This window comes from Cibotium barometz, chromosome 61 (assembly GCF_041138505.1).
Source record: "Cibotium barometz isolate CiBa-2024 chromosome 61, ASM4113850v1, whole genome shotgun sequence".
NCBI lineage: Eukaryota > Viridiplantae > Streptophyta > Polypodiopsida > Cyatheales > Cibotiaceae > Cibotium > Cibotium barometz.
The window spans coordinates 37677837-37749925 of NC_141106.1; the positions used below are offsets into that span (position 1 = coordinate 37677837).

Sequence of the window (72089 nt, forward strand, 5' to 3'; positions counted from 1 at the left end):
ATTATCAACAATTTTGATTGCAAGACAATGTACATCATTTTTATATTATCAATACTTCTTTTTTATATTAGCAATGAAAGAAAGCTTGCAATGTATACGAGTCATCACTTTGATTTATAGGAAATTACTTCAATTAAATGGATTGTTTTTTACATATTCTGGAACTGTGCCAGAAAAATTGTACAAGCCTTTTAAATAAGGAATTAGTGTCTGTTCCAAAAAGCTATCATCTATATCTCCCTCAAAAGGTAGGGGTGATATACAAGTGTGCTCTGGATTAAATATCCCCTTCTCATCAAGGGTATCATCTATCAACAAAGTATTATGTATGTCAATAGGTAGATGGATAATGGCAAAGGGCTTCGTGTACATCGGCACTCCCTCTTTGCTTGTTGGATGAAACATACTGGGATGCACTTCACAAGCCCTTTGATCGTAGATAAAATAAAAGTCACTTGGCTCAAAACCTATTTCTATGCAAAGCACTCTGATCATAGGGTATCATCTATCAACAAAGTATTATGTATGTCAATAGGTAGATGGATAATGGCAAAGGGCTTCGTGTACATCGGCACTCCCTCTTTGCTTGTTGGATGAAACATACTGGGATGCACTTCACAAGCCCTTTGATCGTAGATAAAATAAAAGTCACTTGGCTCAAAACCTATTTCTATGCAAAGCACTCTGATCATAGGTTCCAAGTTCTGCGAAGCCATTGAGGACCAAATGGCAGCCCGAAAAAAATAGAGCACAAACTTGACAAAATCTGCCACTCCTGGCCTCAGCATCATGTGCATATACCCTACACAAAATGTTCTCGCCCCACTAATATTGAAAGGAACAGATTTCCTTTTGAGAAGCAGACCATTTACGTCTAGAATTATCAATCTCTGAATTTAGAAAACATTTCAATTAGTTTAATAAGAAATGTTACAAACCTTCACTACTTAAAAATAAACATACAAAATAGAGTCAGATATCTGATCCCTCTCTTGCTTCAGGTCCACCAAGTCGAGACTAAGTTGTCTCTCCCCATCGTCCAGGGCTACGAAGACATATATATCATTCTGAAATTTTAACAATTCATGTAAATTAATAGCATCTAATTCTGTAGTTTCCTCCTGGTACAACTTGTCCCTTGCAAGCTCAACCTCTGTAGGCTTCTCCATGGCCTTTGCATTCTTCTGCTTCAGTTCTTCCTGCTGTAACCTAGCCTCATGTTCAGCCCTGGCTCTTGTATCTTCTCCATGGCCTTTGCATTCTTCTGCTTCAGTTCTTCCTGCTGTAACCTAGCCTCATGTTCAGCCCTGGCTCTTGTATTAACTTCATGTGTAACCTTTGTGATCTTTATGTCATCGTTTTGCTTAACAGGGGGTATCATAAGAATATCTCTCATTTTACGATCAATTATTTTGGCAGGAAACAGAAGCTTCTCGAATCTCCATCTAACTCTCTTTAGAGTCTCCAAATCTTTAACCATGATGGTGATTCTGTGTGCGTGTGCAGCAACTATATACAATATGTACAAGGACGACTGTATTGTCAAATTTTTAAAGAAACAAGCATAAATAATGACTTCTTCACTCGACAGGTATTACCCTTAAGAAATAAGAAAACAAATGCGCTTCATGCATTCTGGTTTTTAAAAGGCAATTTTAATGTTGTTTTTGTGATGGTAATGTGATCTGGAATAGATACTTGGTAAGAGATTTCGTTGAGCTGAAGCATTGGTTGTGAGAGGCAGATGGAGCATTGTCGTGAGGCAGCTGGAGCGGGGCTCGTGAGCTAGAGCATTGGAGGCTAAGTTGGAGCGTTGGTCATGAGGCATGTTGAGTACACAAAATCAGCTTAAGTCAGCTTTTGAGACAAAAAACCAAACAGGCGTTCACGGATTGCAAGAAATAAAATGACATTAAATAATGGGAAAGTGCGCTTTAAATGCGACACGTGTAGAAAGTACTTTTTGCCACGTGTCATTGTTTTATTTGTTGCATGCAAATTGACCGTTTGACACAAATATCGAAGCACTCCACGTGTCATGCTGCGATTGAATATCATACGATCACGTTTAAATATCATGTTCGGACTTAAATAGCACGGCCCAATAAACTATTCTCACACAAACTCACAAAACTGGAGAGTTTTTTGTCCCAAATTTCTCTAAGGTTTCTCGAAAAGTCTAGATTTTGACATAGTTAGAGTTTCTACACCCCAGTTTGCGAGAATCTAGTTGTCAATTGCTTCCGAGAGAAACAACGACTTAAACTGCGCTTTGAGTACAGTTATTTCAGCTGTTAGAATGGAGGAAAAGCGCGACAAAATGGAAACGGACATCAATCAAAATATATATTCCAGAGCAGGTAGGTGTATTACGCTTTTTCACGTACCTTCTTTAAAGAAATTATTTTAGAATCTTTAGATGCTTTTAGATCTCAAGGAATCCCTGCATGCAGCATATGACGCGAATAGGCTAATCCTGGATATTTCAAGACGGAATACCTCGTCATTTTGCTTCCCAAAACAAATTTGGTTTCGATAGCCAAAAGATGCGATATTCTGTTTTGAAATCCCTTACTTTTTCGTTTTCGCGTCAAATGGTTGTATACACAAATACAACAACACAAACACACACACACACACACACACATATACATATATAGATATCCTTCAGTATATACTGTAAACATATATATATATATATATATATATATATATATATATATACACACACACACACACACACACACACATATATATATATATATATATACACACACAGATATATACATATATATACATACATATATATACATACATACATATATACATACATATATATATACATACATATATATATATATATATACATACATGTATATATATATATATACATATATATATATATATATATACATATATGTATATATATATATATATATATACATACATGTATATATATATATATACATGTATGTATATATATATATATATATATGTATGTATATATATATATATATAAAAGTGTGTGTGTGTGTGTGCATGTCTATATGTTTTTATATATGTATATATATTTTTCTGTGTGTGTGTCTGTATATTGGTATATCTATGTAGTTGTAAATTTGTATATATGCATAGATACGCCTCTATGAGATTTTTCATGTGCACGTAAACTATATTCAAGTTTGCTTTTGATAGTCAAAAGACGTGATATTCTGATTTCAAAGCTCTTATTTTTATATCTTCGCGTCAAATGGCTACTTGTGTTTTCTCTCTCTCTCTCTCTCTCTCTCTCTCTCTCTCTCTCTCTCTCTCTCTCTCTCTCTCTCTCTCTCTCTCACACACACACACACACACACACAGATCGATGCATAGCTATTTTGTAATTGTTTTTATAAATTAATCATATATCTGTTTCTTATAATGCAAGGTCGAGGGGATTTAAAAGAAAGTCTTCTGAAATGGATGCAGAGTATAGCTTTAGAGGACGGAAAGATGTACTGGATAAGCAGACAGGGAATCAAAGATTTCGAAGAAGAGGTTGATCAATTTTTCATCAAGTTCAATTGTTTCTTCAAGCGACGCTCCTCTTATAGTGCAGAGTGAAGTACCTGAATCTGCTCAACCAATTGCAGCAATGTCTTCCGTATTTGATTACGGGCATGTCAAGAGTTCTGCAGGTCGTACTTTATAGCGAGTCTGCAGAATTAAGTAGGTCTTCCAATGCTGTTCCAAAGTTTTGTGCCTTTAAAGTAGAGGATTCCGATTCCAAGGAACAAATTAAGGCTAGCAGGGATTATGATAGTAGTGTCGATAGCTTAGATTCTGTGGTAGAAGCTAATAAGGATATGCCAAACTTGTCCTTGATTCCTGTCTCGTGGCAAGGAAGTCAATAAAAAGGGATGTTGATTTCTCTATAGGAACTCGTAAAAGGAACAGGAGGTTGTAACAGGGATTTTGAAAGATCAATCTCACTATCATTTGATGAAAAATTGTTTGATTTCGTCTACGCTTCTGGGGCTAGTGAGCAATATCATATATTGGCTGATATTTTCAATAGGCCACTTGGCATTTTGTTAATTTTGGAGCAGCATGCAGATTTTCTATCAAAGGAGAGGTCTGATTTTGAAGCTTCTCTCAAGAATGGGAGAGTCCCTATTTGTGGGAGAGCTTATGTACATTTAATGGATTGCTCTCCAAGTTCCAAGTACCTGAATCTTCTCCCAAAAAGGTATCTGCAATTTCCTTCTGACCGCAAAGCGACATGCTCCATACACCCCAGGCACTGTAGGAGGCTGCTGGAGGAAACAATAGGATTCCTATGCTTCCTTCACTATCTATACACTATTCTCCCTTCATTAGGGGAAGAGGTGTTCTATGAGAAGACTGTTGATGAGGATGTGCTTGTAGATGAGACCAGCCAGCCTAATGATGATGAAGACATAGAAGTTAATGAGGTCCAACTTGAATGGGAGGCAAAGAAACGAAGACCCTAGACCTGGTTCTTCTCTCAGGAGTCAAGGTTTGAAGATGCCAGATGATCTACAGGAGTTCAATGTTGAAGACAGCCAGCTAATCCTGCCTGTACTCCCGGAGTTTGAAATTGGTGTGGGAAGGTGTATCTCCTTTTGAGTGACATATAGAATATATTTAGGATACGTGAAGACTACGCTCTATGTGCCATAGCCAGTTTTTATGATGGAGATGAGGGATTTGTTTCAGAGGACTAGTGACGAAGAGGCCCTCGAGTTAAATTTTGATGGCAAAGACTATCTAAGGAAGTGTTTCAATAAGGCAAGGCAGTATAGGGATGATGGATTAGTCCTGGACGATCAGTCTTTCAAAAAGTTTCAGGAGGATCACGGTTTTGATAAGCTGGAGGACTCTACATGAGGCTGGGTGGACAAGAAGATGCCGGCAAAAGAGAGCTCAATAGATCTCTGGATCAACAACGCGCTTGTAGCAGATGAAAGCACTCAGGTACTGGAATCTCTCTCTCTCTCTCTCTCTCTCTCTCTCTCTCTCTCTCTCTCTCTCTCTCTCTCTCTCTCTCTCTCTCTCTCTCTCTCTCTCTCTCTCTCTCTCATATTTCTGTGTGGTATTCAAATTTCTTGCAGACCTTTATGGAGGAGCCAGATCAATTTTTACAGAGACACAATCGGAGCTACCATGGTAGAGATGCTGCATTATCTTACTATCTGAAGAGATTATCAACTGCAAAGATTTTGATCCACCATAATTCTATGAGAGCCAACAGGGTGTCTTAGCAAATTTCTTGTTCAAGACACTCTCTCACTTTCTTGGCGGTACAATAATATCCAAAACAGAGCTTACTTTCTTACATACACTGCTAATGCTTTATCCTTAGGTATAGAGAATCCTGAGGAGTTAGATGAGTATGGAAAACATTTTCTACTTAGATTCAAGCAACCAGCACACCGTGTTAGTAATAAATTACTCAGGGATAGAGAATCCTGAGATTGTATTCAAACATTTCTTGTATCATTACATTCTATTAATTTACATAAATCTTTTTTTCTCTCCCATTTATTTTGTGCTTGGATAGCACTTGAGTTTTTAAAAGCTTCAGATCTTTTCTGTTTTCTCTTTTCTATATCTCTAAGTGTCTGAAGCATCTCAGACGACTTTAAGGTTTCTTTCCTGTGTAGTTGTTGGAGTATTCTGTGGTAGAACCATTGGAATACTTCATGCATGCTGTTTGCTTTTCTCCTTCCTCCACCATGTTGTGATTTCGTGCCATAGTGTGACTTTTCCATCCCTTGAGTGTTCCAAGTACTAGGGTTTCCATATTTTGGATAAAAAATGGCATATGGTTGTAGAGAATATGCTACATATCAACAAAGAGAGAATCAGATGTGCATGTCAACTAAAAGAACATAATCATACCATGTAGTGTGTTATGTTGGAATCTGTCCAAGCTATCTTCATGACTCTTTTGAAAGTTTGCAGGTTGTCTTTTGAAAGCTCCTTTTATCTTGTTGTGTCTAGTTAACTTTGTCACACATTCTAAAAAGAATATCAATTGATCTGGCAAACCTCTACCTTTGCATGCTTTGATTCACTCTCTTGATCTTTCATTGCATTATGGAGATTTTTCCATTGTTCGTACTTGATTCTTCTAATGTTGTTTGATTTATATACTTTTCCTGTCTTGGTGCTTTTGTGTTTCTGGCTGTGAAAGGGTTCTGATAGAAATCTTCTTGCTTTAACACCTCCAATTGATGGTTTCATTGGTACATCCTTCTCATTGGTTGACTTCTTAGTGTCTTTCAGAATAAGAACGTTCCCTCCATGTAGTCTAATCTCAAACAACACCTTTCCAATGAGCAAAGGGCTTCTTTTCTCTCTGGCACCTTCTTTATCTTCCAAGCAAATCCAATGTAGAGAAACACCAATTTCTCAATGATACGGCACAACACATGAAGGGTACAAATATGTACATTGATGAGAGGAATCTCAAATACAGGGTGAAAGTTCTCATCAATCAAATTTTGGTTTGGTGGACTTCTCCACCACTTAGAGTCTAGCTCTTTTATGGAATCCATGCAATAAAGATAGGGTGACCTTGCGTTAGCTCCCTTGCTGTAATTGAATAAGCACCTGAGTGTCTTGAGGTCACCTGCAAGATGCCACTGAACTTGGAAGTCTCCCTTGTTGTCGATGCTAATGATTCTGTTTCCCTTCATCTGTTCGCTAATCAATTTAGGAATGGGTGTATGATGAAACACCCAAAACAATGTTTCATGATCTTCTTTCTTGACCTATACAGATAAATAGATAATGTCAACTTTCTTCCTGAACAAGAGAAAAACAAGTCTGCAGATAAATGCAATATGATTTACCTCAAATGATCCTAGCCACCATATATTTGTTTCAAATTACACGCTAAAATATTGCGGATTATCATCCTTCATGCATTTATTGAGTGCTCTATTCATTAGTGTTATTTCATTTTGATAATCTCACATTCATCAAGCTTGATGACAAATTAAAGCGCACCCCCTGTCTCCTCTCATAAGTGATGTCATAGAACTCTACCATTCTCTTTTGTAAAAGCTCCATATCTAGGAATATATTGTTGAATTGATTATATTGAATGCTACCACTTTCTCCATTGAACTCCTCTTCAATGTAATAGGGTTTACCGATGTATTGCAATACCTCTGCATTCAGCTTGTCCTCCCGAAATCTCCAGACATCTATAGGAGTTGGAAGTAGTTTCCCTTTTATTCCCTTGGCATCAAGAACGGAAGATAGTGACTTTTGAATAGCATTGTAACCTCTTCGACTGACTCCATTATTACTGTCCATAGCATCCTGTATTTCTGTTGTGGAGACTGCATTACTATTGACAAATTGTTTTTTTATCTCTTTTAACCACCTTGAACTTCTTTTCCTGCAACATTTCCTTTTCCATTCTTGATGTAAGCAGAGGTTTTAATTGCTTTGCTGGATGGATATTCGGATTAATATTTTCCTTGTCAGGATGCAGTACAACCCTATAGTTACAACATAGATAATATCTGACATTAAGATCACAGTCAATGATAATTTCTAACACAGTCATACATTATTGCTTGGATTCTTTTCTTTAAGCCACCTAATGATAAGTTCTAACATCAAGAACATAAAATAAACAGAGCTTTAAATACATCTCTTACCTTTATTACTTGGGTTCTTTTCTTTAAGCCCACTCGATCCAGGCTTCAGGTTCTCAAAGTTCTTGAGCTTTCTCTTCCTTTGTCGTAGTCCAACGCTTGTTTCCTTTTGCCTCAACTATTTCCGTAGTCTAGCAAGTTCAATATCAATTTTCTCCATTCTCAATTTTAGTGCCTTGCATTCTTCTGTTGAACGAAGAAGTTGAGCTTGAGAGTATTGCCTTTCACTATTTACATAGGCAGCAATGGGAAGCGGTTGTAGGGTTGATAGGATAGATTGATCCATCACACCAAAGATCTATGTGCTGCAAACTAGACCCTCTCATGTTTGCCTTATCATTTGATGAGAGCGTTGCAGATTGTTTTCTGCGCTTTTAAATGGGCTCATACTCACTATCAAGATCAATGTGGAGATGATATTTTCCATTATTATCTACTTCGTTAAGCACGTTAGTAGAATGGTTGCTTACACTGTTTCTCTCCATGGACTACGTGTAAGGGTGATAATATCTTGCTTATACTATCAAGGGGTTTATTAGAATTTCAATTTTCTAAGTGCGAAATGCTTCATTAAAGAGCCCTATCTTGGTGTATAAGATACGAAAATAACTACTTTATGACAAGCTGACAAGAATTATATTAGGATTCGAATTTATGAAAAGCTTGTAACTGTTCATAAATGCAAGAGTAGAATAATCACATCTTAAAATTCAGTTGTTTAATATTTATACATTTTTTCTAGAGAGAGAAAATAGGAATTCGTGAATTTCTTAGAAGGCCCTACAAATGATTTCCAAAATGTCCTAATGTCTCCTGCAATTACATGTAGAGGGGCTTGTACGGTTCCTCACTGCTTTGGGATGCTTTGGTCTTCTGCCTTTTTAGTGTAGTGTTTGAGCTCACTTGTATGGGTTCTTTTGAGTACTTTTCCAAGGAGGAAGGCTGGATGGAGGTGTGGGTTTGGACTCAGGCACAATGAGTTCTTCTAACTCAAATGGGTAAGTTGACTCCCTTGGGAACACAAAAGGTATTTGGTGGTGAGGCAAAGAAAGGCTTGGTGGTTGGATTTGGGCCTCATCGGCTACTACGGGCTCCTAGGGAGGCATGCTTGGCCCTGAAAGCTCATGAACTTTGAGGATGGTGGGCTCTTGTGGGGAGTTGGATAAGATGGAGGTGGTAGGCTTGAGGCTTCTATGGCCAATTTTCTTTTTCTTGGTCCTCTACATGAGCTGATGATGTCGTCGAGAGAAAGAGTGGTCGTCGAGGTGTGCTCTTTACTCGTTTCTTGGGGGGTTACTTGGGAGAGCTAACACCTATCTGCACCACCAGATGCCTTGTGTCTGCCAGGAGTGCTAATTCTTGTTTTATAATACTTCTGGTGCCATGGATGCCAAATATGGTTCTTCTCGGGTAGGTAATCAGGTAGTGGAACTCCCACAGCGTGGCTCAATATTTGGGTAAGGAGATAGGGGTTTGATATGTGCATATACTAGGAGGCTAATCCACCCTAGGCATGTGAGCATGGGACCATGGGAACATGCTCTAGTGGGACAGGGGTTAGACCTAACCTTGGGTTGGGTTAGGGTCAGGAAACCAAGGATCACACATGGAAATGGTGAATCAAGAGTCACTTGAGAGCTCTCCTATATATAATAGAGGCATGGGGGGGCACTCTCTCAAGGGATGTTCTCTTGTGTAGAGCACAGTATCTACTCTCTTGCCATTTCATGCTAGAGCTATGTGCTGTTGGATTGAAGACATACCTTTTGGTGGTATGGGACACCAAGGTTAGGTATGTGGTTCTTCATTACTTTGATGTGTGCACCCTTGGGCTTGGGGGTGGTCGGGTGGATGAGTATATGCCTAGATTATGTGTGTTTATACATAGTGATTAGCTAGAGAGATCTATGGGATTTTAACAGTGGTATCAAAGTGGTCTCTAGTTAAATTTTGTGTTTTTTCTCCTCTTAATTCTCTCATTACACCAAATTTTTAGTATTTTTAAAGTAAATTTTAACATTTACTAAGCAAAAATTATTATTATTTGGTTTGTTTTAGTGCCTTATGCGTTGGGAGAACGTCAATATGGTGGTTGGAACGTGATGCTTCTCAACTTGGATGGAAGTATTGACGTGGGAAAATTCCGTGAGTGAAAATGTTTTTTTCTCTATTTTTATGTTAAAATAAGCATTTTACAAAAAAAATTACCAAAATATCACATATGCTATTGTGGGTATTTTTTGGTAGAAAGGATTCCCTACATCTCTACAAGTTTTAGGAAAATTTTCTAATTATTTAAGACTTTTTTAGAGCATTTTTATGGTAAAATAGGCATTTTAATGCATTTTTGCGAGTTTCCCGCAGGTATGTTAGCAAATTTATGTCGATTTTTTGCTAAATATCAATGGGGACAGCATGTTATTGCATTAGGTTCTCTCCCGTGTGCGCGGCATATTTTCTCTCCATCGCAGTTTTCCTTTCAAAATATCTCTTCTGCGTGAGAACACCCCTTATGTGGGTAGAATCGATTAGTGAATATACATGATTGGTGGTTAATAACCATGATTAATAGAGGAAGAGATGAGAGAAGTGGTGAAGGAGAGGTTGATGAGGTGAAGGGGAAGAGAAAGAGAAGCTTTGCTTCTCCCCCTCTCCCTCATGCGTTCATGTGTTTGCGCACAGCCAAGGGGGGGGGGGGGGGGGGATCCCACGGCCGGCAGCCTGCGCACCCCCACGATGAATCAAAGTTTTTTTTAAAGATTTACAAAAGCTTAAAATTAAAGGAAAATCATCATTTTCAAGTTTTTTTTTAAATTCATCTTAAATGTTTTGGCCTTTCGGGTCCAGAATTTTTTGACCATTCAAATTCCGAGAGTTACATGTCTTTTCATTTACCACGGCCCTTGGCTGTCCGCATTCCGGGGGTGACTGTTCGGGTTCTGAATTTTTTATCCCTTCATATTCTCGTGTGTTCGAGGTACAATTAAATTTTTGAAAATTTCTCAAAAATTCATGGAAAATTAGACAAATGTTTTCTCCAATTTTTGGAATATCTGAGTTTGTCATCCGGCATGTGGCGTGTCCGTTTGAGCGCCTGTGACCATTCGATTTCTGTAAAAATCTAATTTTTAACCAAAAAATTAGAGATTTTAATTTTATTTGAGGATTGTCAAGAGGAATTAAAAAATTTCGTGATTGATGGGATTCTCGAGGTAAATTTTTTTCATAATTACAAGACTTAGGAGAATTTCTAAAAATTATTTTAGAAATCCTAGAAATTGATATTTTTGTATACCAATTGTATTTTGGCTAATTTTATCGTTAAATTTTAAAAAAAATAGATTTGGAGTGCCATAAGATAAGGATTTGGTAGAGTTCAAAATTAGTAAATTTTGAGGCCCTAGGAAAATAGAAACAATTAGGAAAAAATCATGATAATTCTTTTTTTCTTGAGAATTTAATATTTTGGGAGTTATTTAGTGTTGAAGTACGTTTTCACGTGCTGACATTAGATAGATACAGGTTATTCACATATAATTAATGTGAGTATACCTCATATTAGTAGTTATTTCTATTTGGATAAATTCTAGACGGTGTTTTCATGATTGTTTACCGTTGTTGTTTAGCCATCAAATGCTAATTAAAGCATTTTTTCTTATGTGCAATAATTAATTCTGGTGAATTAATTTGCTAGATCATTTTGGTCAAGGGTGGTCAAGTGAAGTTGGTTTGAGTGAATCATGATTCTCGAAGAACCTTATTACCATGGCTCACATTGATTTCTCAATCAATGATAATGTCAACGAGATGTGTGATCATCCTAACTAAGGAAGGGAAGATCTTAAATTTTAAGTTGTTGAAGAAGAGGAGGCTATTGAAAAGAGTGAATTTATGGAAGTGACAGAGCTTCTGGAAGCAACTATTGCCAAATGCTATGACAAAATGGAGTCATTGAAGGTACAAATCTTGACTCTACAAAAGGCTCTTTTGGCAGCACCTCCTTCTCCTACCAAAGCAGTTGCTCCGTCGTTTGCACCAAAGGTGTAGGGTGGTGATGAAAAGGAGAAAACTCAAGAATTTGTACATGCTTGGCTCAACAGGTGGACTACACACTTTGCCTTTCATTTATTTACCGAAGTGCAAAAGCTAGATGATGTAGGGGTTATTGAAAGGGAAGGAATTGACTTGGTGGAAGGATCTCAAAGAAGATTCCATTCCTACCACTTGGTAAAATTTCGAAGAAGCTTTCAAAAAAGAGTTCGTCCAACTAGAGGATGAATTCGAGATAATTGCCAAGCTTGTTAAAAATAGCATAGGAAATCAATCATTCGACAATTATGTGTAAAAGTTTAGGCAATTGGTTGCCAAAGACAAATCACATGATCATACCTTATGTGGGATTTTCATCAATGGTCTAGCTCGTGACTATCTATTAGGTATGAGGTAAAAAAATGCAAAGTCAAAATGGATGAGGATGCTATTCAAGCAACTCAGGTTTTTCATAAGACAATGGTCGGCGCCAACACTTCAAAACCATCGTCTAATGAAAAGAAATCCACTTTCACTTTTTCAAAGAGTGGACAAAAAAGGAAGATGGTTTTTGCACCAAAACCAAAAAAATTTGACACCACCAGAAAAAAATCAAAATTTATCAATAGGGATAATCTCACATGTTTCAAATGCAAAGAAAAGGGACATACAAAGAAATTCTATCCTTTGAATGGAGCTACAACACCTTTGGCGCTTGGACAAAAGGTGGCACTGAAGAACTTTATACCAAAGAAATCTATGAACATTACAAAACTTCAAGGTAAATTTTTTGAAGTCTATTTACACATCTTGAAGAAAGCCAATGTCCAGATTGTACTTTCAATAAAAACATTTTTAGTCCAAATGAATTATTTCGTATTTATGAAACAATAAATAGACATCAGGTTCATATATTGCTTGATCCCAGTAGTACTCACAATTTTATTGAAGCTAGAAACCACTCAAAAAGATCACATGTACAAGGTCAGATGGCTGGAGGAAAAGTCCAATTCTGAGACAAGAAGATGTCAAAGCTGCCGCGCTAGATATCCATTTGTACTTAAAAAGACTTGATTTTTATGTCATGAGCTTGAGTCATGTAGACATCATTTTAGGGATGGAATGTTTTCATCGAAAAAATAAAGATTTTTCTGTTGACTGGATCAAACATTTGATCAATGTCTTTTCCTCACAATGGAAACCTTGTTACTCTTAAGGGAAACACTGTTGTACCTAAGGAAAATTTCATTAATGAGCTTGAGTTAATGGAAAACCAAGGTGGAGCCTAGAGGGTTGACAGTCGTGAGTGATAAGAATTAGTGCAAGGGCTCGGGATTGTCAGTGGGTAGGTGTGTCTATTAAATATAGAGCCCGTGTGCATATTCCAAGTGTTGTGCATGGACATGGAATAAAATTATGCCCATGTAGAAGCTCCTTCCAGTTAAAACTCGAACACATTGCTTTCTTTAACTCTTTTCTTTCTACTTTCTTTGACACTTACACATGGTTGGGGATAGAAAATTAAGTATTGATGTGTAATGAGGCTTACTGCAAACAAGTGGTTGTGAGACGGTGATAATGAAAGAATTTAAGACAATCGATATGGCATGTACATTGGTAAACTGCAAGCTGGGTAGCTTGCTAGACATGGCCAAATAAATCCAGGCGATTCTTGGGTCTCTTCTTGAAGTGTTGGTGGCTAATTAGCTCACTGGCTTGAAGCATGACAATGTCAATGGAAAGAAGTGAGTAAACTATTATACAGCTTATGTAGCTTGGGGGGAAATTTTGGATTACTAGACGATGCCGACCTTGGCATCATGCAGTTTTGCATTGATCTCTTGGGCATCTTCTTGGAGGGAGATGTGAAGCTTGGTTGATTGAATCACCGCTTTGTGTGAAGATCTTCATTTGGGTGCATGGATTTGTAGAGATCACAATTTGGATGCCCATTTGATTGGGGAAAGATGGAGGATTCTCTGGTGGTGGACATCTTCACAAAATCTGTCCATGCATAGAGGTCTAGTAAGTGCGTAGATGTCAAAAATTGGGACTGATGGATGAAAAGAGGACTGGGCTCAACGAGGACAAGACCTAATGAAGAGGGTAAACCAAGACAATCGAATCGAAAGCAAGAATGCAAAGTGCTCACATAAGCATTGATGCGGCTTGTAAGAAAGGGATCTAATGTCGAAGTGCCTAGAAAAGGTGTGGTTGAGACCATTGGGTGCGATGCAGATGCATGCATTGGTGCCAAATGTACCACAAGGTATGACAAATTGTCTAGGTCCATGTACATATGTACCGATGACAAAATGATGTGTGAAGAGGGTTACACGCACACGAAAGACTTGCAAGGATGTGTTTATAAGTGGTAGCTAATTTGGGTTTGAACTTGGCAGTATTTGCGTTTGAACTTGTGGATTGTTTAGCATTTTGAGCATCCGCGTGATGTACCTACCAAATGTAATAGCTCTAACCTCCATGAAGAGCGCTCTGCCCACTGAGTGGGGAGCCAAAAGAAGTATTAAAAAGAGGGTTTAAAAATTTAACACATGTTTGTCAATGTCCATGGACCACTTGTTGTTGGTGCAATGGTTCACCAAGGGCAATGTTTGATAGCTCATCTTAAAGGTGGCCTTGTCAGTTGCTTGTGCTTTTCCACTTTCTTGCTCAACATTCTTTTTTTGCAGCAAGTGCATGGCTTTGTTTTTGTGCTCGATTGCCTTGGCTTTGCTACTAGTTTCTCTCTCTTGCATATCAACGAGGAGAAAAAAAATAAAAGGACAGCTTATCTTTGTGCCTCTCTCTCTCTCTCTCTCTCTCTCTTCATGTTTGTGATCTTGGAGCACAAAGGAGATAGATCAAGCGAGGGAGGGTGGCCGGCTGTGGATCTACATGCAATGGCACTGCAAATGACGACAAGAGGTCAACAAGATGAAGGTGGTGGTAGTGTGGTAATGCAAGGATGGGTCACAGGAGGGCTACATTTGTGGCCTTTCGATTTGCATGAAAAGGAGAGCGAAGGCTGCGTAGCCTCTTGATGACAATAATCTTGACCCCAATATTCATCTATTACATATTTACCATGGACAACCAAGGCACAAGAAGAAGAGAAAAAAGAAATCCTTGATTCTAAAAAAGAAGAGAAAAAAACCCCTTAAATTGACTCTTCGTATTCCCGCTTCCATTCTTGCGTTTCACTTCTTAATGTCTTTTACATATCGCAACGTGTAGGTTGAGTACTAGTAATTTTTAAAATACATCACCCGTGCACACGTGCATGAGAGAGAGAGAGAGAGAGAGAGAGAGATTATCATCAAGCCTAACATGTGTCCAAGAGAGTGGTATCCCATAAAATTATTGCACATGTAAATGGCACGTAGCACAAAACGTAAAGTTATTATTGTTGTTAGCACTTGTCTTGGAAATAAAAAGCTATTTTTAATGGCCTTTGGAAGCTTTTGCAAAAAAATGATTTACACTCAAGACACGATATTAGTTGGGGAAAAAAACTCAAGTTCCATTTTTTTTTAAGTATAGTCCTTCATGATCATTATCTAGATATTTTTTTCGAACTCTACTTTGAAAATGCCTTGAATAATTTTTTTAGGCTCACTACAAATGCAATATCAAAATTTTTCTATAAGTATTTAGACCATTTGCATGTACCTTCTATCAATTATTAAAGACACTCTTTTTAATACGTCTCCTTAAAAATAAGACCGATTACATCATTTTTTACACTATTTTTAGTAATTTTAAAAATAATAAATTTACATGATTTTTTAAAAAAAAAACTTTATCATTGGGTGTCTCAACACCTTCTCAACCGGTAATAAACGGCAAGACAATCCATTTGTTGATTGAAGTCTTGAGTGATTGGAATTAAACGTACATTGCAACTCCATTGTAGAATTGAGGCTCTTTTACTACATAGTAACGCCCACAAAAGCAGCAAACAAGAACACTAGCACCACATGACACATAATGAAATCATGAGCCTACATATGATTGCATGCTTAGACTTGAGAAGTTGTCTACAGAGAAACACCTTACACAACTCAAACAAAGTATGACAAGCATCTCCCTTAATGTGTGCATTCATATGGGAAGGCCTGTACTTGAATCAAGGAGATGATCTTCTAGCACAAAAGGGCCTTTACCAGGTCTTGTGCATAGAATGTAGTCGAGCTCGCCCGGCGACCTTGTAATAGTCATTCCTTGAGCCTCTGGAGGTTGAAAAGAGGCATCCATTTCTTTGAAAGATAGAAGATCCACATCACCCACAACATAGCTGCCAGAACATCAAATCATGAGATGAACTTCTTGTCTGCACCATGTTCTTTCTAATTGAAAACACAATAAACTTGGGCCACAATAATTAAAAATGTGGTAAGCAAAAGAGTACAATAAACATGGACCAATTAATTAATGTGGTAATGAAATTCATCACCTTGAGATTTCCCTGTCACTTGCTGGAGGAAAATAGAACAACAGACGATTTAAAAGCTCACTTGCAGTGCTCTTATTCGGAGCAAAGAGGACTGCATTAGGTCCAGCATCAAAAGTGTACGCAGCCTGTAGTCATGCAAGGCTTCTCAAAATTTATACACCTGTATGGATTTTGTATTCCCATTCTAAACCAATGTAACGAATCTTTCAAATTGCCCAAAACATCTTTGCAAGAAAAGCAGGTCTATGAGACCAAAAGCAGTACAAGAATCCAATGTGGTACTTAGCCATGGAAAAGCCTAAAACAAACTAAAAATTTGATACAAAAGGATAAACTAGGTGTAGGACTAATTCATCATCATCCTCGTTACAGTAAGCATCATAGTGAGCATGCTTATATGTAAAAATGTGAAAAAATATATCTCTAGATCAATACAACTCAGTACAAAAGAGAGCTCATGTCGGTATAGTATCATCCTCATTCATCCAAAAAAACTAGCGTGGGGGAGTCAATATAAGAGAGAGAGAGAGAGAGAGAGAGAGAGAGACCTGCAGAATGCCCTCAGCTTTGTTCCAACGTTCAACAAAGCTTATAATCCTGCCAGCATGGTGGGATACCAACTTCATTAGCTCTCTTTATGTTTGCACTTTGAAGGTGCTTTAAACACAGCACCAAACTCTCTCTCTCTCTCTCTCTCCACATCTTTTTGCTCCTCTATAGTCCCATTTCAGCCAAATCAATCTCTAACAATCTGATGGCATCATCATCATACATTTGCACTTGCTTGCATCCTGTCCAAGCATTAAAGTACCCTAGCAGTATGTCCCCTTGCTGAGAGCTCTATTGAACGTCTACGATTATGAGTCCAAAAGGTGATACAATATTGCCTTGGAAATACTAAGCCATGGAAAGAAAGAACCGAGAGAAAAAAACCAACTGCTACCAATGCATGTGGTATGCACTATGTGAGAGGGAGCCTCGCGAACGATCATCTGACAGTGATACCATCCTCAGCCAATACAGATCTGATGGGTAACAAATTTGTACTGAATGGTTGGAGTATCAAACCATCTCCGAATTGCAATCTGAAGTTATAGGGATCTGTATCAGATATGAGGGGCCAATTAGATTAATCCAAATGTAAGGAAGAGGAGATAAATTGAAGAAATAAAGAAAATCCCCCCATGTATGGCCTTTGTGATGGGAGTCTGCCATTGCGTCTGAGATCAAGGAGGAGGAAGGTGTTGCTCAGGGCGAGGGATGTCTTAACCGCAGTATAGATCGAGCCCTCTTACTAGTAACCCCTCGGGTGTGTGGGATCAAGGGGTTGTGTGTCTAAGTAGTGATCTCCGAGGTATGGGGGTGTATCTCAAAGAAATCTATGATGATAGTCTGAGATGAGTGCTGCCAAGTATGTCTCTCGGAGTACTGCCTCAATACTGCCCCTCTCTATGGAGTCAGAGCTCCATCGAGAACTCCATCAGGAACATGCCTAGGCATCCCTGTTCCTCATTTTGCATCACCCGTGAGAGTGGACCGAAGCCGTCCCGAAAAAGAATGGAATCTTCCTCGCATGTCATGGTAGGCTGGGCATCTGAACATGTAATGTTCCTCATCCGTGCGTCCTGTACATATCTGAGTCCAAGCCCAATCAAGAACTGCACCAGGAACATGCCTAGGCATCTCTGTTCCTCATTCTGCATCACCCATGAGAGTGGACCGAAGCCGTCCCGAAAGAGAATGGAATCTCCGTCGCATCTCATGGTAGGCTGGGCATCTGAACATGTAATGTTCCTCATCCATGTGTCCTCTGCATATCTGAGTCCGAGCTCAATCAAGAACTGCACCAGGAACATGCCTAGGCATCTCTGTTCCTCATTCTGCATCACCCATGAGAGTGGACCGAAGCTGTCTCGAAAGAGAATGGAATCTCCCTCACATCTCATAGTAGGCTGGGCATCTGAACATGTAATGTTCCTCATCCTCCACCTCTCTTGTAGTGCGTCCTCTGCATGTCTGGCCCACTTGTGAGATGTGCTTGGCTATACTAATCTCCACTCTACGGTAGTGAGAGGATAATTGAGCTGACCAATCGCTATCCACATGGCATGTGACATGTGTCTATATGTATCACGGGCTCTCAATGAATCCACCCTCTGAAACTCTCAAGAAATGGTCTCTATAGAACTGGAGCTTCCTGCTAACCGTTGTGAGAGATCCAGAGATAAGAGTACATACTATATGGGAAAGGACTCTCCTACTAAAACATACAAGGTCCATAGTGTGAACCCAAAAATGTGAATGGCACTATATCTATGCCATAACTCTAGTAAGCCAAAGTGGCCATCATACAGCCTGTAAACGACTAACAAAATATCAACCATAATCTCATCAACCATGCCAACAACATAAGTGTAGAGATTCCATCCTCGCGTGTCATCCATATCCGCACTAGTTGAGCTTGATATCTCAACACTCTCCCTACCCATACCCGTACTATCACTTGCAGACCACTACCTCAACTTCCACCGCCACACTGCTAGTCTAACCACCCACTGAAGATATCTTGAGAATAGCAAGTGGTTGCACCATGTAAACTTTCTCCTGTAAGTCACCATGCAAAAATGCATTCTTTATATCCATCCCTTAGCTGCAACCATAACAATGACTTCTCTCACGGTTACCATCCTAGCAACCAGGCTGAACATCTCCTCATAGTCAATTCCATATGTTTGTGCATTTTCTTTGGAAACTAATCTTGCCTTGTAATAATGGCATCATCTAATTGGTGCCATCTGTGTTGGTCTCCAAACATCAGAATGCACCACATCCAAAGGTCTGACTTACATGCTTATCATCTGGAAATGCATGCTTAGCCTGCTTGCCCAATTGGCACGCTTCACATACTCCGTGGATTCTATCCACTTTGATCTTTGGCAAACATGCAACAATACTTTGGACCTGCATATTCTTCAACCACTGAATATTGACATATCCAATGCATTTATGCCAAATATCGTTGTCTATAATCACACCTGTATCATGTGCAAACATTGTAACCTTTACTTCAAGCATGCTTACATCCAATGTAAACATTCTACCAACTTTGTTTCCCTTTGCAATGAAGCGGCATTGGTTATTGGAATCCTCCACATAACATCTGTGAGGACTAAACCTCACTTACAAACCTCGCTCAATCATCTCACCAACAAAAATTAGCTTCTTTGTTATGTTCGGCACATGAAGCACATCAACAAGGTATTACATTTTTCCATCATATATAGACAGAAACTTTACAAATATACACAATAAGGTGCATTGTATCATCACATGTTTCTACATAATCTCGTTTTTCCAAATCCCTCAATTCTATGAACCACTCACCATGGTTGATCATGCCGTTAGATACACCAGAATCAACATACCATACATGACCTGAATTTAATGCATCAAAAGGTGCAGGACCTGGAGGGGAAACTCGTCCCATGTGAGTTCAATCTGGGATGAGTCAGCCAGGGTTCCACTCTACACGTCCAAGGTCAAGTGTGCATTGTCCTGCACATCAATCCGTACTGCGAGTTTCCCTCTAGAATGATGTCAAATGATCTGTGTGTTGGGTTTGCAACCGTGTACCAGGCATCTATCGAAGCATGTAGGATTGCATGTAGACGGGGCCAGCCCTTAGGGCTACCCCAAGAAATGGGATTATCTCGTATCGCTTGCATTGGGCATGGGGCAAGCTTTGTGCCACCCCAAGGGGCCAAGAAGGCCCTAGGCCTTGCCCACCAGCCTCTAGGAGGGCTGGGCAAGCTGTCAGCCAAGGGGCCTGGCTAGGTAGCCGACAGGCCCTACAGCCAGCCCGGCCAGGCGGCCAGGCCTAGGTGCTGCCCAGCACCCAGTCAGCAGGGCTAGGGAGCTGCCCAGCAGCCAGGATGGTGGCCAGCCAACGAGCAGTGTGAAAACACTGAATAGAAAGCATTTACTTGCTAGATGGAGAATTGAAACAGACCGACCCCTATTTGGGCCAAACGACCGCCTGAATACCCAAGACCAGAAATCAGTCCATCTATCTCATAATTCACAAAGGGCAAGTGTGTTCCAAGAACCAAGACAGCCAAAGGGAAGTGCTCCAGCCAAGGTGAAGAGTGCAGGTCAAGAACCAGCCTTTATTTACAATTTACATCATTCTAATAAAGCAAATACACCATTCGTGGTGGGGGCCTCACAAAGGGTATTCAAGAACCAATACTTTGTCCTCTTCTCCCTCTCTCTCTATGTCTACACATCTGCGTTATCTTCGTCACGAACAATTGCTGAATTCTGTTACCAATTCTTATGCCGAGCTTTTGCATGTTACATTGGTACTAGAGTCGTCTTCGAGTGTCAAGATTCAGCCAAAAAACTAGGAAAAAAAAAGGAAAGGATTTTTTTTCTCGCTTGTGTGGTTGGTTTCTAGATGCCGATGGACCACCCCTTTCGGTGTGACTCCTGTACCTAGAAGGACGGTTGGTTTTTAGCCTCCGGAAAGTCTCCCATATGCATAGTGGATTATCAAATTGCATTCTGGAAAGGAAGTGCATTTCCCCTCTATGGCAAGCTTCGACGAAGAGAGAGAACGATGAAATTCGAAACAAAGAGCACCACGCAATCTTTCGAGGGCGGCAGACATGAGAGTGCATGATATGTTCCGGCAAATGATGCGAGCAATCGCAAACTAGAGCGCGTATCCGTTTTCTAGCCCCTTTTTCTCCGTCTCCTCCTCGATCTCCTTCTGTTTCCCAGATCCCAATAGCAAATCCTCTACCGGATGACCCTTTCATGACCGCAGTCGATTTCGATACTCGAGTTGCAAATGTAAGCAATGGAAATTCGATTGATAGAAGACTGTGCAGTAGCATCCCATGCTACTGCACAAGATGACACCAAGGGACGCGTGGAGCACAAAAGATTTCTTGCAACTTTAGACGCAAGAGCAACACCAGTGGCTTCCTCAAGTATCCTCCCAAAAGAATGAACTTCAGTAAGTGTAATGGTAAACTCAACCCAACCCTTTATTCCTGGTTTCATCGATTTGAAGCTTATTTTGTTGCAGTTAGAAAGAATGATATTCACAAAGTGATCTTAGCTAGTTGGAATTTGGAAGGTGAGGCCATTTCTTGGTGGACCCAGCGGGCTCATGCCTAAAGAGAATACGGGGGAGAGAGAGCTTGAGTTCCCTGCAAGCAAACACACACACACAAGAGAGAGAGAGAGATGGATGGCTGAAATTTTCTTCAAACTTCTTCTCTTCTCTACAGCCATATAACTAAAAGATAAGAGTACATACATAAAGAAAAAGTATTATCCTACACTAACATACAAAATGGTCGATCCATAGTGTGAGCCCGACTATATGAGCTGGCGCTATAACTATGCCATAACTCTAGTACTCCAAAGTGGCTATCACACAACCTGTGGGAAAGAATATTTGACCCATCCTAACTGCACTTTCCATATCTCGTCTAATTCGAGGGGTGCCAATATTTGACAACCTAGAATTCAACATTTGGAATGGCCCTTCTTGTCTTGGACCAAGTCCAGCGCTAGTTGACGAACCCATGCCCGCAGATTGCGCTTCTTCATCATGACTAGTTTGGAGACCAAAAAATCCCCGAGCGATATCAATGATCCCATTGGACTTGGTTGGGGAGTGTGGTTTATCTCCTTCCCCAAACCCATCGTATCTCAACCCTTCTTCCATGGATTCTTCACTACTCGTTTCTGCGGTGGTCAAGTTTCTCAAAACACTCAAAGTATGTGCTTGCGGAATGTCCTGATCCCACACTTCTTTGGTAGGAAGTTCCTGGATGATTTGATGCACTATCGTCAGGCGTAAGATCGTCTCCGATGAGTCTTCCAGATCTTAAGTGCATGTATATATAATTTGCTAAGCTATTAATTAACCTAATTTGATTCAATTTTCGATTTTATCACTCTGTTTAGAAGGCGTAAATTAGCAGAGAATGTAACAACAGGACTCGGTTTACGTCATGAAAGAATGGTTCACGTCGTGAAAGAATGGAAAATGATTCACGTCGTGAATTGTTTTCCTGCACTTTCACGTGCTCAACAATTTCCCTCCTTAAGATTAAATTCCTTCATTCAGTCAAATTCCCTTCTTTAGCCGACCCTCACAGCCTTAGTTTTGTCAATCCGTCGGTTTTGGTCTTCACGTGACACAACAGGATTTCTTTCACGTCGTGAAACAAAAAGTGTTTCACGTCGTGAACTGCTTCGAAAATGGTTCACGTCGTGAAAGTCTACTGCACTTTCACGTGCTCCAATTTTTGACGGGTTGTACCGTGTCAGAGGTGTCAAGATAAGGGTTTCTATTTTTGGAATGTAATCCCGTGATTTTCGCCGAAAATCCCGGCACTGATTTCGTGAGCGACTTGCGGCGTAAAATTGCAGGAAAATGGTTCACGTCGCATGAACAACTTCTTGCACTTTCACGTGGAGTTTTCCGCATCGGCAATTTGTAGTCTTGGGTGCATAATACTTATCCAAATGATGAAAATTAGATTGTGCCAATGCTAAGGAATGAAATGCAAGTTCCTAGCTCAATCCATGGTTCCTTATGTTTTTTATTTTTTTGAATTTTAAAAAAAAAAAGAAAAAAACAACACCCGACCTGCTTCTTCACCTTGGTGTTTTTTGTGATGCTAACATCAACTTATCAAGAGTAACCAATGAATCCTTTCCTAAACTACTTTCCACAACATTCACAGCATCAAAAGCACATTACAGACTTCTTTAGTCCAGCCATCACTACGCCGATGGACCACAGCAGCAGCAGGACATGGATACCGCCCACACCAACTGTACACTGATTGATCGTGCGATTAAGCTTGGGTGGTCCAGACGCCCACGACTACGGAGGAGGGCATCCCAACATAGATGGAGGTTGCAGCGGCGGATTCGGATTATTCTTGCGAGACATGCGGGACACCCAGTCAGGGTGCTGACCACAAAGGATATTGAGGAGATCCGCCAGCGTCCGATGCGGCACATATTATGAGATGGAGGCACCTCCATAGTGTACCCCCCCGTCCCACATGATATTGTATCCCCTCACTGTACTCCACTCACCTCCATAGCGTACACCCCCCTCACTATATTCACACCCTATAAGGGTTTCTCTTTACCTTCCAGTTCCAGTTTCATTTTCTAGGTGCCAGTAGTATCATCTTTATTTTTTATTTTCACGTTTTTTATCCAGACATTGTATCAGATCCACCATGACGTAACTTTTTGGTCTCATAGGTCATTATGGCCTTTTGAAGACGTTAATATAACATTTCATTTCACTCTCTCATACAAGCATAAACGCACAAGCATGAAAGAGGCACAATGCTAGAATGCTCTCACTCCTCACTCTCTCACAAGCACAAGGGGAGAGCTCTCAATAGCACAAAGAGGATTGTGTCCTTTTCATTATGAGAAATTGCCTTATATACAATTGGCCCTTATTCACACTAGGACACCCAAAACTTACTAAGTAGGCCTTGGGTGGCCAATATCTCATAATGTACAACCTTTATAGTACCTTTACATGACACTTATTAATGTCCTCAATTGAGGATCATGTTGTTAATCTGAATGGGATTAACAGGTGATGAGAAGAATCTTTGTCCATGACAAACTTCCCTATAGACACAACTCACAATGTGACTTGGACTTGATGGTGGGTCTCTTTATAAATCTCTTGCTTTTTCTCATTGATTGATTGCCATTTTATAAGATATGTGAAGGCTTCATAACGTAGATGAGATCATGACGGTGTTTGCTCAACAGAGTAGGGTGTAGATCACCTATGTACCTTGGAGAGTGGCACTTTTTTTTTCGTAGGTTACAGATTGATCCAACATGTGACTACTGGACACACTATCTTCTAGAGAGATCAAAGATATTGTAGCCATCTTCTATGAAGTCTTGGTGTAGGGCATTGAAGAGATCTACTAGGTTTTGATCATGTGTGTTGCATCTTCTATGTCTCCCATCTGGGTTGGTCCTGGAGATGAGGTGTGGTACAACACCTTTGATGCGTGCTTGTCTAGCATCTTCTTATCCATGCTTCTCTTTTGATGACGATGAAAGCATAGTTGATGCCATGGTTCAGCTTCTTGTGCAAGTGGCTAGTGCCAAGAAGGCACGTGTGGATGAAGTGGTGGAGGCCGCGGGTGATAATGCTTACAAAGTGATGGTTACCCGAGGGATTAGTCTCTTGTCCGGACATTCGTGGGCGAGGCCCCGAGTAGGGAAGCTCTGCCTTGGCGTGAGGTTGCTACTTCCGCTGCTAGCACCCCGAGTTCGATGCGTAGAGAGGGCAGGGATCTCACACGAACGGCATGACTGTAAATTCATAATGCCCATAGCAAGTATTGATGGCTGTCTTGGGGATATTTTGATCCTTGATTCTGATCTAGTAATATCCGGATTTGAGATCTTTGTGAACATTTGGGTTCCACTTAACCGATCCAAAAGTTCATCAATCCTAGGGATAGGATACTTATTTTTTATTGTCAACAGCAAGAACAGAGTTGGCATTAGGGCTGGGACTGGGGCTGGAGACTACTCGTAGAGAGGCTGTGGATGGCGTGTGAGGTCTCAGCTATCTAGAACAATAGTAAGCGAGATGGGTAATAGCAGACGCACATAGGATCCCCCCATTGTTTGAGGAGGCTGTTGAAGTAAAGTCTTCTCTAGGGTGAGCCAACAGAGGAAAACAGGACCGGCGTGAGCAAGCGAGCACCATGGCTGGTGCTGTAGATGCGGTTGAGTCAGCGGTAAGGAGGGTGCAGAGGCCAGACTCGCCTGCAAGATGTGGACACCAACGAGGAGTTGAAGCGACAGCAAGAAGGCTCCCACAGGCTCCCAGGGAAAGCGATGATACCATACACCAACTATGCCAGTGACATAAGTGCGAAAGCTATCACCTAGGCGGGTCATCAATGTCCGTCGTAGCACTAGTTGACTGTTTGCAGGAGCACACTAGCTCCCCCTGTTTGTTTTCCTTTTCTTGGTTCTCAAAGGTGTTGAAGTGTTTTGTGTGCGAGTGTTTGTTTTGCACCGCCCTTTGGTTTTGTCTAAAGACCAAGGCCGGTTTAACACCTCCCGCACATCTCATAGTATACTAGGCAAGGACATATGTAATGCTTTTGTGTCTCAACGTCTGTGTGGCATAAATGGCAGATCCTCATCTCCCTAGGTCTTCGTATGAGGGGGGAGAGGAGAACCAAGGGGGTGAGGAACCATGGTAGAGAGCGGTGTGTGGGTGGGGGGCCCCCCAGAACCTCGAAGGACGAACCAAGATCTATAGGAATCTCTTGGGCGGCATGAGGGGCCGCCACATCATCCATCTTCTTGTCAAGAACTAAACGCTCAGAACGGTTGCAAGTGGGCACCATTACCTCACGGGAGCTCCTCATGGCAATCTAGCGCTCCTCGGGAGGCAGGCGATGGACTGTCTGCTAACGGCTAGTGCCCTCCTCCTGCTGAGCCTACGAGGGAGGCTAGGCTGCAAAGGTTGGTTGGTCAGGTGCCTCCACCCTAGTCTCACACCCTGCGTCCCCTGCTCTCACTAGTCATGTCTACTGAGGTCTTAGGTAGGGGTCGGGGGAGCGTCCTCTCTGAGCTTGACACCGAGGGCAAGATCGAGCAAGGTGACCCATGCTTCCTCTACCTGCAGATGACGCACTAGCATGGGAAACTGAAGTACTCTTCCCGTTGAAGAATCGGGTCAATCTGGAGGCTCGGGATTGCAATAACCTGTGGAGGATCCTCCGGGGAGACAATGCACACTCTGATGGACGGAATGCCCGCAGTCTTGGCCACCACTCATGCGGCTGGCAGTTGCAGGGACTCCGAAACCTGCCTTATCGATCGTCCAATCGATCAAATCAGGAGGTGTTACTCCTTCTGGAGGCTGGGAAAGCAGATCGTCACGGGGAAACCGGATACACCTGCCAAGGGGTTGGATGCAGGATTAAAGCCATGGTGCCAGCTCGCGAAAAACGCTTGAGCCCTGCATATCGCGATGGGACTGCTCCATCACACGATCAGCCACTGCAGGTGAATCAAACTCCACATGAGAGTAGCCAAGCCCATGAAAATGGATGTCGGTGATTTTGTCGGGCTAGCCGATGAGGGCTGCCTGGAGCAAATCCCGGATTTGTCCGCGCACAAGGTGCCTCCCTATGATCTTGCAACCAAAGAAGAGGCCACGAGGGAGGATATTGTTGAAGCTAAGTGCTGGAGGTCAGCCTCTGAAAATAGGCAAGGGACGGTGGCCAAGACTGGGGACAACAGAGCGGATGCCATGGAGTCCTCCTGCAAGGTGAAGACCAAAAGCAAAAGGTTCACACACACATGGAAGGCATGGGGGAAATGCGGGGCGGAGAAGAGCTCGAAGGGGCGTAACAAGGGGGAGGAGGGGCAGAGGACAATGTGAACTAGGAGGGTGGAGACAGGCATGATGAACACACATGTGGAGGGAGGCCGTGGGCATCATACAGGAAGGCGGGCAGCGCAAAGGGAGGCGGCGGCAGCAGTGCAGAGGAAGGCGAGGGGGAGGGAGGGTGGTTGGGGCAAGGCATACAGGAGGAGGGGCTAGGGATGGCACAGAGGAAGGCGGGCTGCGCAGAGGAGAAACGGTGCAGCGCAAAGCAAAGGAGATAGGGTGGAAGCAGAGACAAGAGCTGGGGAGGCAGAAGCAGAAGCAGTGGCGGATGTGGAGAAGGAGATGGCGAAGGTGGAACGGAGAAGGCGACGATGGCGAGGACAGAGTTTGTGATGGTGCAGGGATAAGGCTTGCACGGAGGAGCTCCAGCTTGTTTTTCGCTAGTGTGCCCCCTTACACACCCAATGGTTTGGAAAGGCCACAGTAAGCCCTTCCTCAACATAGAAAAGAAGCCCTTATGTGATCCCTCCAAACACACTGTCTCTGTTCTCCATTGCCAAAGCCATCCATAACTAAGGACTTTGAAGAGCTTTATTCACATTGTCTTCCTCATCGCTTCTAAGAGACTTTGCCACCAGTCTTAGGTTGGCAACCATGGCAGCTTGTTTGCAATGGCCTTCTCCAATCATGGACCAGCAACATGGAAAAGCCTATCCAAAATGCAGAAGATCCAAATGACCCACACATTTATTGTAGATGCATTGGAGGCACGTTTGAACCACAATACTGGGCATGTGATGACCAAGGTCTACGAAGATGCAGAGGAGGCATGCTTGAATCACAGCAAAAGCAAATCTCTTTCTTATGCAGGATTTTAGGCAGGACTACTCCATTGAGAAAGCCCTGCATACAAGATAGAAATTATGTGGACTTCTGCAAAACCTTTGACATATTCTCACGAGCTCAAATGACCAGTAGACTCTGGCAGCTAGAAGTAGAGGATCCCTTGGGCCATTTCGGCGATACATGTGTAGGTCACCAGTAAAAAGCATGCATCTAGGACTCCCAAAGGAGAAATATCGCACTATGAGAGTGAAATGGGATGCCCACTCTGCCCTATAGTCTTCGGCCTCTACATAAATGAACTGGCAGAAATTGTAGATTCTCTCATAAGGCTATCACACTCTGCAGATATGGTTGATTCTGCTCACTTTGATGTCATACTGGCCCAAATTGTTAGCTCTACCTCTAGCCACCTTAGCCTTCTGATTGATTGAGCTGAGTGTGACTGTGCCAAACGTTTGTGTGGAAGATCATAACTTGGGTCTTCCGTTATCTAGTTAAAACTTTTGACAGTCATCTAAAGAGCATTACAGGTCCCAGGATCTGTACAACACCAATACAAGATAGTAACTTCAGAGTTGGCAGGTTAAAACAAACCCACCTTGGTCAAAAAGTACTTTACCTCCTAGAAGTATCATTCAAATAAAATACAGGTGGAGATGTGTCCAAGCACGTAGCATGAAACTGGTTGCTATCTGAACAGCAGATGCGACCAAATGTAGCGAAGTTGCGATCTTTGATTGCTTCTTTCATCTCTAGCATAACTTTGGGGACCAATTCCTGTAAAGAACTTCATGATAGATATCAACAAAAGCAATTACCATGTAATGTCTTTAGACTAGTATTGAAAGAAAACTCAGAGAGGTAAACATAAAAGCACACCCCCACCTTGGCCCTATGTTGTAAAAGCTTACTAGTGCGAACACTCTCCTGCATGCCTGATGTGCTACTGGTTTCCTTCTGTCGAGAACTTACCTGTTGAGGAGAATTCAAATGCATCAAAATCGTATGTCAAGCACAATCTGTAGAATCTTTCATGACCATGCTCTTGATGTCCAAAGAGTATGATATGACCAAGTGGCAAGCGGTGGGGTTATGACAATTATATAAGTGAAAAAGGTTTTGGCAAGTGGCAAGAGCTGAGTTATGTGCATTGTGGAGAGGTAAGATGTGGCAGACGGAGAATGTGACAAGTGTAATACATCACAACAAAAACCAAAAAGTTATATCTTTGCCCAGGTCTGACTCATACAAGCTTTTATTAACATGCCCAAGACTCAAGCAACTTGTCCACACGTTGACAATGCGTATAGGACCACAACCCCTGGTCAAGCGAACATGCAAGACTCTCTACTATCTCCCAAAGGAGCTCACAACATGGAGATGCCCATCACATATCCAAGCACACTTTATCCAAAACCAGATCTTCCCAATGCTTTTCATCCGACAAGCCAGCATTTAAACGTACCACTGCAATAATGATGACAAGATCTTCCCAATGCTTTTCATCCGCAAGCTGGATTGCAATGCTGTCCTTGCCTTCATCATCCTTAATGTTTTAACACAAAAGAGGACACTACTTAAAGGTAGTCAAAACTCTTTTGATCTGAATTGAAAGTCTGCATGCACAACAAATGTTAGAACATTACGGCATTTTACCTTTCCCATTTCCCATTCTACAAATCCACCATAAAGACTACGGCATGCACTGCCAGAGCCAACCCTGCAAGAACTCAGCTGTGAGCAATCAAGTTGAAAAAAAAGCTAAGAACCCAAAAGAGAGACTCGCTTGGAGACTTTTGAAAAGGATTGTGAAGGTCCTACAATTATCATATTTTCTTATTCAAAAACTATGTTTATTTAAGACAATTTGATATTCTAAGGAAAGGCATGCAGCTCCATTGAGCTGATGCACCACAAGTCCGGTCTGCTAAGAATCACCAAGATCACACCAGCAATGGTCGTGCAGCCAGCTAGCAGCTGCACAAGGAGGCAACAAAGCTCCAAAACAAACAGCCAGTTTTTGGCATACAGGCAGCAACCTGCACATTACAATTTGTTGTTTTGCCTGCCAATCTCAGTTTTTAACCTCTACTGGTTAATACAGCAATTACAATGTTGTTGAACTGTTTGAGCTCCTTTTTCAATAGCACACAACACAGCAAACACAATGCCAAAGGGGAGCAGCTAAGACCAAAGATGGTAAACGCAATCCCAATGGAGATGTGTTTTCCTAAACTCTATTAAAATTAAGTCACAGGGAAGAGGTTATCAGGCCAATGTTATATCAAGAGCCCACAACTCACATCCATAAAGAATTTCTTAAAGCCACACGAGCAATCCAAGAGCGCATACAGCCACATTGGGTTTGCCAGCACCCAAGGCACAAAACACTACATAAACCCCCATAGCTCCTGTGTGTTGAAGTGATACATTTGCTCTTTTTGGTTGACTACGTCACATCACACCTAAGCTAAAGGGTTAAGGATCAACCAGGGTGTTGCCCAATAGTCAGTGCAATTTGGATGAATCTTATCCACACATTCAGAGGTCGATGGGAATGCATACAGGGTGACTTCAGTAGTGCAGAGGAACAGGCAAACTTTCCTTCACATCTGGCATATGGACACCTTTAAGGAAGGGCCCAATGCTTGGAGGTGGTGTTACAGGCTCTCTTGTCACTCTCACTACTAGTGCAGCGAGCCACATTAGTCACCTGACAAAGATGATGTGACACAATGAATTTAGGGCTGTCTGAAATTATCCCTAAACCTCCAAAGTCGTGGGTCCCAAACGAGGTGCACCAACAATGGCCAAGTACCTCTCAATCTATTCTATTCACACGCTGCCTTTCTTCAATAACAATCATATATAAATAAGGCTCTACTCAAACTGCCTTGATGTCATCACTGGCATAATAAATCATCCCATCATATCCTAAATAAAGTTTTAGCTCAAAACCATGAACATGCCAATACATATACTAAGTCACAACTCAAATTGTCTTGATGTTGCATATGTGGGTGTAGAGCTGCTCAGAGGATTTGGGGCTCTATAGCTCAGCTTATGTGCAGATTTTGGAGGGATACCATTTATGTTACTTGGGGTGCTATTGCTTGGCTCACTCAGTCTCGTCCACAAATATTTTTTGAGGGCATGGATCTGGACAACGCCATAATGATATGCATAGGTCTGGCCCAATGCTGTATGCTACTGGATATCCCACAGTATAGACCACCTCTGCAGAGGATTGATACTACTTGGGAGCTCATTGCCAGCATCACAGCTTGGCAGATTTGGAAAGCCATACACACAAAGGCTATTGAGGACATTCAGATATACAACACTAAGTGAATTTGTAGTATATATGGAGATATTATTCACACTCTTATGGCCACATGGGCTCGTATACAGAGACCATCCAGATCTGTGCAAGCAAAGCGCACTGTTTTCATGAGGGAGTGGGATCAAGGGATCTTTTTTCATCAACCCCCGCATGACTCTCTTGGCACCTTTGTGGCCCATATTGGTTGAGATCACCCTACATCTTGGGATGAATATTTTTTTTGTTTCTGCTCTTCCAGCCGCCGTGATTTTGTATGGTCTATTCATACTTAATAGAAGTCTCCTTTTGGGAAAAAAAAAATGTCTTGATGTTGTCAGCATCATGGTACTATTTTATCATATCCTAAACAAAGCGCCTAGCTAAAACCATGATAAGGATAGCTAGGCCAATGAGTCAAACCTTGCAATTGAAGAAATCTCTCCTTCATAAGTCTGTTGCACTCCCATTAGTTGCGCAAGGGCGTAAACTATGAGCACAACCAGAAAAAAAAAGTCATAGATAACCATTATATTTGTACAGAAGTGCTCAGTTTAAGTTCACATATGGGTGGATGAACAAAAACCACTAGTGAATCAGTGAATGGAATCTTCTTCATGGTGTACAAACAATTGCCTTAAAATGGGGCGTTTCAAACAAGGATGAGTGCAATCACCTCAGGGCATTCAAAGAAACCAAAAGGAGAAGATGATACCAATTGTTGAAGGGCACTCGTGTCAAGTACTCTTGCAGAAGCGTTTGTACTTAATTATGATTCATTTAGACAGCAATAAAAGTATTGAAAACTGAGAAAGATTTATAAGGTCCCAAAGCAATTTAATTAACACGTCAACCCCTGTCTGGGGCTGCTTTGTGCCGCTCGTGGGTAGTCATTGTCTGCCAAAGGTCCTCATCTAAGTAGAATAGTAGTGCAGGCTTGAATCTGTTGTAACTCTAAAAACAATCAACATTTTCATCATGCCCACTATTTCTACTCAAGCGTGCATATAGAACTCTCTCTTGTAAACATCAATTCTATGTTATGTCCTTCCTAATTAAGGACTCTTCCAACAGATGCGGCAAAAGTAACTGCCTATAGTCAAAGCGATATTGCATGAGCAAAATGCCACACAGAATACATACCTATAGTAGAAGCAAAACCCTGAGAAGCTTGTGACACACCTTTCAGATGATTCAAATTAAATCTGTTGATCCCGCTGACAATAAGAGACAGGCAACCCCAGGTCAAGTGCTTTTTACACATGGATCCAAGTACCAGGCTATATTGGCAGGTCGTTTGCGCAGTGGGCCAGCCAGATAGGTAACAGGCAACCCATACATGCATTGACGTGGAGCCTTGGTACTTGTAAAAGAAAAGACTTTAAGCCAAAAATGTATATCATGAGGAGCCCAACAAGCATTCGTGCCTCCAACCTATGCAGCGTAGGTTAATAACCCAAAATGAGCTTGAGCCTTGGTCTGTGAACTTCTGTTCAGCCTGCCTGGAACAACAGGAAACCAGCATTCAGCAGATTGCGGCCAGTGCTTCATCCTCATAAGGTTCTAGGTGACTCGGTTGTATCTCGAGCACTTCATTCTTTGATATTTTCAGTTATCCTCAACCTTCTTTGGGAAGGCCTTCACTAAAGTAATATAGATACACTAGTTAAGATATCTGTGTGCTTGAGAATTTGTTCAAGTCTTCCATTGCTTTTTGCTCTTTGTTATTCTCTTACAAACAATTAGTTACATAGATAGGCCTTTCATTTGGTATCCTTCAATCTCTGTTGCTTGATTGGTGTTAACCCATAGAGTCTAGAGAGAGGCAAAATTTTCTTGTGTACCCTAGCTTCAGAATATGTCTTTTTGTACTATTTTCCCCTTCTAGCTCTTTTTCACATAGTGGAACTTATGCCTGGACAAATGGACGGATTGATGAAAGCATGGAAACAGGGTTCATGAAGTTGGCAAAGGAAAAAGCACCAGTTTTGATCAAAAGAAAGGAAAATAAAAAAAGTGACCGCGAGCCAAGGGCACCATTGGAAAGAGGAGACGAAGCCAAACCAAAAAGCTATAGGCCACTTTTCCAAAAAGCAGCTCTAGGGCCAAAAAGCAAGGCCTTGAAGCTAGAAAAGCATAAATCAAGAACTTGGGCAAAAGATGAGTAATATTTTACTATTATTAAAATATAAAAACAAAAGATGAGTAATATTTTACTATTATTAAAATATAAAAACAAAAAGACAAAAGCAAAGCTTGGTTAGAGCTTTTTTGGCAAAAAGCGGGCCTGCCCAAGTATAAAAAGACACTTTGAGTCTCTCTCTTGGATTAAATGCATAAAGTTGTGGAGATTATCATCTACCTTACCTTCCGCTACACCTCCTTGCTCCCGGCTGCCGCCCATCTTTGAGATTCACGATTTGGAGCTTGGACTTGGGATTTGGACTTGGAGCTTGGACTTGGGATTTGGACTTGGAACTTGGATTTGGGATTTGGACTTGAGACTTGGACTTGGACCTTGGACTTGGAGCTTGGACTTGGATCTAGACTTGGATTTGGATTTTGGCTCTGGTACTAGCCTGGTGAGAGATACTTGTGGGTCATCCCCGCGGTGTGCTCGGCATCAGAGATCTTGTGCCTCGACATCGACATCGACATCGACATCCTACATCGGCATATCTGTTTGTTTTGTATTCATTGATTGTATTGATCCTGGCCAGCGTGCCCGTAGATTATTCCTAAATAAATTCCTGAAAGGAGACGGGGCCTGTTCCCCGCTCAGTGTGGTGTACTGTGGAAGATCCCTATACTCTACTTTCTTTTTCTTTTTTTTTTCGTGAAATGGTGTTTTATATTATATGTAAAAATGTACATCAGCCACATGGCTCACACAGAACCTATGGCCCCAAAAAAACCCCCACAAAAGATCCTCTAAAGGATCATGACCATGCAAACCTGTACACTAATAAGAAAGCCTCCTAACCAAATAAGCATCCCAGATAAAAGCATCAAAGATGAGCCAGCCAAGCCGCCGTAGACCATAACGAAATAACATCTGCATCCAGTAGAGCTGAGCTGAGAGAAGAGAAGAAAACTGCCAAAGCAGCAAACCGCGGATATGTAGAATGTGCCCATGTCATAGTGACAGGGGGACCACGTGGGACGTGGGAACGCCGTCCCGACTAACGGCAGTTGTGTAACGGCGGCGGGACAACCTGGAGGACGGAACGGACGGGACGTGACCAGGGGACGGGCGTCCCCGCCCGGGGGGACGGGGGAACGTTGTCAGCCGGGGACGGGGGGACGTCTGCAAAACGACGCAACGGCTACAAATTCCAGCCGTTTTTTTTCGGGTAACGGCTACTAGCCGTTGGCGGCTGGCCGTTTGAGAGTTTGAGAGAGAGAGAGAGAGAGAGAGAGCTGCCATATGCTATATAATGGGCTGCAAGCTACTCCTCTTCTACTCAAGCCTTCCAACTTCCAAGACTTGAGTTCCTCTCCACCATCTCCCTCTCCTACTCAAGCTTTCTACTCCACTATCTCCCTCTCCTACTCCACCACCTTCCTCTCCGCCCTCTCCTACTCCACCACCTTCCTCTCCACCCTCTCCTACTAGACTACTTCAATCTTCCCTCTACCTCTTCTCCTACTCTACCCTCTAAGCTCTCTCCACCCTCTTCTACTAGACTACTTCAATCTTCCCTCTACCTCTTCTCCTACTCTACCCTCTAAGCTCTCTCCACCCTCTTCTACTAGACTACTACTAAGTTACTAACTATTCATGGCATCCTCTTCTCATGCGGGTGGTAGGAGTAGAACGGATGGGTGGTCATGGTGGGATGAGGTCAACTTCGAGCCTCCTACTCATGCGGGGGGTGCACGTCCATGGACATGCAAGCTTTGCCCATATAAGCGTGTGGGTGGGGCCAATAGGGTGAGGGCCCATTTGTTGCATGAGCCCGGTCATGAGGTGAAATTTTGTGAGCGGGTCACACCGGAGATAAGAAAGGAGCTTCTTGCAAAGCTTGCCGCCCATCAAGCTTTGAGTGCAAGCCAAAGGGTGCGTGGAGTGGATCCCAACACTTATGTCACTCCAACCCAAACATCAGGTTCTACATCGGAAAAGGTCTATCCATGGCCTTGTGGCATACTCACGGGGGGAGATGTACTTTGTCTCCTCACATGATGCTTCAGGGACGGGAAAGAGTGCAAATGTACTTGCTGCTGAGTGGAGTAGTGCTGTCGAGATTATCAGCCCCGAATGTGTGATCGGTTTCGTCACGGATGGTGAGGCGACAAATAGGGCAGCGGGAGCTATTCTTGAGAGTATGTATCCTCAAATCACCGTCTCTTTTTGCATGGCACATTGTCTCAATAATCTTTTCAAAGATATTGGGAAATTGTCATGGGATTGAATCGGTGATTGATGATGCATGTGCAATTGTGACCTTCATCAACAATCACACATACCTTCGATCCGAGTTTGGGAAGAGGTCCACAAAGGTCCTTCTCAAGTACTCGGACACTCGCTTTGCATACAGCTTTCTTATGTTGCATCGCTTGAAGGATTGTCAGGGTACCGTGCGGCAACTATTCATCAGTGATGAGTTTTGCTCCTCATCTTTTGCACGTACACAGGTAGGGATTTCATGCAAGAAAAAGGTCGACGATGCTGATTTTTGGGAGGACCTCAAGCGCACTGACGCCATGGTGCATCCCATTGTCCACTTGCTTAGGATTGTTGATGCTATGCAGCCATGCATCGGCAAAGTATATGAAGCCATGGACCAGATGATAGAGAGTCTTGAGAAGCTTGAGCCAGACATAGATAGATATGAGGAGATCCACTCGCTTTGTGTGGCGAGATGGAGCTCATATTCCTCTCCTTTACATGCAGCTGCTTTTATGGTGGACCCAGAATTTCAGGGAAAAGGGCAGGAGGGTGATAAAGAGGTGAGCAACGGTTGGAGACTCATCTTGGATCGCCTCACGCCGGATGCAGAAATCAGGCGCAAAATTAGAGACCAGCTCTCTAATTACATGGCATTTCAAGGCTCATATGGATGTGCAGATGCGCAGCAGGACAGATTCAAGGTTGGTGCAGCATTATGGTGGGAGGACTTCGGATCAAATGGACCAAAGCTACAACAGTTGGCGATCCGGATCTTGAGCCAGTCCGTTCGCTCTTCTTGCCTAGAGCAATTATGGTCCTCCTACAGTCACATTTCATCAAAGAAAAGAAATCGGCTTGGGGTGGAAAGAGCTAATGATCTTGTCTTCATTAGCGCAAACTTGCGCATGCTTGGCAAGAGTGCAAGATGCAATGCCGATACTTTTACACAGTGGGAGATGGAACAAGAGGAGGCAGCTACAACTATTGCACAGGAGGGTGGGACAGATGGTTCTCATCATGAGCCTTCATCGGATGACACAACCCCCATCTGGTAGTTCTTGTGTTCGTCAGTCAGAGGAAGCTGAACAGGTCACTTATGCTCTGATGTCTCGTAGTGTTCGGGACATAGAACCTCCAGTAGATGAGGATGTTCTTTCCACGGGGACCTTTCGGAAAGCCAGGCAGGTGGCAGGTGCTTACTTGCAGAAGGAGGTGGTTTCTCCAGGCTTTGTGGTTCCGGATTCAGAGGGGGTGGTTGACAGGTTTCATAAGGTTTCCAGGACTTGTTTGTGCACCGTAACAGGTGTTGATCCTTGTGAGCAGTGTGATGTCTCTGTGACTCAGAAGCTGTATGATTCATTGATCTGGTTGATGGACACCAGATTGGACAGGAGCTTCCTGATGAGGCAGTTGAGCTCATGGTTGCAGATGTCTCTTTGGGAGGCAGGATTGCGTTTCCTGTGGTTTCTGCGGCATGCGAAGGATCATGGACTCTTGTACACAGGAGGGGGATTGTTGGATGGAGTCAGACTCCACGGTTGGAGTGACTCGGTTTGGGGAGGAGATCCGGACACGAGGAGCTCTACTTCAGGCCCGGCAGTAGTTTTACGGAGCGGTAGGAGACAGTCATCTTTTGCCTTGTCGAGAACAGAGGCAGAGTACCGGGCTGTTTGTGATGCTGCTTGTGAGGTGGTGCGGATGCAGAGGTTGCATTGCAGGTTTGGACTTCCACTGGAGGAACCCATGGTCATCCAGAGGCACTTTGTTCATGAACAGATCGTTGCTGATGACATCTTGCTAGAGTTCTGTTTGACGGAGGACAGTACGGTGGACCTCTTCACGAAGTCGCTCTCTCAGGCTTTGCTCAGGCGGCACCCCAGCTCCCAGTGGTTGGTTTCACAGCCAGGAGCTGAGAGGGGGTGTTAGAAGTCATCTCCTGTCCAATTTTATACACCAGGGCCTTTGTTGTGGGTGTGCCCGCCCTTATCAGGTGTTTTATCATTTTTCCTCACTCCCCGCAATTTTCCCCTATTTTTCCCATTTTTCTGTGGCATGGGAGGCAGTCTAGTAGTGGCAGGAGGACACTAAGCCTGGCCGACTGCATCTGTGACATGGCCGACTGCAATGCATGAGTCGTGGGACTCTTCTGGTGCTGGCCGACCCATTCTGATGCTGGCCGACTGTGATTATCCAGTCGTGGAGGTTCTTGTGTCCAGTCGGCTGCCCTATAGCAGGCCGACTGCTGATGTGGGGGCATATATATAGGCCCCCAGCCCCATACCACTCATTGTATCATATTCGGGATCTTGTGTATATCAGAGCAGAGTTACACGCCTACATCTCTCTCTCTCTTGTGCTATTTTTCTGCCTGCGTTTTTGCTCGTGTTCCCAGATCTGGTCATCATCTCCGCTGCGTATTCTGACAGGTTTCACACTATCCCCATGCCCACACTAAGACTTGGGGTAGCCCTATGAGCTGGCCCCTATTCCTAAAAGCAAACCCTAACTATCTACACAATGATCTGGCATCCGGTACCATACCAAATACACAGAATCACTGTCATCATTCCAGAGGGAGACTCACAGCGCGGACTGGCACTGTTTCATGTGTAGGACAATGCACACCTGACCTTGGACTCCTTTGCAGGACAATGCACACCTGACCTCGGACGACTGGGATGGATCCTTGACTGGGATGGATCCCTGGCTAACTCGTCTTGGACTAGGCTCACATGGGACCAATTTACCATCCCAGGTCCTGCACCTTCTGTACAGATATGTCTACGTGGCATCCAAGTGCGGGATGCACGTGACAGTAGTTTGAAGAGTCGATTCCCTAAATTCATTGTTTAGGACATCAATGGTTCATAAGGGAGGAAGTATGTTACGTCCCAGGACTAACCAGGGTTAAGACCCTCGGGTTGGGTTAACCGGTTATCACCCAGGGTTAGGCATCTTAAGTGGGGGGATTAGTAGCTTTTATGAGACATGTGCTATATTTGGCTCCTAGTTTATAGGCAGCCTATATAAGTCACTTTATGGGTCAGTTGGAGGGAGAGAGCTCACTAGACCTGGACTCGAGGCCTTGAGACTACTCCATGCTTGCATTCGATGGGTGTGTACTCGTGGTATGGGACACAAGGGACTTTGCACGTGGAGCCATGTCTCGGATGCTACTGTTCCCCTTGCTCGGGGGTGAGCCTGAAAGGCTCTATGGTTGGGCGGTGAGCTTGATGCTATGTCCTTTTGTTTCCATGTTTATGCTTAATCGTAGGGATTATCTGATTGGGGCTTTACACTCCTCTTCAAATAGGGCTAGAAGCAGTTAGACCTCCTCTAAAACTAAGCACAGTTAGTATGAGGAGGATGAAGAAGGAATGAAGGGTAGGAGGGTGGGAAAAAACCAAAAGGGGAGAAGAGAAATGGATCTCCAAAGTTTAATGGCACCACAGATGCTGAAAACACAGCTCTATGTAGAAAATGCAGCACCTCTGAAACAAAAAAGGAGCTTTCTGATGAAAAAAACGCAGCTCCCAGATCTGAAAACACAGTTCTTTTTGTGCTGAAATCTGTAAACAACAGGTTCTTGAAGAAAATGTAGTCCTAGAGCAGTTCTAGGCTCTAATACCATGTGAGAAATCTGTGCTACTGCTGTAAATCTGAAAACAGAGAATAAAACAGCATATATGTGTAGACAATAGACTGCAAATGATCAAGAACCTGAATATGAATGAAAGTACAGCACGAGGGAGGCCTGTGAGTGCTAGTATGCACAAACCAAGGCTGAAATCAGCGATGAAATTATGTGGGAATGAGGCACCTATTTATATAGGTACTCATGAGCTGGTCGGCCAAGTCCTACAGGCCGACCTGAACAAGAATCCATAAAATGTTTTTAAAAATGTTTAAAAAGGTGCCTAAAAATGGTGCAAAAATAGCAAATAAAATATGCAGTGCAGGGCCTCATAAATGGGCTACATACAAGCATGCAGGGAGTCCATCTTGGGATGAACAATATTTCCAACACACCCTTCTTTCTGATGCGTTTCGCTGCCATGGATGGCCGCCTACTGTGTGTTGTCCCGCAGCCTAAATAGGGCTGCGTTTTTGCTGAGTCTGGCCGCCCTTATGCTCTCCCAGATCTGGCCTTTGCGTGCTTACAACTGGGCCCCCTAATGTGCCTTCTTCCACCCGTCTAGCTGTATTTGAAGCACCAACTGGCCGTCTTGCTTACTTGCTCTGTCCGCCCTCTACTTGGTGTGTTTGGCCCTCTTTCTTGCCCTTTGGCTGAGCACACCTTGCACACACAAGAGCTATCTAGTATAGAATTTGCAAAATGCAACCTTCATGAAGAAAATGCAATTGTCCAGTACGCTAAGAATGGCTCCAAGTCACTTTTCCCAGAAGTAAGCTGCAACCTAGCTGCGGAGCCAGTTTTGATAGACCGCCATTTGTGGAGCTTAAGTGATAATGCCATGCCATCGCCACTTGGGATGTGGTGTTTTTTTTTTAATCTTTTTTTTTATTAACTTTTTTCTATCTTTAAAAAACCAATGGGCCTATGAGACCAAAAGTGGTACAAGAGTTCCTTGTGGTATTGAGCCATGGAAAAAGACCACCAAAACTTAAAAAAACTCATACAAGAAGACAGACTAGCTCATCATCATCATCATCAGCAGCAGCAGCAGCAGCATCAGCATGAACATAGTGTGCACTATAGTGAGCATGTGAGTGCACGTGAAAATACATGTGGAGGATACATCTTCAAGTCAGTAGTACAAGAATAGGAGGGCTCATGTGGGTGTGATATCATCATCCTCAACCATCCAGAAATACCTAGCGTAGGTGAGTGTACAACTGCAAAGAGACTTGCCAAGTCCACCCTCAGTGAGGGCGTGTCTCTATATCCCTACAGAATCACTCCAATCTGGAGCTGCTGTGTGGAGAGCTGTCGTAAACCTGTGGACGTCGAGTGCATTGTAGCTGGTGGGCAAGCTCCAGAGTGACTCCAATGGGTTGAGGTAGGACATAGGAGCAACTAGACCTCCAGGGTGGATCTGTCGGCACAGGCACCTCGCTGGATCGCCTGCTGGTGCTGCTGTCCTACGTCTAGAAGAAGCCCTTTACAACCCGGCCTGTTCACATCTCCTCCAATTCACCCTCTCCTTACCAGCTGAGTTTCAGATGGGAGCACATAATCATGAGTTCTTGCATTCATAATTATGCATAATAGTTTCAAGGTTCATAATGTTCTCCTTCAACATGGTTGTCTTGCTGCTATTATGATCCTGTGGTTCCAATATAACCGAAAGTAATAATTTTCACACAAAACTGAAGGACAGAAGGGTGAGAATGTGAACCACATAATAACAGCTTTTTGCTCTATATAGGAAGTACCAGATCGCCCAAAAGTGGGAGCTCAATGAGGACATTTTAGTTCATTCAAATGCAGTAAGGGTAACATCTCAAAGGAAATTGGGCATTTGAGAGGGCAACCAAGCCTTACTTGTGTCATTCAAATGCAGTAAGGGTAACATCTCAAAGGAAATTGGGCATTTGAGAGGGCAACCAAGCCTTACTTGTGGTTGGAAGTCCCCATCAAAAATATAAATTACAAAATTACCTAGCTACGAATTCGTTGCAAAAGAAGGCAGTACCTAGACACACAAACCCTGCGGCAGAAGATGCCAACCCTGCAGCTGTGGGGAAATTGTTCTTTGAGGCAATGTGCAAGTGCAGGCTCTCCCAATCTTTCTTTCTGATGACAGTGCCAGTTTTCGCATCAACAACATCTTGTGCTCGAGATCTGATCTCACGAAGGCAATTCTGGTATCTTTCACCTTCTATAGAGACTTCCTGTTGCCATATCAATCTAGCTTAGTGCTAAACTTGCTTATAATCACCAACATGAGAAGTTACATTTTGGGAAAACGCATGCTGAATCACAAAAGGTCAGAAGAAAGCAACGTTGATGACCTACTCCAAAGATAATCATCAAGATTAGTGGTCATGTTGCTAATGGTGCTAGGAATGATGTTGCGTTAAATCGTGGTCGTGATAATCAAACTAGTGCTAACTGTCCTCGTGAGAATTAGTAAACAAGGTTGAGGACTACTCTTGCTAATGATAGACCAGCCAAGTGTTGATCTTGCTCGTGGTAATCAAGAATAGCGCTGATTTTGGTGATGCTAATCAAAGATTAGTGGTAATCGAGCTGAAGGTTTGTGCTCAGAAAAAATGCAGAAAGACACAGTTGGTGAGGTGATGATGAGGTACCTTGCCGTTGAGCCAGAGGCGATCCGAAGTGAAGGAAGGGCTGGCGGCGACGGTCGTGGTGGCGGAGAGGTCGTGGGGATTGAGGGTGACGCTGATGCTGGAGTTGATGGGGAGAATGAGCTTCTCGTGGCGCTTGCCCCAGTACTTGATCACCGCGATGTTGGTGGGCGCCCGCGCCGTCACCATTATTACCCACTCCTTCGCCTCTTCCCCCATGGCCTGCTTGCTGCAGATCGGTACTCTCCGGACAGGCTAGTTAGGAACAGCGCGCGAGAGAGATCTCCTCTCTCTCCGGAGAGGCTAGTTGGGAATAGCTGGAGAGAGATGAAAACAACACTCTATACTTGGAGGTGGAAACAACAGACTCTATTCTCTACACCTAGAGGATTAAGGAGATTAATCATTGCTAACAATTAATACAGAATACACAGATGTTGGCCCTCGTGACTATGTGCAGCACCATGTTTCACGAGGGATCTATGGTTAGAAAGAGGCATCGCGATCATGGCAATTTTGGACCGTTGATCTGCTGTTGGAAGTGAACTAGGAGTGAACTCAAAGTGGACTAGGTTAAAGCATTTGGTGGAATACTTGATGTATTGCATTATAGATTACATTGAGGCTGCTTATAATTATGAAGGGGCACATGTGCTTGATGGGTTCATACATAGTGGACGTTCACACTACATTCTTACATTCCCCCTCCTCTGAGGAGAAACATATGCCTAAGAGTTACAAAAGCCAGTCTAAATGGAAAGATTGCAGTAGTCCAAAGCACGCCACATCAAAGGTAGAAGCTATAAATTTGGTTGCTCCCTCATTGCTACGTGGAACATTCCTAGATTAGGTGGTGTCATAAGGGCTTTAGAGGGCTCTAGTAGGGGAAACCTCCATGTCCTTATGCATCATCGTACAACATGTGGGACAAGTTATGAACCCTAGCTAACTAAGGCACTGCATGCATTCCCTATGATATAGACAAGATCCTCCATGTGCAGCACGCGCACTGCTCATGACCTATCTCTCAAACGTAAACACATTAAATACTCCTTGATGTCGAAGAATCTGAGAAAAAGTACGTTCAAAAACTCTTTAGAAATGTTGAATAATCATGCCCAAGATTTGGCCACTTCTAGAAAATTAAGCCAATTAAACACTTTTCTTTAATTTGGTTTATGGGCAATCCTCCACCTTCTATTGTGGATTTTAAGTATACAAAGTACTTAGCAATTATGAGATTAGGCCCCCCTTGATCTCCTCAATATGTTGATTCCATCTATACTAATGGATCATGGAGAGGATTAAGATTCATGAAGGTGGTTTTAGGAAGAAAAAGGGTGGGTTCTAATAAAAAAGAGTGGTTTTCTACATAAAGGTGGCTTAAAACCTTATCCCTTGATCCAATGGCTCAGAAATTTTCCATAAACCTTCCAAGCTTTGTCCAAGAGTTCTTGAGCTTTTGTCTTCTTTACCCTTTGGATTTTTGTGAGCTTCTCTCTATTCTTCAAGTCCAAGTACCTAGCTTTGATACCACTATCGCGAGACCTTGTGTACTTTTTGAAGAATTAATTAAAACTCACATATGCATCAAGGATTAAAGCATAAACTTAAATTAAATTGATAAAAATTGAAGCATAATATAAGATAAAAACACAAGATAGAGTAAACATCACCATTAACACACTATTAGGTGTGTGCAATCTCCCCCCTCATGCATGTACCATCATTTCCATGACATGAGTATTTTTTAGAATTGTATTCAATATATATCCCAAGGAGCTATTAATAGTTGTGCATACACAATTGGGCTTGCTTTTCCACTTTTACAAAAATAACTCAAGCGCACTAGAGCTTGTTCACACACTAAATGTAAAATAACTAAAACTCTTCTAACATATGTGCTAGTAATATAGTAACGCCACGTACACACGTGCACAACTAATTTGTACAATCTTTTGGCACATGGCCAACAAAAATAACTCATAGAATAACCTTGTGCACACTCGTACATAAAGTAACCTTGTACATAAAATAACCTTGTGCACATTCTCACATTCCATTTATTAAGCTAGTTTTTGCACATAGTTAATCAAGCATGTTTTTTTATGATTATTGTGCATCAAAAATATAATAAAATATATACTTGAACATGCCACATTACCCTTCTTCTCTAACATGCTGCAATGATGATATGTGCATTTTATCTTAGGGTTATGTACACATAGACCTTGTTTACGACTGAATGTCATCATAATTAGCACACTCCTAGCCCTTTGATCTGCATGTAAGAGAGGCATTGTGTAGAGAGAAAAGCTTGTGAGGAAGCGAGTGCAGGAGAGAGATCCTAGATGCATGCTCCATGTAGACACTATCTTTGAGCACATACACAAAGGTTTACTAACACCATTTTTGTGAGGTAAGTGTTGGGCTCAAGCTTTTATAGGACCAGATAGAGGCTAGCTTTCCCATCCTCTTTCCTAACATAAACCCTAGTCTCTCTGCCATCCAAACCACCTTGCCTTCCTCAACAAACCACCAACTCATTTTGACCATCGGTCAAACTCAACAAAGTAACACTGCCATGAGCACAAAGTTATCGTGCATAAATGCTCTCATTTGGTCTACCAACCTTCCGGCAAGTGACAATCAATGCAAACCCTCTCACTTGACCTCTATCGACCTTCAGGTAAGTGATGATTAATGCAACGCCAATGTCTATGTCTTCAATTGCCAAATTGGTTAGTGCAGGTAAGTGACGATCAATGCAACACCAACGTCTATGTCTTCTCAAGAAATTAGTTAGTGCAGGTAACCACTTCACCCTCCTATTATAATACTTATATTAGCTCCCCATTAAGTGGGTAGAGCACTTCCCACAAAGAATAGAGTTGGTATAGCTGGTTGTTTATGGGTGTAAGATTCCTCTCCCAACCCCTTTTTGATGTCTAGTATCTTCCCTTGTAATCAATCCCTCTTCAGAAATATAAAGACCTTGTTTCTATCTGTTTTAGCCTAGAGAGAGAAAAATATTCTAGAGAGAGAATATTTAGATTTTGAATATTTTTGGATAGAAAAATATCTCATCTAATTCAGATGAGTTCCCCTAAAACAGAAATTAAAAAAGAATTTTCCAATGTGCAATTAGAATTAATTGAAAATAGGTATAAAGAACCTTAGCCTAAGGGTCTAGATTTTCAGAAATCTTTAGACTATGGTCCAATTAAGGTTCCTATGGACCAATAGCATCAATCCATGTGTAGGGAGGAGATAAATCCAACTTGTAAAAAAGAAAATACCCAAAAATGAGTAAATGCTCACATGAGGTGAAGAGTTGAAAATGTACAAGGTTTATTAGTAAAAAACTATGTGCAATATTAAAAATATGAGATATTTTGGGTATAATGATTTTATTATGACACATATGTAAGGAAGGGGAGTCCCTTAAATGCTCACATAAGATGAAGAGTTGAAAATGTACAAGGTTTATTAGTAAAAAACTATGAGCAATATTAAAATGATTCCATTATGACACATATGTAAGGAAGAGGAGTTCTTTAAAGGATGTGCATATTTCACATAAGATGAAGAGTTGAAAATGTACAAGGTTTATTAGTAAAAAACTATGAGCAATATTAAAATGATTCCATTATGACACATATGTAAGGAAAGAGAGTTCTTTAAAGGAGGTGCATATTTCACATGCTTGAATGAGTTTTAAACTCATAAAAATTGAGATATTTCATCTCTCCTCTCTCCTCATTTAAGTCTAGTTCCAAAAAGTTAGCTTAACTGACCTAAAAATGGTCAAATATTGACCAAACTGATTTAGAAAATTCTAGAATCAGTTTGTTTGGTTAGGAGCTCAATTTTTCCTATAAATAGAAGCCTCCCCCTTGTTGAAAAAAATATAGTGTTTATGCATCGTTACTCTACTCCACCTAAGCCAAGAACTGTGAATTCATTTAATAATTCACTAGTTTTTGGAGCTTCCCTCTTTCTTCAATCCCCCTTTAGTGGCTCCATCAACATACTTAACCAATTGATTGGTTGGGGGCCTCTACCGTGAACAAAGAATCAAGCAAGTTGTAAGGTAATTAGTGAATATTCATCTTTCTATAATTTCTCAATGTTTCTCTCTTCTCAACCCCTCTCAAGCTTGAGAAGTTTAATTGGTATGGTTTTTTTTAAATGCTATTGAAGTTTGAATAGTAGTGAAGAGTTACATAATTTAATAAATGCTATTGAAGTTAATTTTTATTTATGTTTAAATTCTAATGATTCTTATGTAAATTCTCTCTCTCACTCAAGAAATGGTAATACTCATGACCCATTCTCAATCCAAATCAAGCTTTTCATAAAGCTTTTCCTTAACCCAAGATAAAGCTATGCTTGAGGCCAAATTAATGGCTTTTTCTTATGCTTTTATTAGTTTATGTATATTGATGATTCAATCCATTATGGATTAAGGATCCAATTAGAGAATCATTTTAATTATTTCCTTAATGATAAGCTTTATCCCTTAGAAAAATTGAGATTTATCAGTCATAGCAGCGGAGCTATGGCAAAATTTTTATAAAAATTATGCATAAAAAATTTTCATTCAAAGCATAAAAAGAGGACTTCCTACCATATTCTAGGAATCATCATCCTAGATTAATTGAAAGAATTTCATTATAATCATGGAGAAATTGAATTTTAATATTATGCATAAAGGATAAATTTTTATATCAAAAGTGTTATTTTTACCATTTTTATTTTCATGTATAGAAGTATGCATAATGGATAAATTTTTATATCAAAAGTGTTACTTTTATCATTTTTAATTTTCATGCATAGAAGTATGCATAAAGGAAAATTTTTATATCAAAAGTGTTACTTTTATCATTTTTAATTTTCATGCATAGAAGTATGCATAAAGGAAAAAATTTTATATCAAAAGTGTTACTTTTATCATATTGGATTTCATGCATATAGGTATGCATAAAAGATATTCTTTTTATACTAAAAGTATGATTTTTCTCATAAATGGATTTTATGCTTAACTTAGATGCATAAGAGAAAGTATGATTTTCCTCATAAATGGATTTATCATATTGGATTTCATGCATATAGGTATGCATAAAAGATATTCTTTTTATACTAAAAGTATGATTTTCCTCATAAATGGATTTTATGCTTAACTTAGATGCATAAGAGAAATTCTTTTATTCTAAAAGTATAATTCCCTACCAAATTGAAATCATGCATAAGAAGATGCATAAAAGATTGATTTTAATTTGGAAAGTGTTAGTCTCCTTAAATGGAATTTATGTATAAATAAATGTGTAGAGAAATCTTATATCAAATAAAAGAATTCTCTTTTAAAAAAAAAAAAGATATGAAATGTGATAAGATGTGATAAGAGGTGTATGAGATGTGATAAGAATTGATAAGATGCGTATGGAAAGTGATAGGATGTGATAAGAGGTGTGATAAGAGGTGATAAGATGCTTATGAAATAAGTTAGGATGTGATAAGATGAATTAAGATGTGTATGGGGGGATGAGGTAAGAAGTGTATGTGATAGGATAAGATGTATATGGGTTGTGATAGGGCGAGAATGGATGTGATGTAAAAGATTAGATGTGAAAGTATATGGGGTTATATAAATGGGAATGTGAAAATGGATGTATGTATGTGGATGTGTGGATATGGAGATGGGAGTGTGGATGTATGAACATGAAAATGGATATATGCATGAAGATGTATATGCATAGATGTAAATGTGGATGTATAGATGTGAATGGATGTGGATGTATAGATGTGAATGGAAATGTGGATGTGGATGTATGTGAATGTGAATGTAGATGTGGATGTATGTGAATGTGAATGTAGATGTGAATGTGGAATGTGGATGTATAGATGTGGATGTATGGGAATGTGGATGTGGATGTATGTGAATGTGAATGTAGATGTGGATGTATAGATGTGAATGTGGAATGTGGATGTGGATGTATGTATGTATGTGGATGTAGATGTGGATGTATGGATGTGTATGTATGAATGTGGATATGGGATGTGGATGTATAAATGAGGATGTGAAAATGGAGGTAAGCATGTAGATGTGGATGCATGTATGTGAATGTAGATGTGAATGTGGAATGTGGATGTATAGATGTGGATGTATGGGAATGTGGATGTGGATGTATGTGAATGTGAATGTAGATGTGGATGTATAGATGTGAATGTGGAATGTGGATGTGGATGTATGTATGTATGTGGATGTAGATGTGGATATATGGATGTGTATGTATGAATGTGGATATGGGATGTGGATGTATAAATGAGGATGTGAAAATGGAGATAAGCATGTAGATGTGGACGTATGGATGTGAATGTGGATGTGGATGTGGATGTATGGATGTGGATATGGATGTGAATATATGATATGTGATGTGAAGGAATCTGAAGTGAAGAGATGGAAAAGGAGGTGATTGGATGAGTACACATATACATGGAATGTGGAATAAGTAATGTGGATTAATGAGGGATAATGTGAAAAAATGAGAGTTAATATAGAAACTGTATTTGTAAACTGTTTGTAAATGCTGTTTGTAAATGGCTGTTTTATGTCAAGAATGCTGGGGAAGCATTTTGACCGTCTTGTGATTAAGGTCGTGGAGACCTAACTGATAAAGTTGCAACTGCTGACGGAGAGTCAATGGAGGACGTCTCGCGTAGCAAGGTCGACCGAGGTCTTGACCAGCCTCGGTTCGATTAAAATGGTGAGCTTCCGGTACGGTGGATGAGGGACCAAGGAAGCGGCCTATGAGTGAAGCGCTAGGTCACCTGCGAAGGATCCTAGAGGGTGCTGACCATACGGTGCTCGGGCTCTGGGTCGCCTAGGATACCCACGCGTGCGTCGAGGAAGATATTGGAACAAGGAGTAAGAGTTGTTTTGTGAAAACGGGCATGGATCTGGTTGATTGACCTTGCTGGTCTTCAATGGATGAGTCCATGGCTCTTTATATGGATCTGTTGGTTGATCTTGCTGATCTTCAACGAGAGTCTATCTTGATTTTTATAAGTGATTATATTGCCGAGTATTATGGGCTAGGAACTATTGAAAAGGCCCCTGTGTGGACAGGTGGTGAGCGTTCTAGTTGCCAATGATGCCATAGATACTCTGATGAAGGAATGATGGGAAATTATGAATCAACCGGATAAATTGAAAGATTGTGATCAGTGGTACTATGGTTTCATTAAAGGATTGTTTTAAAGTTAGCTGATGCTAAGAAAAAGGCAATTTCATATTGGGTGTGTAAGTGGTGTGGCTAGTTTTATGTTTGCATGAACTTCCGGCTAGGGGGTCTTGGAACTCTTTTCCTTGGTACCCGGGACAAAACCTAACCAAATTCCAAATTGGATCCCATCACTACAGTGGTTGGGCGGTTGGCTAACCCATGGGATCGGATGGGGTTAGGCTGGACTGATGGATCCGTAAATCGAGACTCAAACTTTTGTTTTTACGATAGATAAAATAAATTCCGGATAGTAACTGTTCTATGGATAGGAATCAACGGCTGTGCCTCTTGAATGGGGAAAAAAGCGTTGATCCCAATGATCCAAGTGCAAGTTTCTTCCTTAATCTGACCATGTATCTTATAGATGCAATTGGATCAGCTCGAACAGAAATGTTCTTGACTACGTTAGAGTAAAAAGTTATCCAGGTGGAATCGCCCGTGCTTTCCGGTAAAGGAAGTTTTTCCGGGTTCGGTTTTGGAACAACCGACGGATTAGTCTCTTATCCGGATATCCGTGGGTGAGGCCCCGAATGTGGGACCCCTGTCCCACGCGAGAAGTGCTACTTCCGCTGCCAGTATCGTGAATCCGTTGCTCGGTGGGAACAGGGATCTCACAGTTGGTATCAGAGCATTTGGTTAATAAAGATCAACGGAGAAGACAAATATGTCAAAAATTTATCAAGAAACAAAAAAAGGTTGTAATTGTGTGATATAAGTCATACAATTTGATATTCAAACTAAAATTCGTAATTTGGTAGTTGGGTCTTCAGATGGAAGTACCACAATTATATAGAATCCCTGACTTGCTTGAGGCCTAGACATGATGGTATTTACCTTATAATTCCAAGGGCCGTGACTACCCGTATATACCGAGAGTATACTGCAGCTCTTTACTGACAGTATATACGAGTAAATCTAAGACTTGAAATTATAAGCGTTAATGCTATCCAGAGGATGATTTCGAATGTGGTTGATATGATTTTTAATTCTATTTGAGAATTGATGAATTGAATTGGATTCTGATTGAAAAATGATGATCCTTGAAATTTGGTTGAAATGTAATAAGCTGAGCGAAACCTCAATGAGGATGAATGGGACGAGTCCCTGTGATGATATTCATAACTGGAATGATGATAATGATTTCAGCAAATCACTATGAGATTAGTGGATTGTGCTGTCAGGTTGCTACTATTAATACTTGACCGTTAGATCAAGTTAAGGGATGACAAATTGAGAACTTGCTTGACTAAAATTTCCGTGGAGGAATGTTTAGAAGGAAATTTTTCGGTCTAATGGACCATTATCATGTTAAAGATATGAATGATATGATCTGAATGAATTGTTGATAAGTTCTAAGGGATATTTATCCTAGTATTCTGTTGGGTTGACCAGAATATAAGGAACCCCAGAATAAAATTGGATCTTAAGAAAAAGAGTTGTTCTCTTCCTACGAGATGAGAACATCTCGCGCTTTTTTTTAAGTGGGGTAGAATGTAAGAATTCTCCCCAGTTTTTGAGGTATTCAAAAATAAGAATCTCCTCTCTAATCTTATAACTATTCTCTCTCTAATATATAAATTTTTGACAGAATCATGAGACGAGGAAATCGTAGCCGTCAGCAGCCAGACCCTGTCACTGAAGATAACGAACTTGATCCTGATGTTCGCAAGGCTCTTCATAGGACTCAACCAGGACCCTTCAAAGGAGAAGGGGAGAACCTAGGTGAGACTGTGGAGAAATGGGTGGAAGCCATGGAAGAGTATTTTGACGTCACAGGTTATAATGAGCTGAGCAAAATAGCTCTTGGCCGGTTGAAAATAGTGGAAACAGCCAGGGTAGCATGGAGGAACCACTGTGACACCAACCGTCTAAATAGAAATACCCAATCTTGGAATGACCTAAAAACCTATTTGAGAAAGAGATTCTGTCCCCCTGGATTTTTGGAAACCAAAATGAATGAATTTTTAGAACTAAAGCAGGAGAACAAAACCATTGAAGAATATCACCAAGCCTTTGCTCTTCTACTCAAATACTCACCACCTCTAGATGAAGAACAGCTCATGGCCAGGTTCATTCGGGCAATGAACGAACCTTTGGACACACTGGTCAAAAATGCCAAACCAGTGTCCATGGCTGAAGCAGTAAAAATGGCAAAGGATTTTGCCAAAGCCTTTGTAGTAAAGGTCCCGCCAAAACCTGCACCCTCTAACTTTAAAAGATTCCAAGCCCAGGAAGGTACTTCAAACTTTCCACCTCCAAAGAGGCAGCAAGGACCGTTTCAGAATCAAGATGCAGGAAGATTCCAAAGTGAAGGAAGATCCTTCCCCCAAAATACTTTCTCAGGAGGACCATCTATTTTAAGGATGCAGAACAATGAACCCAGAAGTGAGAACCGGTGTTTTGGATGCCAAGGTTTTGGTCATCAGTTAAAAGACTGCCCAACTCCTGCCATGTCAAGGGGACAGGGAAGTCTAGGACCCCGAATTCAGAGACCAATTCCTTCATACCAGTCTAATCAGGGTCCGTCTCACCCAAGCCAGGGTAACCCCAGAAGAACTCCAAATCAACCATCTACCTCTACCCAGAATAACCTTAGAACTCCTTTCCAGAACAGGGGCAACCAAAGAGAAAGAATTCCACCTCAGACTGCAGCAGCCAGAGCAGTCACAATTTCAGAAGAAGTAGAAGAGGAAAGAAGGGCAGATCTTTACTGCAATTGAAAAACCAAGGACTAAACAGACAGTTCTCAAGTCATCCATACTCTAGCAGAATACCAGGGAAAAATCGACCGTCCACTTCCAAGGCGTAAAGTTGAATGTGATTGAAGAAGAAGAAGATGTGATGAAAGAAATCATACTCCACTTGCGAGATGAGGACATCTCGCGTTTTTTAAGTGGGGTAGAATGTAAGATTCCTCTCCCAACCCCTTTTTGATGTCTAGTATCTTCCCTTGTAATCAATCCCTCTTCAGAAATATAAAGACCTTGTTTCTATCTGTTTTAGCCTAGAGAGAGAAAAATATTCTAGAGAGAGAATATTTAGATTTTGAATATTTTTGGATAGAAAAATATCTCATCTAATTCAGATGAGTTCCCCTAAAACAGAAATTAAAAAAGAATTTTCCAATGTGCAATTAGAATTAATTGAAAATAGGTATAAAGAACCTTAGCCTAAGGGTCTAGATTTTCAGAAATCTTTAGACTATGGTCCAATTAAGGTTCCTATGGACCAATAGCATCAATCCATGTGTAGGGAGGAGATAAATCCAACTTGTAAAAAAGAAAATACCCAAAAATGAGTAAATGCTCACATGAGGTGAAGAGTTGAAAATGTACAAGGTTTATTAGTAAAAAACTATGTGCAATATTAAAAATATGAGATATTTTGGGTATAATGATTTTATTATGACACATATGTAAGGAAGGGGAGTCCCTTAAATGCTCACATAAGATGAAGAGTTGAAAATGTACAAGGTTTATTAGTAAAAAACTATGAGCAATATTAAAATGATTCCATTATGACACATATGTAAGGAAGAGGAGTTCTTTAAAGGATGTGCATATTTCACATAAGATGAAGAGTTGAAAATGTACAAGGTTTATTAGTAAAAAACTATGAGCAATATTAAAATGATTCCATTATGACACATATGTAAGGAAAGAGAGTTCTTTAAAGGAGGTGCATATTTCACATGCTTGAATGAGTTTTAAACTCATGAAAATTGAGATATTTCATCTCTCCTCTCTCCTCATTTAAGTCTAGTTCCAAAAAGTTAGCTTAACTGACCTAAAAATGGTCAAATATTGACCAAACTGATTTAGAAAATTCTAGAATCAGTTTGTTTGGTTAGGAGCTCAATTTTTCCTATAAATAGAAGCCTCCCCCTTGTTGAAAAAAATATAGTGTTTATGCATCGTTACTCTACTCCACCTAAGCCAAGAACTGTGAATTCATTTAATAATTCACTAGTTTTTGGAGCTTCCCTCTTTCTTCAATCCCCCTTTAGTGGCTCCATCAACATACTTAACCAATTGATTGGTTGGGGGCCTCTACCGTGAACAAAGAATCAAGCAAGTTGTAAGGTAATTAGTGAATATTCATCTTTCTATAATTTCTCAATGTTTCTCTCTTCTCAACCCCTCTCAAGCTTGAGAAGTTTAATTGGTATGGTTTTTTTTAAATGCTATTGAAGTTTGAATAGTAGTGAAGAGTTACATAATTTAATAAATGCTATTGAAGTTAATTTTCATTTATGTTTAAATTCTAATGATTCTTATGTAAATTCTCTCTCTCACTCAAGAAATGGTAATACTCATGACCCATTCTCAATCCAAATCAAGCTTTTCATAAAGCTTTTCCTTAACCCAAGATAAAGCTATGCTTGAGGCCAAATTAATGGCTTTTTCTTATGCTTTTATTAGTTTATGTATATTGATGATTCAATCCATTATGGATTAAGGATCCAATTAGAGAATCATTTTAATTATTTCCTTAATGATAAGCTTTATCCCTTAGAAAAATTGAGATTTATCAGTCATAGCAGCGGAGCTATGGCAAAATTTTTATAAAAATTATGCATAAAAAATTTTCATTCAAAGCATAAAAAGAGGACTTCCTACCATATTCTAGGAATCATCATCCTAGATTAATTGAAAGAATTTCATTATAATCATGGAGAAATTGAATTTTAATATTATGCATAAAGGATAAATTTTTATATCAAAAGTGTTATTTTTACCATTTTTATTTTCATGTATAGAAGTATGCATAATGGATAAATTTTTATATCAAAAGTGTTACTTTTATCATTTTTAATTTTCATGCATAGAAGTATGCATAAAGGAAAATTTTTATATCAAAAGTGTTACTTTTATCATTTTTAATTTTCATGCATAGAAGTATGCATAAAGGAAAAAATTTTATATCAAAAGTGTTACTTTTATCATATTGGATTTCATGCATATAGGTATGCATAAAAGATATTCTTTTTATACTAAAAGTATGATTTTTCTCATAAATGGATTTTATGCTTAACTTAGATGCATAAGAGAAAGTATGATTTTCCTCATAAATGGATTTATCATATTGGATTTCATGCATATAGGTATGCATAAAAGATATTCTTTTTATACTAAAAGTATGATTTTCCTCATAAATGGATTTTATGCTTAACTTAGATGCATAAGAGAAATTCTTTTATTCTAAAAGTATAATTCCCTACCAAATTGAAATCATGCATAAGAAGATGCATAAAAGATTGATTTTAATTTGGAAAGTGTTAGTCTCCTTAAATGGAATTTATGTATAAATAAATGTGTAGAGAAATCTTATATCAAATAAAAGAATTCTCTTTTTTTTTAAAAAAAAGATATGAAATGTGATAAGATGTGATAAGAGGTGTATGAGATGTGATAAGAATTGATAAGATGCGTATGGAAAGTGATAGGATGTGATAAGAGGTGTGATAAGAGGTGATAAGATGCTTATGAAATAAGTTAGGATGTGATAAGATGAATTAAGATGTGTATGGGGGGATGAGGTAAGAAGTGTATGTGATAGGATAAGATGTATATGGGTTGTGATAGGGCGAGAATGGATGTGATGTAAAAGATTAGATGTGAAAGTATATGGGGTTATATAAATGGGAATGTGAAAATGGATGTATGTATGTGGATGTGTGGATATGGAGATGGGAGTGTGGATGTATGAACATGAAAATGGATATATGCATGAAGATGTATATGCATAGATGTAAATGTGGATGTAGATGTGGATGTATAGATGTGAATGGATGTGGATGTATAGATGTGAATGGAAATGTGGATGTGGATGTATGTGAATGTGAATGTAGATGTGGATGTATGTGAATGTGAATGTAGATGTGAATGTGGAATGTGGATGTATAGATGTGGATGTATGGGAATGTGGATGTGGATGTATGTGAATGTGAATGTAGATGTGGATGTATAGATGTGAATGTGGAATGTGGATGTGGATGTATGTATGTATGTGGATGTAGATGTGGATGTATGGATGTGTATGTATGAATGTGGATATGGGATGTGGATGTATAAATGAGGATGTGAAAATGGAGGTAAGCATGTAGATGTGGATGCATGTATGTGAATGTAGATGTGAATGTGGAATGTGGATGTATAGATGTGGATGTATGGGAATGTGGATGTGGATGTATGTGAATGTGAATGTAGATGTGGATGTATAGATGTGAATGTGGAATGTGGATGTGGATGTATGTATGTATGTGGATGTAGATGTGGATATATGGATGTGTATGTATGAATGTGGATATGGGATGTGGATGTATAAATGAGGATGTGAAAATGGAGATAAGCATGTAGATGTGGATGTATGGATGTGAATGTGGATGTGGATGTGGATATGGATGTGAATATATGATATGTGATGTGAAGGAATCTGAAGTGAAGAGATGGAAAAGGAGGTGATTGGATGAGTACACATATACATGGAATGTGGAATAAGTAATGTGGATTAATGAGGGATAATGTGAAAAAATGAGAGTTAATATAGAAACTGTATTTGTAAACTGTTTGTAAATGCTGTTTGTAAATGGCTGTTTTATGTCAAGAATGCTGGGGAAGCATTTTGACCGTCTTGTGATTAAGGTCGTGGAGACCTAACTGATAAAGTTGCAACTGCTGACGGAGAGTCAATGGAGGACGTCTCGCGTAGCAAGGTCGACCGAGGTCTTGACCAGCCTCGGTTCGATTAAAATGGTGAGCTTCCGGTACGGTGGATGAGGGACCAAGGAAGCGGCCTATGAGTGAAGCGCTAGGTCACCTGCGAAGGATCCTAGAGGGTGCTGACCATACGGTGCTCGGGCTCTGGGTCGCCTAGGATACCCACGCGTGCGTCGAGGAAGATATTGGAACAAGGAGTAAGAGTTGTTTTGTGAAAACGGGCATGGATCTGGTTGATTGACCTTGCTGGTCTTCAATGGATGAGTCCATGGCTCTTTATATGGATCTGTTGGTTGATCTTGCTGATCTTCAACGAGAGTCTATCTTGATTTTTATAAGTGATTATATTGCCGAGTATTATGGGCTAGGAACTATTGAAAAGGCCCCTGTGTGGACAGGTGGTGAGCGTTCTAGTTGCCAATGATGCCATAGATACTCTGATGAAGGAATGATGGGAAATTATGAATCAACCGGATAAATTGAAAGATTGTGATCAGTGGTACTATGGTTTCATTAAAGGATTGTTTTAAAGTTAGCTGATGCTAAGAAAAAGGCAATTTCATATTGGGTGTGTAAGTGGTGTGGCTAGTTTTATGTTTGCATGAACTTCCGGCTAGGGGGTCTTGGAACTCTTTTCCTTGGTACCCGGGACAAAACCTAACCAAATTCCAAATTGGATCCCATCACTACAGTGGTTGGGCGGTTGGCTAACCCATGGGATCGGATGGGGTTAGGCTGGACTGATGGATCCGTAAATCGAGACTCAAACTTTTGTTTTTACGATAGATAAAATAAATTCCGGATAGTAACTGTTCTATGGATAGGAATCAACGGCTGTGCCTCTTGAATGGGGAAAAAAGCGTTGATCCCAATGATCCAAGTGCAAGTTTCTTCCTTAATCTGACCATGTATCTTATAGATGCAATTGGATCAGCTCGAACAGAAATGTTCTTGACTACGTTAGAGTAAAAAGTTATCCAGGTGGAATCGCCCGTGCTTTCCGGTAAAGGAAGTTTTTCCGGGTTCGGTTTTGGAACAACCGACGGATTAGTCTCTTATCCGGATATCCGTGGGTGAGGCCCCGAATGTGGGACCCCTGTCCCACGCGAGAAGTGCTACTTCCGCTGCCAGTATCGTGAATCCGTTGCTCGGTGGGAACAGGGATCTCACAATGGGTACTCTCCCAAAAGTCCAAATGCATCTTCCTAGATAGTCCAAAACACCTCCTGAATATGTGCTCACCATATAATGACTACACGCTTACCCAATACCTAAGGGCTTAATCCATTTCTCACAAGAAACTTTTGTGCATATATCATGGAAGATGGTGTCACATCCAACTCATCATCCCTCTCCATTGGGAGCCCCATTCGGATCCATTTGCTAAAATGTCCCTCACCATTTGGGACATCTCTTACTCCCTCGACTTGGAAATGCTTCTCTTCATCCCTAGTAGTTGGCTACTACATGCCCAAGTCAAAACCCCCCTTAGTAATCTTTTTAAGGTCGCTCGGTTGAGTACCACGACAAACTCCAATAGCTTGAAGTAGTCTCTTTCCTAGATAAGGTCGGCCTCAATCACGACCTTCTATAACCTATCTCCATGGAGCACAGATCTCCCTCTTACCCTCCATTACATTAAGTCCTTCCATAATAGAGACAATTTAGGGGAGGTTAAGATGTTGGATGGGTCACTTTGCCGAGTCCCACTCATCGAGGATCTCGTGCATAGATCCCTACATCTCCCACTCTATGCATCCAAGTTCCATAGTAGGAAGGGAGCCATGATCGAGGTTTGTCACCTACTTGCCAATAACAACCTCAATGGGGCCAAATTTGACAACATAGTCATCCCATAATGGGTTCCCTTGGCCCATGTACTCACCTTTCTCACTCATCAGAAAATTCAGGACTACCATAACAGGGTGTCCCTCACCATCCTCACCAAGCTGTTTTTGGCCACAACTAACAAACTCGGTTGAAGCCTTCACCATTGATGTGAGACCCCTACTATTATGTGCACATTATATGTGCATATACTAGGAGGCTAACCCACATTAGGCATGGGAGCATGGGAACAAGCTCTAGTGGAGCATGGGTTAGGATTAACCTAAAGGGTTGAGGTTAGGGTCAGGCATCCAAGGGTCACACATGGGAAATGGAGAGTCGAGAGTCACTTGAGGGCTCTCCTATATAATAGGGACATGGGGCTCACTCAAGGGATGTTATATGCTATGTTCTTTTGTGTAGAGGATTATATCTACTCACCTACCATTTCACACTACAGCTACATGCTGTTGGATTGGAGTCGTACCTCTTGGTGGTATGGGACATCAAGGTAAAGGTATGAGGTACTTCATTGTAATTCATGTATGCATCCCTACTCACCTACCATTTCACACTACAGCTACATGCTGCTGGATTGGAGTCGTACCTCTTGGTGGTATGGGACATCAAGGTAAAGGTATGAGGTACTTCATTGTAATTCATGTATGCATCCCTTGGGCTTTGGGGGTGGTCGGGTGGATGAGATTATGCCTAGTTTATGCATGTTTATGCATAAAAATTATATAGAGAGATCTTAGGGTTTTAACAGTGGCATTAGAGCTATCTCTAGTTAATTGTTGTTATTTTTTCTTTCTTATTCTAATTTTAAGCATTTTTGTAAAGTAAATTTTAATATTTATTAAATAAAAATATTATTTTATTGATTCATTTTGATGATATTTATTAAATAAAAATATTATTTTGTTGATCCATTTTGATGATTATCACATGGATCGTCGATATGGCAGTTGGAACACGTGTTTCTTCTATTCAATGGTGGGGACAAATCGACGTTACGGGGAAATTCCGTGAGTTCAATGCTATTTTTTTTTAAAAATATTTAAAATAAGTATTTATGGAATTTTTACTAAAATACCACACATTTTACTGTAGATATTTGTGGTAAAGTGAATTCCCTAAATTTCTATAATTTTTGGGAATTTTTCCTATTTTTAAAGAAATTTTTAGAGCATTTTTATGGAAAACATATATTTTTAATGCATTTTGGTGGATTTTTCGTGGAGATGCTATCGATTTTCTGCCAATTTTCTACTGAAATGCAATGTGTGGCAGCCAATTGATGCACTAAGATCTCTCCCGTGTGCATGGGATTATTTTCTCCTCTCAAATCTAAATTTTTCTTCTTTTTCTCTCTCCCGCGTGTGTGAATGCCTCTTAATAGGCACAGTTTGATTAAGCCTTAATCATAATTAAATTATAATTATGATTAGAAAATGTTTAATTAAGATTTTAATTATCTTTCCCTCAATTAACAGAGAAGGAAGGGGTCGAGAGAGAAGAAAAGTTGAAATGGTAAAAAGAAAAGAGGAGAGAGGAGAGGGCTCCCCCTCTCCATCTCCATCAATTTTATTGAAACGCGCCTGCGGCGGGGGGGAGGGGGGTTCACTGCAGGCGGGTGGAAAAAACACCCCCTCCCCCTAAAATTTCATTTTATAACCTTTTAAAAGCTTATTAACCTTTTGATTTTTATTATTATTTTTTTAAAAAGAGTTTTTTTGTTATAAAAAAAGCTTTAAAAAAATAAAATATTTCTCTAAAAATTTATTTTCTTGAAACCTTTTGGCTTTTTGAATTCCGGGAAATCTTTTGACCTTTCCGATTTCAGAAACTTTTGACCTTTCACATTCTTTTTTTTTTGGGTCTTTTCATTTTCCTGAAACTATAGGCTTTCCGTATTCTGGGAAGACCATTGGGATTCTGAAATTTTTAGACCATTCATATTCTTATGCGTTCAGGGTAAATTAAATTTTTTTTAAAAATTCTTGGAATTTAGTGGAAAATTAAACAAAGGTTATTTTAAATTTCTAGAAAATGTGGGGTTAGTGATTGGCATGTGGTGTGTCCATTCGGGCGCCTGTGACCATTTAAATTCCTTTAAAAATCTATTTTTTGCCCAGAAAATTAGAAAATCCATTAAAATTATAAATTTTCATTGGATTTAAGAATTGTTGGGTGAGATTGAAAATTTCATAAACGATGGGATTCTCAGGAGAAATTAGGAATATTCTAGAAATTATTTTTAAAAATCTTAGAAATTAGTACTTTTAAAATATCAATGGTGTTTTGGAAAATCTAATTGCTAATTTCTTTTTTGGAAAAATATGGATTGGAATGCCATAAGATAGGTTTGATGGAATTTAAAATTAACGTATTTTAAGGCCTTAAAAAATTAGGAAAAATTTTAAAAAATCATGATAATTCTTTTCTCTCTCGAGAATTTAATATTTTCAAGGGTTATTTAGTATCGAAGTACGTTTTCACGTGTTGAAATTAGATAGATACGGGTTATTGGCATATTATTAATACGATTGTACCTCGTATTAGTAGTTATTTCTGTTTGGATTAATTCTAAACGATGTTTTCATTATTTTTTACCATTGTTTAGCCATTCTTTTTGGACATGATTCATACTTTCTTCAATTTCTTCAATGATGACTAGAATTTGCGTTCAATGTGTGTCTTGCCTTTGACACTTGTCCATGATAGTTTATTTTGCACTTGTTTAAGTGTCGTCTATGCTTAAATTTTTAAGCCTAAGACCAATTCAATCATGGGTTAGTTGATCTGTTTGTTTTGGTGGATTTTATTGGATGTTTTCCAAGTTTTATATGGACTCCTCAGGTTGTGCCTAGATCACTTGTGTCTAGGGTTTTTTAATAATAATGAGTGCTACACACATGTGTTTCACTTGCTTACTTTGGAGTTTTGCTTGAACAACACCACGTTCATATACTCTGGAGTGATGAGTTGGCCACCAATTTTAATGCTTCTTTTGGCATGATTAATGACCATTAGATGACATGCATTGATTTTTATAATCAACTATGGTTTTAATGGATTCAAGGAGCTTCTATACTTTTATCCATGGTTTTATAAGGATCTTTTGATCTTTTGGATAATATCATGTGCTTTGAAGGTAGCATTTGCCTTCATTTTTTGCACATAATTTTTGAGTATATTCCTTGTACTCTTGTATATATTCCAACTTAGATACCTAGTTGCTTATATATCTAGGTGAATTGTTATTTTTTTATCCCAACTTTATTGTGTTTATTAGGTAGTTATCATTATAAAGGCGCCAATAATTCAAATTATTTTCTAATGATGTACTCAAAAAGAGTTATTCCGTGATGAGGTCTCAGGTATATAGAGACAAGTTTTAGTATGTGAAAGTCTGGGATAAGGCCATCTTATTCCTTTTATATAGGATTTTATTCATAATTCCTAGACGGCATATTAGGGAGTTCCAAATCGGTAAGGTATGTATAGTGGTATGGGATGCTAGTGATCCCTCACATATATTATCTTATCGGATAATTTGGGCTCGAGATGGTTACCTTTTTTTAAATGACTTCACTTGAAGTTGTAGTGTAGGCATTCTCTAGATAAACTTCTTTTATCTATAGCCTGCATGTTTTGATGAGTATAATCTTGTCGGCATATTCACTTGTTGAAATCTCTTTCTTTAGAGTTCAATGAGTTTATCTTGTTGTGTTTGGATTAAGAAAATTTGGATTCTTCCTTTGTTGGCATTTCGTTCTCTAGTTCCGTTCCGTACTTTAGGTGATTTATACAGTCCACCTGATGGTTTACGGATAACATATGTGACTCATCGAGACGTTGATGACTCTCTATGTTAATATGGGTAACTCAGGATGCCGATATTTCCTTGTCAGATGTGGGTACGTCGGGCCGCCGATGGATCCCTGGTTCCTACTGTTATAATGCCATGTCTTCCTACTTTATTCTGAATGGTTTAGCAACGAGGAAACTACTTTGAGTATGAGTTCCTCTGATCATCCGCAGTCTGATGGGCAAATAGAGCGTGTGAATCAGATTGTAGAGGATATGCTTCGTACATATGTCTCTAGAAAATCATCATATTGGGAAAAGTATCTTCCAATGATGAAATTTACCTATAACAGTTCTAAACATATAGCTATTGGTTTTAGTTTGTAAATGCTTATGTATGGATATCAACCCAGGGCACCTGTTGATGTCAGTCTTAAGGACATTGAGCTTGATGCATCAAGGGATTTCTTTCGTGATATGCAAGAAATGCTGACCGAAGCTTGGGATTCTATCAAGAGTGCTTAGGATAGGGCACAGTTTTATACTGATAGAGGACGCTCATCTTGGTCTTTTAAACCACGAGCATTGTTTTATTTAAAAGTTCTTTAAGATTCTCAGACTTTGTCAATAAGAAAATGCTCGAATTTATTTCCTAGATATTGTGGTCCAGTTGGAGTTATACATTGGATTGGCACGGTTGTGTATAAACTAAAACTGTCTCCACATGTTAGAGTTCATCTAGTCTTTCATGTCAGTAGATTGAAAGGGAAACTGGGAGGTGAGGATAACACAGTTACTCCTCAAGAACTCGTTGAAGTCGAAAATTTATCCTATGTTCCACATGAACCTGAAAAGGTACTTGAATTTAGGGAAAAGAAACTACATAGTTGACTAATCCCTGAGGTTAAAATTGGGTGGAAAGATAGGGAAATAGAGGATTTGACTTGGGAGTCGATTGAGAATGTTCAGTGGTGCAGATTTCTTTCTTTTCATTGCAAGAGTGCAATGTTTTGAGAGAGGGGAATTATGTTATGTGCACATTATATGTGCATATACTAGGAGGGTAACCCACATTATATGTGCATATACTAGGAGGCTGACCCACATTAAGCTTGTGAGCATGGGAGCATGGGAAACAAGCTCTAGTGGAGCATGGGTTAGGACTAATCTTAAGGGTTGAGGTTAGGGTCAGGCATCCAAGGGTTGAGGTTAGGGTTAGGGTCAGGCATCCAAGGGTTGAGGTTGAGGTTAGGCATCCAAGGGTTGAGGTTGAGGTTAGGGTCAGGCATCCAAGGGTTGAGGTTAGGGTTAGGCATCCAAGGGTCACACATGGGAAATGGAGAGTCAAGAGTCACTTGAGGGCCCTTCTATATAATAGGGGCATGGGGGACACTCAAGGGATATTATCTTGAGGCTAGGTTATGTTATGTTCTCTTGTGTAGAGGATTATATCTACTCACCTACCATTTCACACTACAGCTACATGCTGCTGGATTGGAGTCATACCTCTTGGTGGTATGGGACATCAAGGTAAATGTATGAGGTACTTCATTTTGTAATTCATGTGTGCATACCTTGGGCTCGAGGATGGTCGGGTGGATGAGATTATGCCTAGTTTATGCATGTTTATGCATGTTTATGCATAACAATTATCTAGAGAGATCTTAGGGTTTTAACACCTACCCTCTAATAATAGAGAATAATCATAGGTGAAAGACTTTGACTAAGGATAGAGAGACTCACTCAGGGCCTTCATACATCAACATCCCATCGCTTGAAAATTGAGCAGTTTTCTTTATATACCTAAATCGGAATAAACCTTACGATAGGAATTGAGTATAATTCCTCCAAGTAAATGTCCACTTTATGATTTCCATAAATAAGAGGCATCGATACCTACCCTAGTCTCAACATGACGTCTTATTTTCAAAGTTTTTTAATTTTACAAATAGGTTTGGAAAGCACTTGCAACTTGGGTGCACCAGGCCACTCACCATGGGTTAACCTACCACATTGGACCTATGGAGCTGGTGTGAAGTCACACCAGCTCCATAGACTCAGCCTAATCCCATTTGATGCCATGGGTTAGCCTACCACCCTCCACATTGGACCTATGGAGCTAGTGTGAACTCACACACCCATAATTGAAATTTCCTTTTTCATTACGTGCATACACTCAAATAGAAAACAAAGTTCACGCATGCACCCCATGGTAACCATTTAGCAAAAACTCAACATAAAGCTAAAAAATATGTCTAATTGTGAACAACCCCTAGCATTTTGGCATTAGCTTGGGTGTGAACATCCCCTAGAATTACTAGCATTAGCTTAGGCTAATGAGTTGTGGGATTTGGTCGTTAAAAGATGTCATATCAAGAAGTGGTTAGAAGAGGGCTAGTGGGGAGTTAGGATCTTGTGGAGGTTATGGGAGCCCAAGAAACACATGGGTATCCCAAGAGTCACATGGTTGGAAGGCTATATAAAGCCCCTCTTGTATGCAAATCAGATAATATATGATGGATATGGAATACACTATGATGTTTTCCTTATATCTTTATCTTGTATCTTTTATCTTATTCTTGATCCATGTTTCTTATACCATGCTCATGCGTACGTGTACTTGTACTTCATGGCTATGTGTATAGGAGCATGTGTTTCTCCCATGGTAGTAAGGCTATGCTAACACTTTGGCGATCATGATGGTACAAGAAGCTTCAATCTTCTCCTTGCCTACAAGGTCTTGATTGGAAGTCTAATGCCTAATCCTTAAGCATTTCTTACCGAAAGAGAGATTAGTGGCATGTATGAAGGCCAAAAATCAATGCAAGAATGGTGTGTTTTTGTCAACAAAGGTAAGGTGTTGTGCCCAAAATCCACCTCTATTGTCGTGAAGGTGTGTGATGCTACTGTTGTCTCTTAGAGGTTACACAATGTCATGAAGGATGGTGGTGGAGTTACAAATGTCATCAAATTGAAGTTCACTGTGTGATCTGAAGTATAAAGTTGGAGGTTTGTATAGAAGTCTGAGAATAAGCCAAGACAAATCTAGCCGATATGCTAAATTTTAAGCTATATAAATCCAATCCGAGTTGATAACAGCCAAATTGAGACCATATTAATGGGCATCATAGGTGGCCTAGCCAAGAGGTGCACATTGATGGCTTTGTGGAACTGGTGATTGGGTAGGAAACTTGATTTGATCTGAAGTGAAGACCAAGAAGATGACTCGACATGGTTATGAGGAGTCTGTAGCATAGGCAGAGGAGGGACAAGTCTAATGAGTGATAGCATGCAAATGATATCAACACAACTTGCCAATGCATATCGTGGTGGTAACCCATCTGATGGAATTGATAATGGCATTTGTTGTTTTGTTGCCGCTCCATATTTGACTCCTTTAAACTCTCAAAAAACTCCTTTGTTGTTTTGTTGCCGCTCCATATCTGACTCCTTTAAACTCTCAAAAAACTCCATATCTGACTCCTTTAAACTCTCAAAAAACTACTTTAAAAAAAAACTTAACTATGCAAGCTATTAGATTTTCCACCCCATACTCTTCTGTTATCTCAAGATACTCTGCTACACAGCACAAGAGTGCCACATTTGTAGCATTAATTTCAAACTTGATACCATCGCAAAATTTTGTAGCTAGCTCAAAGGTATCTACACCACTAGGTAAATTGGGCAATGCTAGTTGAAAAGGATCTGGTCCCCCATACTTATTTACTAGCTTCTTGATCCGCTCACTTTTTGAAGAAAGTGAAAACTTGTGGAGGGAAAACCTGATGCCATCCACTTTAACAACAATATCACTATGTGCATCAGGTAAAGGAGGCCTTGTTTTGTTCTGATTTGTGAAGATGCTTTGACTTGGAGATCTTCTTATGACATAATCACTTCTTCTAGTTATAGTTCTCATGCCTAATGTCATCTGCCAATGCTTGCAAAGAAATCTTTAGCAATGAGACATTATGCTAATGTGGGATATATATTCATGAAGACATTTTATGTGGTTCTTGTAGTGGAGTGATTGTTTCTAGCTAGATGGACCTTCTGTGTGTAGCAAGGCTATTACACATAGAGAGAGAGAGAGAGAGAGAGAGAGAGAGAGAGAGAGAGAGAGCACCAATTTCTTCTCAATTCTAAAGAAATAAAAAAACTTTAGCTTAAGAATCATCAAAGTGCTTACAAAAACAAAGCAAAATGTCTACTTTGTCAATGGAATCGGAATGCTTTGAGAACACGATTTAATGGCGGATGTATCAAAAACTCTCATCAAAACTGTTCACAACAACAAAGCTTGTGTAGCACTAAAATGACTTAGCTGAGAAGAAGGAAGAAAGCCTTGCCTGTATGTAATCGAAGTACAAATTTGTGTGCTGCTCTATTTAGAGCTGCGACTTCATAGTTAAGGAGAAAAAATGTCTAATGTATTACGAGCATGATCTCCCCGTACAAACTTTAAAATTTGAACTAAAATAAGGAGACCTTGGAATACGAGAAAGAAGCACAATAGTACTAGTAAAGACATAGTATTTTTGAAGGAATCAAGCATGTCTGATTCCAGGAGTATCTTCATAGCCATGGCCATGGCCATTTTCCCTTTCTGCGCGATGCTCCGTGTGTGCGTGTTTATGTGGGGCGATTGTCAATTCTATTTGTGCAAGTACTGTAATGCAAAGGGGTCACTGAAAGTCGTATTGTGCACTATCATTAGACAATGAGTTTAAGGGAATCGACTTGCACAAATCTAAATCACATAAGAAAATTTAGTAAGGCAATTAAAAATCTAAAGGATTTCATGAGCAAATTAAAAGAATCACACATATGGCATATGACATGTTGGCTTTGATGATCTAACTCATCGATGCCTACTGCAAATACATCAATTGTTGTAGTGTTAACCCATTCCTAGGGTTAACAAGAGCTAACCCCATTATCTTACATCAAGGAGTCAAGATAGACACACTAAAAGGTCATACATTTAAGATATGAAGCAATGGTGTCCAAATCTACAACTTGGATGGACACCTGTGATGGTGTGACGAATACTTATGGTGATTTCTACTTCAAGAGCGTGTGGTAGCAAGTTATGATGAAGTCCTAAGTGATGTACTTCATGGATATATTACATATATGAGAGTAGTCATTGTAATAGCATTAGGCCTCTTATGAGCCTAGAGTGCCCGGCCAGCCATAATTTAAGTGAATGTGAACACTTATGGCCATGTATATATGTGAATATCTCTCATAATAAAAAGGACTCTCCCATTGTGTAATAGAGTCTTACTCTTGCTAATCCTCTTGCTAATATCTATCTCTAATGTATGCTAGCGAGTGGGTGTGAGTGAAGTGAGGTGAGAGGAGGGACGAGTACACGTAGTGTAACGTGGCGGTGTGACAATGCTTACGGGAGGCACGGTGGAATTGCTTCTCAAGGAGTTGTGGAGCTTGGAGACCTCAATGGTTACGAGCTCAGCCATTGGAAAGATCCTCACGACAATTACAGTTCACCAGGTAATCTCTTGTTGAATGTGTTTCAAGGGGGATTTGGGTGAGCCATAACATTTTTGGCGCCCCCTCTACTGGGGAGCCATCCCTTGGCTTTTTTCATTGTTTTCTCTAATCTATGCATTACCCATTACTCATTGTCTCGTAATTAGTGATTTCCCATGAAAAAGATGTGGTTTTGATGGAGATTTGTGTGTGATTTGGTGAGAAATAGTTTTTTTAAATTTTTTTTGAAAGAACAAATTTTTAACTTAAATCTATTGTTTTGTTAGTTTAAATTTAGTTTTTAGTGTTTGGTAAGTGTACATATAGTGTGTGTTAGGTTTAGTTTGCATCCATTGCAATAAAAAATGCAATGGAATGTAATTTTTAGTGATTTTTAGCGCTCTTTAGAGTGAAACATAGAACTAAAATCATTAATTTTTGCTTGATTTGTCTGTTTTATGTTTGATTTATATGCATTAGAGTGTTAGCAAGCATTAGAAGTAGCTTAATCCTATTTTTTTTCAAAAACTCTTAAAAATCCTAGAAATTGACTGGTTTTTGTCATTAAGGGTGATTAATTCAGTTTAAGAGACAAAAAGATTTAAAAATACGTTTTTTGGGGTCAAAATTGATCATGTAAGAGGTCAAAATTAGTATTTTTTGAGTGTTGAGAGCATCTAGATGCATCAAAACACCTAATTATATCAATTGGATGAATTTTTCTCTCTTTTGTTTAATTTTGCATAAAGAAAAGAGACTTAAATTAAGAGTTTAATTAGTCTCCAATTATAGATTAATTTACACATTAGTTGACACACATAGCTTAGCAATTTTATGCTCTATCTAATGATGTGCTCAATGGTGTGAATTCATTAGTGATTAGTGGTTAATTAGAGTCCTTGATTAGTCTAAAAGAGAAAAAGATTAGTGGAAAGATTAATCTTTGATTAATTTCTAAGCACTTTTTTATATAACTCATTTAAGGCTAATGAGCATGAATGAAAAGATGCCAATGAGTTGTCAAATTGTCCATTTTGGGGGTCATTTATGAAGGGTGTAAGGGGGTGTCATAAAAGGGTTGACTTTTTTTGATTCCCACTTACCTTTTTGGGAAAATACCCATATCTTCCCAATTTAAAATTTGAAAAATATTCTCCCCAAACAAGGAAATTAGAATTTCCCTCTAAACTCCAAAAAGAAGAAGAAAGAAAAAGAGTGTTTCACGTCGTGAAATGCGACTGTTTCACGTCAAGAAACAGCTCGGTAACAAAAAACGACATCACGCCTTAAGCATCTTACCCCATAAGGTCTCATGCCTTAATTAGTTCACGTATTTAAAAAAATAATTTAATTTAATTTTTAGCATGAAGTCCATTTCACATCGTGAAACGCACTCCGCTGTTTCACGTCGTGAAAGAGGGTTTGTCGGTAAAAATAAAAATAAAAAATAGAAAACAGTGATGTTCTCCTAAACCATAAGTCTGATGAACGCATTCTGTTGCTCATCGAAGAGCCGACATCGAGCTCTTCGAAATTGGTCTTGAGCGTTCGAGGATAAAATCCATCATTTTGGCCTCCAATCAACAACCTCAAAATTCGACCTGGAAATCGAGGCCAAAAAATGGGCCTTAAAGCACTAAAAATCGCTTGAAATAGATCCAAAAAAGATCATGTATCACATTTGGGCTACTTTTTAAGTGTCTAAATGACAAAACCACAAAAAAATTAGAGAGACAAAGTTATAGTAGTCCAAAAATACTACAATTCTCTCATACATCATTTTTCTAAATTCCTTTTGGAACATCTTAAAAAATGGGCTATGAAATAGGAAAAATCTTTTTGAAAAAAAAAATTATATTGCGACAATGATGGAAAATAGGTTTTGAGACCTCTTCTATCTAGGATGCTACTAGCATGCACTTTTTCTGAAAAAGTTCATCCTAAGCGTTCACATGCGCTTTTGAGATAGCTTCCATCTGGAACACTAGTGGCATGCACATTTTTCGAAAAAAATTCTCTACGAGGTTCACGTATGTGTAGCACATAAGTTACTTAGGGCAAATGTACACTCATTTGGCCAGAGAAGGGTGCGCTAGGTCTCGTGAGGCTGAACAGGCTATCATAAAACCTAAAAAACAAAAACAAAACACACATGCGCTTGCTCATTAAGGAGCAACTGGCAATGTCAAGATATGGCAACGATAGAGGGATTACGTAGGATCACACCCAGACTAAACCCAATGGCTGCAATCTTTGAGCCATTGAGATTTATGCCCCAAATGCACCTCCCAATACATTTTTCCATGTCGACAACAAGCGTGTCATCGGGTTTTCCATCCCCTATCACATCAATCCCTCCGAGATTCGGTTCCTTGCCTAGCACTACCACAAGTTCTAAACCTTTAGGAAAGCTAGGTGCCAACCCTCTGTAATCCCTAGATTCCCACACCTTGGACATATTGACTAATCTAGGAAGGGGGTTTATCCAAGGACTAAGTGAGTCCCTACCTACATTAGCACCCACATATGGCCTAAGTGATTCATACAAAAACACGGCCGTATAGATTTCCAAAATCATGGGCAAATATGATGGAACAACTGATCCTGTTCAATTCATACAAATGTTTGAACAAAGATGTGAAGTCTTTGGAAATCTAAACTGCCCAATCGAGGTACATGCGTTGAGGGAAAGGCTAGTCGATGGTTTATCACATTGATGCCGGCCAATCAAAACAAACTTCAGGACCTTGAAAACATCTTTATCCACGACTTCTCAAGACAAGGTGATCGGTGGAGTCTAACAAGAGAACTCTATTCGATTGAGCGTAAACAAAACAAAACCATTAGAGACTTTATCCTTCGGATAAAACTCTTGGACTCACGATGTGAGCCATGGGAGAAACTAAACGATGCTCAATTGAAGAGATGTTTCATGATGGGTTTAAAGAAAAATAGCTTACAGAATTTGATCATTGTATCCAATCCAGACACATTCGATCAATGTTGTAAATAAGCAATACGTTTACATGACAACATGATTGAGATGATTACGATATGAGATGTTCCTTATCTAAACTAAGTGAAGAAATGGCTAAAGAAAAATTGATCTCGAAATTGTCATTCCCTGAATTCTACAAAGCCTTGAACCAAAACACCTAAGAGAGGATGAGCTCTCTCAATACAATACATCCTTCATGCTTCTCACACAGTGACGGACCTAATGCCTTATGTTCTTTGCCACCACCACTTGTTGATTCAATTTTGGATTAACAAAGATGCTCCTCCAAATGAGGACATTAATAAGTGTCATGAAAAGGCACTATAAAAGTTGAATTGAGATACTGGCCACCTAAGGCCTTACTTAGTGAGTTTTGGGCATCCAGAGTGAATAAGGGCCAGTTGTATAAAAGGCAATTCTCATAATGAAAAGAAACAATCCCCCTTTGTGCTGCTATGAGAGCTCTTGTGCTTTGGGGGGGGGAGAGAGAGAGAGAGAGAGAGAGAGAGAGAGAGAGAGAGAGAGAGTGCTCTAGTACATGTGTCTCTTTCTTGCATGCATGTATGTGAGAGAGTGAGGGGTTGATTGCCTTGCATTCATGGTGCGAGCGACTTCGTGGTGATAGCATAGAGGTGGTGTTAGAAGGAGTGGAGCTTCCAAAGTAAGCTTGGGGAGCCTCAAGGGATACAAGCTCGAAGAATTGGCAAGTACCCAACGATTGTTGTGTTTATTGCTTCTCCTGTTTGCGGTTGTGTGGAGTACCCTCTTGGGAGGTGCGGTAGCCCATAACTTTTCGGCACCGCTACCAGGAAAACACCTTTGTTTCTTTCACCCTCTTAGAGCTTCAGCTCCCACTATGCAAGGGTCACCATTGCCTTTGTATTTAGAAGGTGCAATGTGAAGAAATTGTGTAGATAAGGTTTGAATGGTAGGGAAGAAACTACAAAAAATCATGTGTTGAATGTGTGCGTGAGTACTTGCAAGAGCCTAGATGAAAGCTACATTGGTTTTTTCTTTCAATTTTAATAAATTTGTCTCACTAATTGTGTTACTGTGAGCTAGCAGGGGGGTCATACCTTATTTTTCTAATAAAAATTCATAAAAATTACAAAAATAAAGAGCCATTGGTTGTGTTAATAACTTACATTGCATTTCCAATCCTTAGCACGACCATTCTAGATCAATTGGATAGGGAAATAATATTCCAAAACATCATTCTGTCGACGTGGTAGTTAAACACGTGAAAGTGCAGAAAATGTTTCACAGTGTGAACCATTTCCTGCTACTTCACGGTGTGAGGCGCATTCAGGTTAGCGTCGAGAATTTTGGGATTACCTTGCTAAAAATAGGGTGCCTTATCCTGACACATCTAACAGAATGAAAACTGAATAATCTTATCACATGAAATAGTAGTGAAGCTTTTCACGACGTGAACCATTTTCTGTTTCACGGCATGAACCATTGCCTGTTACTTCACGAGTTAAGCCTTGGAGTGGTAATTTTGCCTGTCAAAATACACTCTCATGCACTTGAGGTCCGATAAACTCATTGGAGATGACCTTACTTCTAGTGATAATGCATCAAACCACCCAGGTTCTTACCAAAGGAGTGTTGGTTCAGGAGCACCCAATTGAGTGTTTTAGCTCAGAGGAATCTGACCACTGTTGATACAAGTAGTGAAGAATCCATGGAAGAAGAACTATGATTCTCTGGCCTTGGAGGAGAGGAAGAAAAACATCTTCCCCTGCAAGATCTAGTGGAATCTTTGATATGGCCATGGGATTTTTTGGCCTCCAACATGGCACGAAAGATGACGTGCAATCTGTGGGTATGGGCCCGTCAACCAACACTGGACATGGTTTACGACCAGAATTACCCACCCAATCTTCTAGCTCCAGGCATACTAATAGTGTGAGGATCAATGGGACGACCCCTAGGGTTAGGAGGGATAAGGAAAGTGCAGACATAATAGATCAAGTCTTCTTCTCCACATCGGAGGAAATAGAAACAAACTTGAAGAGGATTGAGGCAGAGTGACAATTGCGATTATTGAGCTTAAGAAAACAAGAGCTCAATACTCCAAGAACAAGGGCTGAAGGGAAATGGAGAATGTAAATCCATTTTGATCACGTGGCAAAGAACCAAAAACATCTAGAAATGCCACTGATAGCATGTGGATGGGCATAACAGAAGGAGCAGTACCAACTCTAGAACCCATCAATGAGAGGAATCAAACGAAGGCCTTGATACGTAAGAAGAGGAGGACAATATACCTAGGGTATCTGTAGAAGGTGAGGATCACCTCTATACAAGAGAAGGTATACATGAAATGATCAATGATCCCGCATTCTTGCAGGGCATGGAGCTCTTAATCCAACAAAGGCAGGTTGAAGCCACTAATAATGAGCCAGGCGATGAAGAGCTAGTCGAACCTAGCCATAGACCTGAATTTGCTAAATATGGCTGCAAAAATGGACCGAGGTATGGTTAGGGAACTAGGTACGGCCCTGAAATCCATAC

At 40.4% G+C, this 72089-nt stretch overlaps 1 protein-coding gene across 1 annotated transcript; it reads right to left on the reverse strand.

Moving 5' to 3' along the window:
* Positions 1-15434: 15434 nt before the first annotated feature.
* Positions 15435-41789, reverse strand: LOC147604863 (diphosphomevalonate decarboxylase MVD2, peroxisomal-like). The gene is made up of 10 exons (XM_086794491.1): positions 41434-41789; positions 40815-41013; positions 31188-31254; positions 29102-29165; positions 28911-28991; positions 28331-28417; positions 28065-28222; positions 16710-16758; positions 16162-16286; positions 15435-16002 (listed from the first exon to the last, which is right to left on the reverse strand). Exons 1-10 carry the CDS (start codon positions 41647-41649, stop codon positions 15810-15812), a joined length of 1239 nt encoding a protein of 412 aa, XP_086650617.1. The 5' UTR covers positions 41650-41789; the 3' UTR covers positions 15435-15809.
* Between the last annotated feature and the right edge of the window lie 30300 nt (positions 41790-72089).

Coding starts and splice junctions, on each gene's coding strand:
- LOC147604863 (XM_086794491.1), bottom strand. CDS start 41,649: ATGGGGGAAGAGGCGAAGGAGTGGGTAATAATGGTGACGGCGCGGGCG. Junction 28,992..29,101: donor TAGAATGGGAAATGGGAAAG/GTAAAATGCCGT, acceptor TAAAACATTAAG/GATGATGAAGGCAAGGACAG. Junction 28,418..28,910: donor TTGTCATCATTATTGCAGTG/GTACGTTTAAAT, acceptor TCTCCTCAACAG/GTAAGTTCTCGACAGAAGGA.